The 72,089-nt window shown below is 39.3% G+C and overlaps 1 protein-coding gene across 2 annotated transcripts; it reads left to right on the top strand.

Annotated features, from left to right (window-relative positions):
- Positions 1-4,948: 4,948 nt before the first annotated feature.
- Positions 4,949-34,318, top strand: TBX18 (T-box transcription factor 18). 2 transcript variants are annotated; one of them, XM_074368663.1, is made up of 8 exons: positions 4,949-5,749; positions 6,952-7,156; positions 9,321-9,422; positions 12,411-12,582; positions 19,765-19,932; positions 23,442-23,506; positions 29,666-29,760; positions 31,307-34,318. In XM_074368663.1, exons 1-8 carry the CDS (start codon positions 5,443-5,445, stop codon positions 32,029-32,031), a joined length of 1,839 nt encoding a protein of 612 aa, XP_074224764.1. In that variant the 5' UTR covers positions 4,949-5,442; the 3' UTR covers positions 32,032-34,318. The 2 variants fall into 2 exon arrangements, with proteins under 2 accessions (XP_074224764.1, XP_045364573.1); XM_045508617.2 differs by lacking the exon at positions 4,949-5,749 and adding an exon at positions 6,299-6,560.
- Positions 34,319-72,089: the final 37,771 nt, after the last annotated feature.

Below are 72,089 nucleotides of genomic sequence, written 5' to 3' on the forward strand. Positions count from 1 at the left end.
TTTGTTTATGGGAAAAATAGCATTAAATATTTAATTCAAAGACTGTGAAGCCGTATTTTTAAATATCAATTCAAACATCATTTTATAAAACATAAGTTATTAAAATGCCCCTTAGCTATTTAGAAAATATTTTTTATTTCCTCACTCACTGCCTCAGTTTTATTTATGTCCAGGTCGACCTGTTGCAGTATTGGCATCATCAATGTCCAGTAACTATCCATCTTTGGGTATTTAGTTACATCTGGGCGTTAATTTCACGACCTCCTTCAAGCCGTTTTCTATTTGGATCAGGCATTAGTGATAGAGACACGTGTGGCCTTCTTGGAACTTTCTGTTATTAACCCCTTACTGTAGTAGGGTCGTCGGAGGAGTGTGGGTCAATGAATGAGGAAGTGAAGGGGGCGGTTTTTCACGCATCTGGTGAAAAATAATTCCAGCATCGTCTGGAGGTAGAGGACTCTGCTGGAAATCAGACGTGAGTGAGGAAGCTCGTTCGCCCAGTCGAGTGAGTTTTCTTCCGAATATATCACTGGTTCATTACGTCCTCACTGCCCCTTGACTTGGTGGATCATAAGCCCCAGTGCTCCCTTCTTTCGCTTCCCCAAATTGGAGAACTTGGAGGTGGGAGAGAGGGAGTAGTAATGACAAGCTTACCTTAAGAGTATACTCCGTCTGCTCTCCCCAAATCTTGCACCTTTCCCAAGCCCTATGAGAAATGAGCATTGAAAAATCAACACTAGAAGGAATCTCTCTGGGCCCCAAGCTGAGTTTGGGTGCTCAGGAGCCACACAAAGTGCACTTTGGTAGGCTGCGCGATTTCTTTCCTAGCAAGACGGGTCTCAGCTGATCAGAATACGTAAGAGACTGGTGGTTGGAAGAAGAGAATGGTAAACAATCGCTAACACATGGGGTGGTGCTATCTGTGCGTGCAAAACGCGACAGAAGCTAGCCGCCGAGGAATTTCAGTTCTGGATCGCTTTCTCCACCGGGCCTGGAGAAAGGGTTTGCAGATGCAGCGGGAGCCCCGGAAGGAAGGAGGCCTGCTAGAGCACGGCCATCCAGCCCCCGGCCGCCTGAATTTACTCCCGTAGCCTTTGTAAATGTATACAGGTTTTAACTTACTATTTTCACTAACCCAGATCAAAAGGAGAGGCGATAAGAGCTAGTGCAGAGAAGAAAGAGTGGGAAAAGGGAAGGGAAGGAAGCGAGGAGAGAGGGAGCCGCAGCACGCGAGTAAGGTGCTGCCGGGTAACCCCAGGGGGCTCTGATGTCTACGCCCTCAATTAGGTTGCGGCTTCTTTCCAAATTAAGTTACAAATTAAGGCAGCCAATTAGTAGACCCCGCCTTGGTGCTAGTATTGGGCCCTTGCTCGCCCCTACTCTCCCGTCTATTTCTGTATTTCTTGTTAGGTTAATCTTTTAGCTAATAATAAACTTTTTTTTTTCAATCCATGGGAAAGAAGTCCAGATCCTGACTGTTTGGGAATTCAGGGACCACCTGATGAGCCTCGAGTTCAAGGGCCAACAACAGACTCTCTTGTGTGCCAGGGCTCACCTCCTGTGTCAGGTCTTGAGTGTGGGAAAATAAACGTAAGGGTTAGACACTCTTCTGGCGATTGTCAAGTGCAAAAGGAAACCAAACAAAAACAAAAACAAACAAAAAACAAAAAACAAAAACAAAACAACAACAACAAAAGGGGGTGGGGAGTCTAATCTAGAAAATGATATCCTGATACATAGAATTTTAAAATTTAGATTTAAATTGTTTATAAATATAATACAAGTAGCTATGTCAGGTAAGCGGAAATAGCAAGCTCTCTCCAAACACACACACACACAGACACACATTACATTATATAGCATAAACAGACTCTAGGCTGAGAAAGCACAGCGGGAACCGACAAAGAAAATGCGCTTAAAAAACTTTCAAGAACTGCCCAATTTTAAACTACACCACAAAAAAAAAAAAAAAAAAAAAAAAGAAAAAGAAAATGAGGAGGAACCGACTGTGCTTTCCAACGCCCACCTCCCTTCTCCGTTAGCTTTGCTATCTGGCTGGATACGGATTCCAGCATACCATTCGCAAAGTTCTTGTGTCCTTCCCTCTCCCCTCACCTCCACCCCTCTAAGTTCCTGAGGCAGACCAACTTTGATAATGCTCTCTGGATAACTTTCATTTGAAATAGAGCTAGGCTATTCTTGCTAGAGACCTGACAGCTTGATTCCATTTTAATCGTTTTCTTAACATAGCTCATATTCGGAACAGATATTTTTCTCTCTTAAAGTGACAAGACGCAAAGGCTTCCGCGGTACACATGCCCCGCAACTCGTGTTTACACACACGCAGGTGCACACACGCGTATCCACGCACAGATGCACCTACAGACACGTGCACATACACACCGCCAGTTCTTCTCCCGCCAGTTCGCACCCTGTCCCCGCTTCCTTTGCTTTCCTGACTCGTAAAGTACAAGGCCCTGGCTGGGCTCCGGCACGCGCATGCCACGCTTTTGATAAAGCGCCTTATTAGGGTGATGGCTTCGCCAGCACTCCGAAGGCCGAGACTCTGCCAGTACGCCAATCCCGCCTTCCTTCCCGCCCGCGCCGGGAGACGCTCGGGGCACCCCTCTCGGGATGAAAGGTCAGGCTACGCTGAGGTCTGCGCCCTTCTTCTTTGCGGGGTCAGGAGCAGCTGGTCCCGCTGGGTCCTGAGTCTGAGCCGGATTCAACGCGAACCCAAGGTGGAGAGCGGCGGTGCGGCTCTCTCTCTGTGGTCACAAAGTCCAGCCTGGACCTGGACTAAAGAGACCAGCGCCTTGGCCCTGTCCCGGGCATCCTGGATCATTTCTAAGGGCCACGTTCTATTTGACATCCTGATGTCTGTAAGGCCCGGCTTTCCAGCTTGTCTATGTGGACACAAGTCCCAGTTGTCCGCCGTCCTGCGGTCTGCGCCCCTCGGTGTTCAGAGTAAAGGAGAAAGAAGTGGTGGAGGGATATAGGAAGCCTTGTGGGCTGTCTGACTGTCAAGAGCGCCTTGCAGGCCCCTGTCGTCCCTTCTAAATCAGTTTGAGCTCCGGGGCATAGTTCGACAAGAACCCGTCTACAAAGCAGGCTTCGCGTCTGGAAAACTGCTACCGTCCCTGGCGGCCTCGGGTTTCTCCGGAGGAACCTCTCCTTCTTCCCCTTCGGCAGGACCCGAAAAGGCCTGAGGGTCTCAGCAAGTCCACCCCTGGGCCTCAGCGCCTCCAAGTCTCCAAGGCAGCTCGGAAGAACATCGGGTCTCTCCTTCTTGGGGTCACCGAGAGCCTGGGCCTGGAGCGGGGCTCTCGGTTCCCGCGAGTTGCGGGTGCTGGCTTCAGACGCCCTAGCCGCGCGGAGCTCCGCGCGCAGCCTCCTGCCACGTCTGCAGCCCTCCCTCCACGGTATCCCCCTCCCCATTCCCAGCCCAAGCCCTCTAGGCGGCCTCTTCGCTCTCCTAGGCTCGCTCCCGTCTTCGAGCAGGCTTCAGAAACCCGGTTTGCTCTTACGTTTAAGGTTACTCTACCCGCCTAGGGCGCCGCCGAGTTTGGAGGCCCTCCGGGGTCCGTTCAGCTCCAGACCTTTAGCCTAGCCTTCTTTTACAAATGGAAAACAACTCTTCCAGGTTGAGTTTCCCAAGCGTTTGAAAGAGGCCTCCTGTGAAGGTTGTTAGGGAGTTGTTTTTTGACGCTGAGGCTCCCGGACCCGCCCGGCGGCGAGTACGTGGATGCCTCTGAGCACCGCCAGCTCAGGTTCCCGGTCTTCTGCTTGCCCCTGAGGAACCGCGAGTTCCCCTGGAGCTGCGGCAGAAAGATCGCAGTGTGAAGCTATTGTCTGAATCACTGTACTGAAAGCTTAGAGAGAATTCAGAGATAATGGGGCAGCCCAACAGTGTGGAGGCCGAACTGAGCGAGGGAGAGAAATAAAGCAATCCTTTGTCGTGAATTTTATACCAAAGACTTAAGACTAATAAGTACTATGAATTTTATTCTAAAAGAGACTACATACACCACATCCATTTTTTTTGGATTCCTGAAACAAAGTTGAGTTGAAACTACAAAACAAACTACAGATAGATGTTTAGTGTTATTCAATGAAAAGGCATTAAAATGGTTTTAAAGAAACATGTTGGCTCTTTAAAAGCGTGAGAACAGAAGTAGCAAATTGTCAAAAACAGGACAAATATAAAGTTACGCTGAATCACAGAGACATTTTTAAAAACTGCAGTGGAAATTTTATTGTATCTTAAGACTTATTTCACTTTGCGAAGTTTTTAGGGGTCTTAAAGCTAAGTTCTTACCATTCAAGACCTGAACATTAAAATCCCAGTTTTAAATTAGCTATCATGGTTTGAAAGAAACCATGGGAGGCTCGAGAAAGAGCTTACTTTTCCTGACTAGCTCGTATTAAGGACTGAACAATAATGTAGAAATTGTGCTCTCCTAAATATAAAGGATTTAAATATATCTCGAATTCCCTCTCCTTCCCCCAGAAAAATCCACAGGGTAAAACTTAAGTAAATAAGTCTAGTGCCACGCCCGGCACAGAGTGGGCGCTACTAAATGCAGGAATGTGTAAATGAGAAAAGCCGGGCCTGGTGGCTATGAATTCTCCCTATGCCTCAAAATGTTCTGAGTTGTAGCGATATTAAGTGATAAGGAAATTTAAAGTTTCTTGAAAGATTCTTGATATTCTAACGTGATGATCATTTAAGTTTAAAGCCAGGAGCCTCAGCCTTTCCAGGTCCCAGTGAGGAAAGCTGGAGACTCCCGGGCTGGACTGGGCTGTGGGAGGCAGGGAGACTGACCGGGTTCATCGCGGGGGCTGGCACTTCCAAGCCAGACGGCGGCGCTTTCCACTCTAGATTTTTTGCGACCTTGTAAGGAAGTGGGCGCGGGCTGAGCGGTGTCGGCGCCTCCTGATTGGCCGACCGTCTTGGTGATGGACAGGGCCCCAGACTCCGCCCCGGCCCCTTTATTGACACTAATGAGCAAGTTCTTCCCACCGCTCTCCTGCCTGGAAGTGCTGACAGATCAAGGCAACAAATTTCAATTACAATCCCTAATTTGTGTCCGCAGAGTGTTTTTTACCCATGTTAGTCCTCTCTGGCGCATCAGTCGAGGCAGATCTTGGAGCAGCAGGAGGAGGTGGAGGGGGTGGGAGCGAAGAAGTCCATCAGTGAGAGCGCGCGCGAGAGACCGAGGGAAGGAAACTTGGCGGGCGCGTCGCTGGTTCCTCGGATCCCAACACAAGCTCGAGAGAGGAAACGCCAAATTTGTTTTTGCTCTCGGCGGGGAAGGGGGCAGATCTCGGCCTAAGGGAGGCCCCGAGAGTCGTTCATATTTTGGTGGGACAAGGAGAGCGAGTGTGTGCGTGTGCCCGCTTGTGTGTATATGAGCGAGGAGCGGGCGCCGGGCGGCGGGGATGGCCGAGAAGCGGAGGGGCTCGCCGTGCAGCATGCTAAGCCTTAAGGCGCACGCCTTTTCCGTGGAGGCACTGATCGGCGCCGAGAAGCAGCAACAGCTTCAGAAGAAGCGGCGAAAGCTGGGCGCGGAAGAGGTGGCGGGGGCCTTAGATGACGGAGGCTGCAGCCGCGGCGGCGGCGCTGGCGAAAAGGGCTCCTCTGCGGGAGACCAAGGCACTGCGCTCCCGCCACCGGCTGGGACGGCATCCGGGCCCACCCGGAGCTGCGCAGACCTGGAGCGGAGCTGCGGCTCCCGGGGAGCCGCGGGTGAGTCGGCCCCTTCCCGCCTAACTACTTCCCGGCGCGTCCCCTCCGTGTCCTGCCGGCCCGCACCGCCGCGGGGAATCTGAACTTAGGCGAATTGTGGGCGTGCGCGCTCGCGCGGTGCCCCTACGTGCCCGAGACAACTCAGCCACAAGCCGGCTTGCCGTGGGTGTCAGGGCGCAAAGCTCGCCACTGCCCCAGCCGCTCTCGCCACGCAACTCGGCTCACCCTCCAGACGGTTAAAATGCCGCTTCCAGCCTCGCTCCTCAGGCAGCAGCCGCCCACTCGGCGACCCGCGCCCTCAGCAGCTGCAGTTTGTGGCGCTGGGCGGTGCAAGATCTGTGCTTTCCGCATCTGCCTCCCTTGGGGTTCCAGACCAAGGGCGCTCTTTTTCCTTTCCTAACTTTTAACAGCACGGAAGTGGGGGGAGCGACGGCATACCCCCCTCCTTGAAACTGAAACGAATGCCTAAACCGTTTGGGCACCGGGAAGAGGGCGGCGTATTTGCAAACGTGGTTTCCCGAGGGGTAACTGAGCGGTTCCCTTCCCTTCCCCTCTTGATTCCCATTGCCAAGGCCGACGGCGATCGTGGGCCTATGTTTCTCGCTCTTCTCTATCCTTCGCTGCTTTGCTAAGAAGCTCTGGGCTGCTGGGGAGTTTGGCGGGAGCGCAATGCGAAGAGCATTCTAGAGGATGCCTCCAGCCGGGCCCAAAGCAAGGCTCCTCGGACGCCTATTGCGAAGGGAGGCCCAGGCGCTTGGGACCAGGGGCCTGGGCTCCAGGCGCTTTTGCTCCGTGCTCTCCGTGGCGCAGGGTGTGTAGGAACCTGCGCTGGGGATCTGGACTCGGGAACCCAGTTTTTGCTCCTTTGAGCTAGCATCCCAGACTCTGGCTGTGGCACAAAACTTATTCTGGGGCCTTGACTGGGCGGAAGCGGCGAGGGTGGGGTGGACGTGTCCCGTGCACCTCTGCAAGAATTGGAACTTGAGGGGAAGAGGGAGCATCAAGCGTCTGGCCCTTCGGCTGGCGGAGTGGGTGTTTATCCACGGGCCTGTTTGCTATAAGGACCCGATGGCAAGAAAGCTTCTTCTTTCCTCCTGGTCCTTTTCCTCTCTTTTGCCGCCCTCGGAGGGGAATCCGTCTCCCCACCGGCTTCCCATCTCTAGCCCTCACCGATTTATCCTCCTCTGCCCTTTGCTGCCCAGGCGGCTGTGAGGACGGCTTCCTGCAGGGAGCTTCCCCGCTGGCGTCCCCAGGAGTCTCCCCGAAGGGATCCCCGGCGCCCGCCCTGGCCCGGTCCGGGACCCCGCTGCCCTCGCCGCAGGCCCCGCGGGTGGATCTGCAGGGAGCTGAGCTCTGGAAGCGCTTTCACGAGATTGGCACGGAGATGATCATCACCAAGGCGGGCAGGTAAAGGGCAAGCTGGCGCGAACGACCCGGCTCTGGCCTCACCCCACCCCTTGGTGGGTTAGAAAGAAGAGCCTACAGCGCAGTGGGGTCTCGGGTTAGCTGTTTCTACTGACAGAACAAGGCCCGGGGTAATAGTTCACTTGTGAGGCTTGCTTTGTCTTCCTAGCCCGGAGTGCAGTCAGTGAGGGACACAGCCCGGCTGTCCTCTCGTCGGATGCTGGGGAGAAAATGAATGTCGCCGCGGAGGCCGTCCTGGTTATTTTCGGTGTCTTCGTGCAGGGTAGTTATAGATTCTTGATCACACTTTACGGCCGTTCAGGCATTTATCTAGGCTTTAGTTATTTTTCTGGAACTGTGGAACAGATTAGCCACCCTTCCCCCCCTTTTTGTAAACGCAATTTACTCTTCAGCAAACTATCATTTTCTTTTTTTAGATTCGAAACTTCCAGTTGGTTCTTTATCAAAAGATTTGCTGGCAGTATGAGAACGTGATGTGTTATGCTATTTTGATATTAGAATAGGATGAAAATTACTGGAATCACCGGTAATAGATGCTTAATCTCTGCAAAAATGATTGCCCTGATTTTAAAAAACCGTTCTGTCAGGAGATCCACAGTTACGTGGTTACATTTTTTTCCTAAATGAAATCCAACAAAGTAACCTAAATTTGCTGAAGAATACTAAAAAAATGTACGTTGTATCTGCTTTTTGAAAGTGTGAAATTTGCACATCCATCAGCTAATAAAATAAAGTGATTTGTTGCACAAATCCTGTTAATTTGGGGGAGACACAGAAATATTTGGGTTTTAAAGTTTTCAGTTCTTTTAGTGAAGTGAAATCTATGAATAATATCCTCCTTAAAAGAAACTTTAAAAAGCACACACAACTCTTTGAGGGAGTACACATGGCAAAAACCTGGATAGCATAAAAGTATCCAAACTTATTAGAAATTACAAAAACATATTTTATTAAATCCATATGCTACCTTCTACATTTTCACAGAGCTTTTATTAATGATCCAAATTCAGTCTTCAACAACACAAAGCAACAGTTGTCTTATAAAGGATGTAGTTAAAGACCTTTACTCTTTATCTTACAGGTGCACTGAAATAACACTGAAACAGCTAGCGTATTAAACTGTTCTCATGGCTAGTTAGGAATAATAGACTTTCTTTTCTCTGGAAGTGGTCTTTAATGGCATTATTGTAGGAAACATTTCTGGTAAATAACAGTACTAAAATTTGTGTTATAAGGTTAAATTAGCAAAAATTAGATTAACTGGAAAGGTCCTAGGCATAAATCATTAGACGAAAGTTTAAAAAAAGAACTGCTCTATTTTTTTTTAAATATATACAATAATTTGCTGTTGTATTTCTTGCTACTGTGCCCTTTTAAAAAGATAGGTGCATTTACTTTAGCATCTCCTTTGATATGCATCTCTGGGAAGCCAAGAGAAATGTGAATTTTCATTTGTTTTCATTAGCAAAGTTTTCGAGTTAGCGTGGTTAAATAAGAAAGTATTTTCAGGGTATGGTGGGGGAAGGAATGATTTGGTAAATATACATTGTGTTTAGTTTCTGCTTTCAATAAAGAAGTTTTACTATACCTTTCAAATTTAGAGCAACTTTTGCACTTCACCTTTACCATGCTGCAGACAGGAAGTCCTGTCTCAATAAAGAACATATTGTTTGGTTATGGCATGGCACATTGGCTCCTTGTGGTTTTTTATAACCCTTTTAAAATTTCACATTATAATATATTTTATCACTTTTAGAAATTCAAATTTTCTATTTCTACCATTTGAAACACTTTATTATTTGTAGTATTAAAGTCAATATTCTTACTGATTTTTGTTTAAAAAATTAAGTGCTTTCTGTGCCATTATTTCTTCAGTGTACAATTTTTTTCTTTTTTCTTTTAGCTATACTGACGTTTCAGTAAACATGAAATGCAAGTATAGGGTACAACAAATTAAATTTATGTAGCTCGGTTCTGATATGTCCTGTATTCTGATTCTTTGAAATACATTACAAAAGTGAACGCTATAAATTTGTCCATATGAAAAACACAGATTTGAGAGTTTTCTCTGCTTATTCATTCTCCAAGCATAATCATAAACAAACACAAAACCCAAACCCTCTCTCCTCCCCTCCCTTATACCTAGGCGCATGTTTCCAGCAATGAGAGTGAAGATTTCTGGATTAGATCCTCACCAACAATATTACATTGCCATGGATATTGTGCCAGTGGACAACAAAAGATACAGGTACAATGATCGGATGGGTACAGAAAGATAAGAAAACACTGGGGGTTTACAGGCTATGCCTGTTTGATCTGTGATGACTCTGATATTTGTTTCCTGAAGCCTGTAGAATTCACACATCCATAATCCAACCCCGGTCAGTTTCAGTAGCCGAGACAGTTCCTTCTCTTGCAATAAATGTGAAAACTTATTTTTTATTTTGCTTTTAATAGATACAGAAATGTCTTCAAGTGCTGAGGAATTTTAATAAGTGGCCAACTTAATGTTGCTAAACGAAATGTGTCTTTTATATTGATTCACACTTCGATTAGGATTTTGAGATGAAATATTAAATAATGCTTGTAGATATAACATTTAACAAATTGTTTCATTTTCTTCGTGATTTTTTCATCTTTAAATAAATTCCCTTTACTTGTTTACGTACAGAATCATAACTGTTTGCAGTCTTTTTTCCTTAAATTTGAGAAAATTATTCAAGATTTTTTTAGACTTAAAAAAACAAAGTCTCATAATTCATTATAATATAAAGACATCTTCAAAGGGGTAATAAATTTGTTACCTTGTTTTTTGGTTGGTAGTTAACAGTAATTTTTTGAAAACTTTGTAATGTTTGGATTTTGAGAGACTATATTTATCTAGATATCAAGTAAAGTTGGAAAAGATACATTCTTTAGTATAAAACCAATGTTTGATTTTCTTCCTGCAAGCTATCAAATTGACAATTCTTTTTATTTTCCCGAGGAGTTAAAAATGCTAATATTCAAAAAAAGGACATTTTGAGGGGGAGGATCAGACAATGCTGCTTTAAATTTTGGTCTTCTTTCTTTCTGTTTTGTTTTGTTTTTTAAATAAACAGCTAAGGCATTTAGTAAGTTTTTAATGAAATCAGATTTGGTTTTTATCACTTTTTAAAATTTAGGGAGTTGCTTTTTTGAAAAAGGTTTATGGTGTCAAACGTATACAGATTTAATTAGTACAGGAACACAAAAAAGGGTAATAAAAGGACAGTTTTATTATTTGTGTTCTGTGTATAAGTTGCATCACTTATTTTAATTAAATAACTCATTAAGGAGTTTTGCTAAAATTGTCTACTACATGACAGAAGGTAGAAAGCATTGAAATTTATTCTTTAAATATACTTGGTTTAAAATCCATATTCTAATTTGAGTTTTGTGCTGAGGAAGATAGTGTAATTCTAATGAGCTTAGAAATTATTCTTTTCTTTTCTAAATTGCTTCCATATATTTTGGATGATTTATTTTACTTAACTGATTCTTATTATTCTCACACAAAGCCAGAAAAATTTCAAGTATTAGTATGAAGATGCCAGATTTTAAAAGATCAAACTTTAAAACAAATTTGCTTTCACTTATATTTCTTCTCAAGAAAAATTTTGTTTTTAGCGTTTGTATTTAGAATATCTCACAAAGTGTATGTAACATGTAGCATTTATTCTGTTAATGGATGTGTGTAGATTTTTGAACTATTCAATATGCATACTTTCCCAAGGTTTTGACAGCATATTACTCTATTTATTTTGGTGATAACTCTGTATCTATAGTGCCACTTTTTTTTTGCATTTCTAAGATTGCATTTTATTTTCCAACTAAGAGTGATATTTGGTCAAATGAAAAGTGATTGTGATTCATTAGAACGTACGATTAATGATCACAAAAGCTGCACTTAGGAGCTTGTTTTTTTGAATTATACTGTATAGATTAAAGGAAGTTGTTTTATTATTATTCTTAATTTTGTGACTATGTATTTTTTCCCAAGAAGAGGAATTAAAGAATAGAAGGCATATTTAAACTCAAAAGGAGATGAAATATGTGACTATAGTTGAAACCGTGGGCCTCACCAGAGATATTATGAAAATGTTTCATGCTATTTTAAAAAGGACCTTGCCTATTATATTGGTAGAATTCTCTGAGACTATTCATAAATTGTTGCTTTAAATTGTATGGCATATTTTAAAACAAATGAAAGAAAAACATTCAAGTATATAATTTCGTTTTCTACCCTTTTCTAAGTCAATCAACAATACACTAGTTTCTAGTTTTTGAATTAGTGTATTTTAAATTAACATTAATAAGTAATAATCTGAATATAAGATTAAACATTATGGTCTTATATATTACTTGAAACATTGTTACTTAAGTGTATTATTCTTACAGAGTCAATATATTTACATACATAAACAAACAGAATAGGATGTTTTGTCTCTTATTTAGAAAATTAATGCTAATTAGATAGACCATATTTTTTAAAGTTTGATATGTATTATAATTAGTGGTATTAAAAAAATTTAAAGAATATTCTTACAACTGTCAAGAAAGAGAAATATAAGAGGTAAAGGGCTATATTTTATGATTATACAATCTTTTAAAATTAAACTGAATATCCTGTTTATAGTGTAATAGGGTTAGAAAAAATAATTCTAAATGATAATAGAGGAAACTTTTTTCCTATGAAAATAAACGTGCTGAAACTTCTGACAACTTCCCCTTGCCTTCCTACCGTCTGTCTTGTTAGTCTGTACATAAGCCTAAAATTGGAATTGATACAGGAAGTGGGACACTTATATCTCTCAAGTGTTTCTGAGATTTACTTAAAGGTGGGCTTGACAACTTAGTGGTTTCTTCATGTCAACTGAGTATCCAGATGAAAAATGGAAAATATCAAAATATAGACAGAATGTCTAACATGAATTAGTGTGATTCAGAAGAATTAAAATACTTGCATTTATTGTGGGGGTAATGTGCATATTTTTCACTCAGTCCTTAAAACACCACTTGGAGCAGTCAGTAGACCATCACTACCTCAGAGAGTTTTTTCAAAGTGTTTGAAATCTTATTTTATATGCATTGAATGTAAAGAGTAAATTGTTGTATTTTAGACTTAAAAAAGGGTGCACATTATTTCTCAGTCTACTCAGTTGGAAATTTCAAGAAAGCAGTTGTCCACATACTGAGCCTTGTCATTGCCTTGTAGGTATGTTTACCACAGCTCTAAATGGATGGTGGCAGGTAACGCGGACTCCCCTGTGCCACCCCGGGTGTACATTCATCCAGACTCGCCTGCCTCGGGGGAGACATGGATGAGACAAGTGATCAGTTTTGACAAGCTGAAACTTACCAACAACGAGTTGGACGACCAAGGCCATGTGAGTAGATGGCCTCCCCAACTCACTGCCATTGGACGGTGGGGCCATGCCTATACTGTGCCTGCCTGAAGGAAATGAACTTTTCTTAGACTGTGATTTCCTCTCCTGGTTGATCAGCCTGTGCATGCATAATCTGTGCAAGATCAAGGCTGCATTTGCATCAGCGACTGCCTGTGGCCAGAGTATTCTATGAAGCATTCATAGGTAAAACTAGATATTGCATTTGTAGTGGAGTGCAAGAACCTTAGACAGACATTTTTAACCAAAAATTTTGTTTGAAATCCCATGAGGTGCTAATTATTACACTCAGAATATGAATTCTTGGCAAATGGGTGAACAGGGATAATGACATTGTGTCCTGCCCGCATCCAGGTCTTTTCCCAGCCGAGGTTCATTGCTTCTCAACAGTGACCTGGCTTATGTTGTTTGTGTGTCCATCCTCAAGTTCCCAATTGTTTTGTAATGACATCTAGTGTGTCAAAATATGTTATAATAATAATTCTTTTTAATCTTAAAACTGTTGAAATATGATATATATGTTAAAGTCAGTCATTTCAATAATATAGTCCTTTTAACACCTTATTAATTTTTATGCAAGTTCCTAGGCAAGATTTTGATGTTATTATTTTAATAAATAAGGAACTCTGAATGCATGCTGATTTCTACTCAAAGCTAGCATTTCTATTAGATTTCTGTTATTTGAGAGAGTTTTGACTGAGGCAGGATTGAAATGCCTTTTGAAGAGTATATTATACATAAAAGGAATACCAACTAGTTCATTTCTCAAAGATAGCATATTTATGGGCAAATCTTTTAAAACAAACATGCAAACTGTCACAAGCTAGTAAGTAAAACAGTGTGGACACCGTGTGATTTGAAAGTTGCTAGACAATATGTTAAGCAATTAATGAAGACATTCAAGTACAAACTGTGTTGTGGTACAAATGCAATATCTGGATTTTTTTGACTCATCTCACTCAAACTGCCAGTGCTTTTGTTTATTTGTTGCCTTATTTGATTGCTTTTGTTTATTTGGTGCTTTATTTCATTTAAAACAAAATCGGAAAAGTAACAGTACATTTCATTTTTGAATCCAACTTCATACCCTATATTTTAGTACATTACTTTGCTTTCTCTTCTTTTTTTCTTCATATACACAGTCAAATTATAACAATTGGCTTTCACTTGACATCAGTGAAAGAATGCTAGTTTTTTCTGTCTCACTGAGGGAGCTGACTGTGAAATTTTGCCAGTGTGCCCATTGAAGTCTTTATTTTTTTTAGAATAAAAAATTAAAAATAAGTGGCACAAAGTGTTACTGGTTTTCAAAAGCTTAAATATACTCTACTCATAGTTTGAGAATGTATCTTATAAAGAGATAATTGGGCCTAAAAACTATACACTGTCATATATAAGGTACAAACTCCTTTAGGTAACTTCAGTAAATACAGTCATTTTCTAATTCTGATTCTTTCAGTTCATATTACTGGCTTTGTATCTAATATCTAACATATCTACAATACTAGGTATGGATCTAGTAAATGATCAATCTGCATGAATTTTTAATTTCATAATTTCACTAGAATTCATTTAAAACAATGTTTTCTAGAGAAAGAGAAGCAATAGAATATATATTATATGACTAGAATTCATTTAAAGCAATGTTTTCTAGAGAAAGAGAAGCAATAGAATATATATTATATGTATATAATATATATTATATGTATATAATATATATGGAGAGAAAGAGAGTGATTTATTTTAAAGAATTGGCTTGCACAGTTGTGGGGGCTGGTGGGTCCGAAATCTGCAGGATAGGTTGGCAAGTTGAAGACCCAGGGAAGAGATGATGTTGCAGCTTGAGTCTGAAGGCAGTCTGGAAGCAGAATTTCCTCTTCCTCAGGGAATCTCAGTCTTTATCTCTTAAGTCTTTCAACTGATTGGACAAGGCCCACTCATGTTACAGAGGATACTCAAAGTCTACTGACTTCAATGTTAATCTCAACTGAAAAATACCTACACAGCAACATCAAAACTGGTGTTTGGCCAAGTATCTGGGTACCATGGCCTAGCCAAGTTGACACATAAAATTAACTATTATGTAGCAGTTGTTTAGAACACAAAAGAATAGATTGCAAATTGAAACACAATTGTTTATACCTATGTAATTATAATCTTTCACTATGAGGAAATACAAAAACAAAACATAACAGAAAACAGGCAAAGTCTATAGAAACGTGTCATCTTCCAGTAAAATTTTTCTTTTAAGGTTGTGGCAGGATGTAATACTTTAATGAAGGAAAGTAATTAATGTGTGTGGGGAACAGGGGGAGAAAGATATGTATCTGTGCATTATGGAAGCAAGGAAATTGCCATTGCAAATGGTAAAAATGTAGGTATTGCTTGATACTAGAAAAGAATGCAGGAGGGAAAAATGCTCTTTCCATTATTTATTTAAACAAAGTTTTGAAGACTTTGTAAAATGCAGTATGAGATGAAAAGCCATGGGCTCTGCCTTCAGTGATCTGGCAGCCTAGATGCGGAGAGAAGACACGCACACAGATGACCGTGCAGTCAGCACAGAGCAGTGTGGCTGCCCTGCTGTCCCAGCCAGGAGAGGCTGGGAGGGCTTGTGAAAGTGTCTGTTGTGTTTATTTGCTCACTTTGACGACCCCAAATGAGGTTAGATTCTAGATGAGGGATTCGTTTCTTATTTTATTATTGATGGGATTCAGGGTCTAAGAAGACAGCAGGACAGCAGGACTGTTGTGCTGGGACTGACTCAGCAGTCAGTTTCCTGGCACGGAGACCTCTCTGGGTCTCTTGCCTTCTGCCTTCATACGTTTGAGCCCCACTCCCTGCCCCTCATGCCAAATCTAAAGGAAGTGACGCTAATCCCTAACTCATCAAGCTGTAGACTCAAACGAGAGGTAATTTTCTAATTTGCTTTCTAAATTACTTTCTTATTTTTTTTTCCTCTCAGTTCCCAATTTCACTCTGCTAAAGATGTACAAGTGTTCAACATAGCGACTTGAGAACTCCATGTGGACCTGGGGCTTTTATTAAATGCAGAGAGACTGCAGGAATCAAATTGTCACAGGGCTGTGAGTGGACCTAGGATTGCATCAGACATGAGATTCTGTGCCATTGTGATTTCCCCCAAAGTGATTTTTCATCTTTCAAATTCCAGGGATTGTTTAGAGAAGAATATTGGTGAGAATCTAGATACAGAGAAATGTCCCACCACTTGAATGTTTCAAAGACTTTATAATCCCTACTTTCTCCTTGGGGAACCCATAGCCAGCTTTATCTTGGATTGTATGCAGACCAAGACTGGTCCTTGGGCTGCCTCTGTGTGGATGATCACCATGTTTGGGTGGGGTATTTCCTTGTCATCATTGCATATTTCACTTAGAATTTGCTGTCTGGAGGGAAGCATTTGGATGAACATTTCCTTGCAGAATTAAAAGACATTTCACAGGCAATGGTGCATTGTAGATTTCAGCAGGACTCATACTTGCACTGCTGGGATGCTTTGGAAGGATGCATGAGCAGGCAGCCACTGCCAGGGGACCTGTGGGAGGGTCTGTTCTTCCAGCTGCTGAGGATTCAGTGATGTAGAGTCCCCCAGGCTCTGAGTTTGTCCTCATCCTTTTCCCATTTCTTCTTGAGAATCAAGTTGGGAAGCAAGGGGTCACCGGGGAGATTACTGAGATCTCCCGGATGAAAGGAGCTTGCAATGGCTTACAGATCTAACACATTCAGGTTCATGAGCATATCACTTTGGCTCTCTGAGCCTTGGTTTTCTCAAGGGTTATAGTGGAACCAGAGAATTCTGAGTGAATCAAATGAGGTGATGAATTTGAAAGTCCATATTTGTAAGAAGTGGTTTATATGTCGCGTCACGCCAGAAACAAAACAAGGCCACTTGGCTATGGAGCTTGTGACCTGATGTAACTGCCTTGACTCCTACCAATTAAAGCAAGTCAGCCCCTGGTATCACCAAAAATGCACAGAGCCAGGGTTTTGTTATCCTCTCCTTCTTGGTCCTTTGCTTGACTTGTTCCAACACTGGCATTTAGGTTGCCTAGAAAATTTCCAGAGTCAGCAGGCAGTGTTTCCCTATTGAGCTGTTTTGTAAGGCACAGCTGGTGTGTCTGTCAAACCACAGGCACTTTATGCCCAACAGATCAGAAATAAGTAATATCATGCTTCTTTTGAATTTTGAGTCACCTAGTGTCTTTAATGTGGAAAAAAACTTGTACTAACCTGTGCATGGGAAAGCACCCAGTGTTTACGGGCATAGGGCTATATGACTATCTGTGCTACTAGGTAATGCCCAAAAGGGGGAAAAAAAATCCTCCATCTAAACAGAACAGAAAGCATGGAACATACAGATCAGATATAATCATATGAATTTTGGTATTGAGCATTATCATTGTGGTTTCCTCGTTTATAAGGCAAGTGGTTCTCCTGGTTCTCCTAGATTTATTCAATAAGCAAAATATTGTTGACCATCTGTCATTATAGCTTTGATAGCTCATTACAAAGCAAATAATGCTATTTTATAAAGAAGAACTGAGGCTTGTTCAGCATTCCCTAAAAATTTCCAGGAATATGATAAATTCCTCTAGATAATATTGAAAATATATTATTCTGCTCAAATAATTTTTAGATTACTGTTGGCAGCTGCTCTTAAACATACAAACATAGTCATGCATCAGCTATTTCTGTACCCTACCCCAATATACCCACCACAGGTCATTTTGGAAAATCTGTAAGGATATAAACAAATAAATAATATTAAAATATTTATTAAACAAATAAATAATAGAAATCTGCTTGAGACTTCATAAAACAAAAACTTACTTTTCATTGACCAGTAAACAGAAACCTGAATCAATTTCTGTTTCCTTCATTCCAAGTCAGTTCATTCTAGTCTCTGAAATTGACTATGTACTTTATTTTTTGTTTGTTTAATGTACAGTGGCTTTCTCCAATTTTTCTTCTGTTCTGGAATTTGCTGATCATTAGAATCATTAGAATTAAATCTTGCCTTTTCAGATTTTTTACCTAAGATAACATTATTTTTTTCTAACATAACATTTTTTGTTAGACTTAGTATACACACACGTGTGCATGTGTGCACACACACACAAAGAGAACAATGTTTTGCAAAACAGTACTTATCCTTACTATAAGCAGCACACTCTATTTTTCTACTTTATCTTTTTTAATTTAAAAAAACTTTGAAGTGAACAATTCAGCAGCATCCAGTAATTCACAATGCTGTGCAGGCACCACTTCCAACTAGTTCCAAGCTATTTCCACCATTCCCTGTCTGTAAATGTCCAGATCTGCAAATATTTTCTTTTGTAGGTACCTCGCCAAAAGTAAAGGTCCATCAACAAACAAATGGGAAGACAAATTATGTTACATACATAAGATGGAATATTTTTCTACTTTATTTTCTAATTTTATTTATTAAAAAAATTTCTGGTTGCAACCCTTTAAATTGATTTTGTGAGCCACGAATGAGTTACTGAAGTTCTGTCCTTTTTAAGAGCTGGAAAGAGACTTCTCCAGAGGTCGCGGATTCATATTGTGTGTCCCAGGTGATGATGAGGGCTACTGTCCCCACTTCTGCTTTCCTCATACTCATGCTGTCCCGCCATCAAGCGTGTCTGGTGGGCACCACCAGCAGATCTGCTATCCAGGCATTTTCTCTAATGATAGAAAGAAAATGTTAGGGTAAACAAAACAAAACCAAGCCATTGGTTAATACCAGAGGGTGAAGACATCCTCTTGTGACAGCAAACACACTCTACAGGTAGAGGGCAATTTGTGTTTGGGCTGACCAACAACTGATTCTGGATTCTGACTTTGGCTTAGTGAACTGTGCACATCCTGAAAAACATGAGGAAGGTCAACCACTGTGTTTTCCCCAGACTTTTGTTTAAGCATTTCTGCAAACTCCTAACACCTCAAAACCTGAGTTCAAATTGATATAGGTTTGTTAACTGAACTCATTAGTTAAAACCTGAATATGGATTCTTGACAGCAAATAAAAAATCCCATTGGATGGGGCTATTTCTTTACCCCCTTTCTCAGCCTTGAAAGTATAAAACATATAAAGAAGAAGAAAACATTCACCCACAATTTCATCATCCAGAGATGATGACTGTTCATATCTTGGTAGGGGTCCTTTTTACTGTCTGTTTTTATGTAGTTATGGTAAGTTTAAAAACAACTTGGATTCTTTATTCTAATTTAAGATTTAAAAAGAAGCATTTAATTATAAGATTAAAAATGTCCTAAAAGCATTAGTAATGGCTCAATAATGTTGTATCCCATTGTGTGGACTTTCATTCACCTACCCAATCTACTCATGGAAGTGGTTTATAGTTTTTCCACTGTTATAATGGTGCCCTGAACATCTTTGTACATGAAACGCTTTTCTGGATTTGGAATATTCCCTTAGGATAAATTCCCAGAAGTGGAATCATTGGGCAGAAGGCAGTTGAACCATATCATCAGAGTCCTCTAGCAGAGTCTGCAAGCTTTTTCATCCCTAGGCGTCTGGGTCTTGGAAGCCTTGTTGTGATGGAAGCATGGACACTGGGCTCTCCAGGCAAACCGGAGACTTTGTGAGCTGCATATAAAGCAGACCCTGGGGTATCTTTAAAATCCCTTTGCTCTTGAGTTGACATGTTATAGTCAGCAACAGAGGAAAAATATTCTCTGAGAAAATGTTGGTTTGCAAATACTTATTGTAGGAACTGGGTGTGGTGGAGTTCAAATAATCATTTCAATATCATTTTTAGTTTTATTGTTTTGGACTCTTGTGTTCCATTTGGCTCATTATAAATAAAATGCTTATGAGTTTATTCTTGCATTTTAAGAAACAGAAAATTTAATGTTACATTCATATGGCTGTACACAGGGTTCCACCAAAATAATGATTTCTTTTTGTTTTTACTTTTGTATTTTTTTATGCACACTTTACAAATAACTTCCTAGCCACCCCACTCCAATTTTGGTATACTTTATTAATTGGCACCTTCACATCCTTGGCGATTTTTATTTCCAACTAGGGTTTGTTTTACACATTAAATATTTACTCATGGTGTTGAGATTGGGTATAAGTTGCTGACAAATTTGGCTGTTCTTTCCTTGACATAGATTATTCTTCATTCTATGCACAAATACCAACCGCGAGTCCATGTCATCCGTAAAGATTGCGGCGATGACCTTTCTCCCATCAAGCCTGTTCCATCTGGGGAGGGAGTGAAGGCGTTCTCCTTTCCAGAAACTGTTTTCACCACTGTCACCGCCTATCAGAATCAGCAGGTACTGTTCTCGGTATTGGTATCTTTCTAGCCTTTTCATTTCAAGTGCAGATAGAATGCTAGCTCTCCTTTTCACTGTATCTGAACATTATGAATTGTCACAACTGGCATTTACATCCAGAGTAGATATGTATTGTGACAACAATTATTTATCCATGATTCCCCAGGTAAAGCTACCCTAGTGGGAATTTCTTTAGACCAGAATGTGTCTCATGACTGGCAGTGTAGGTTAACTTTCCATTTGGAGACATTGAATCATGATGTCATAATTAAAATGAAAATATTTTTAATTTTATTTTATTTTGAATGAAGGTATTGGGGATTGAACACAGGACCTCATGAATGCTAAGCACTTAGCTATATCCTTCCCCCCATAATACTCATTAACTACTGTTTCACAATTGCTTTAGTTTTGCTAAAGATCCTACTCTTCTTCTTCTTCTTCTTTTTTGTTAATGAAGGTAGTGGGGATTGAACCCAGGACCACCTTGTGCATGCTAAGCATACACTCTGCCACTGAGCTATAACCCCCACCCCTGGAGTTAGAAAGCATGTGTATTGACCAGGAAATAGACATGTGGAATATGAAAAGTGAATTGTGTCATAGGCGTGGGATTTGGCAGCTCACTCTATTTTAAAATGATAATCCATGTTTTATGGGAAATATTTCAGAAGTATTTATCCCACATAGCCATTTTGGTATACATACAAAAGGGCTGTTTCTTTCAAGATATGCTTTAATTTTGATAGAGGGATGATGCATGCTTGCAGTCAGAGATGAGCGATTATGGAGTAATCCTTTCATAAAATTAGAAGTAAATTGAGAACTGAAATATTTCTTTTCTATATGAGTAAGTGTATGTACTTTTTAAGGTTATGTCAAGTAGGTGGAGAGCTGAAACGAGGCAATTATTTGGTCCATGAAATTCTGGCCAGTTTTCATAAGAAATAGTGATGTAGTTGATGCGGTCTGGGGTAGATTTTTGAAAAATTTCAACAGTCAGCAGAATTATTTTAGGTCTCTACTTCTCTTTACATACATATATATATGTTTAAAATGTGGCTTTATAGTCTCTCTGTTGTGTTTTCTGTTGTTTAGAAGCTTCTTGTGGGGAGGGTATAGCTCAGTGGCAGAGCACGTGCTTAGCATGCATGAGGTCATGGGTTCAATTCCCAGTACCTCTGTTAAATTAAAATAAATAAATAAGTAAGTAAGTAAATAAATAAATAAACAAACCTAATTACCTCCCCCACCACCACCAAAAAAAGCCAAACTAAAAAATTTTTAAAAAAAAGCTTCTTCAGAGATTTGGACCTTGTCCTGTGCGTCCCCCTTCAGGGCCGAGAGGCTCACCTGCTTCTTCTGTGTGGTGACACCAGTCCCACAGCCGAAGCTGTCCCGTCCTCTCACACTAATATTGTCACACTTTTATATAGGCTTTTGTGAGGGAACATGAAATTAACCTTTAAGTGGGCTGATGACAATTAGGAAGATATTCTTAAAATATATTAGGGGCAGAAAATAAATTTTTTTAAGGAAAAATATAATGCATGAGGAGAAAAGAGCAGAGGCACTTAGCACCTTTGAAACAATCCCGTTCCTCTTTTTTCCCTGTCTCTGTCTCTGTCTCTCTAACACACCCAGTTAGCTGTGTTCAGTGTGTATTTTCTCGCAGCCCCTGTGGTACTGTAAGTGAAATGCAGGGGGCTTTTAGTGCATGTTGATGACTAACACCAATAAACAAACGTTGACAAACCAATCAAGAGGATGGCAAAATTAGAAGGAAGGAAATTGATAATGAGGAAATGCAATCATGTTCTTTTTTTTTTTTTTTTCTAACTTCCCAGCTACTATTTTGAAGAACTTCTGGAAAGCTGGAAGGCAGCCATGCCTGGTGGTTACCAGCATGGGCTGAAAAGCCCGGGTCCCGGCCTAGTTCCATGGCCAAGTAAACTTATGATCATAGGAAACTTAAACCAGTACAAAAGAAAACATAACATTGGGATATTAACTACATAGAAGATGCTATGAGAATTAAATGAAGTAATATGCATAAAACTCATATTTCTGCATACATAGTATGCACTCAATAGATGTGATGTCAGTAATAAAAATAATGATAATAATAATTGTGATATAGCTCTGTTTAGACAAAGCACCACTATATAAATCTGTAGTCTTTTAAAAAAATACTATTTTAAATGAACATTTAAATTATTAAATGCTTTTTAAGCATTATTTAAATGAACAGAAAATTGAGCTATGTTGAATTGTAAAGAATTCTTTCAACAGCAGAGTGGCAGATATAGCGAATTAATTAGTGGACCCTTACATCTTCTCATTTATAATGGAGTGTAATCCACAAACTAAGACACTTGCATACACCTACCTCGTGTGTTGAGTGACTGGCAAATGGCTGTAAGCACACACAGCATGATATGGGGGACCGCAGATGACTTTCCAAAGATGCCTCTCTGTGCCTTAGTGCCATCCAACAGTGTTCATTTGTCTTTAGCCCAAATGGCACAATCAGAAGGATGTTCATTAACTGTGGATTTTACCAAACCAAGGAACACAGAAAACAAAGCATGATGTGCTTCTTAGAAAATAAGCTGTAAATTCCTCTGGGCAAAGAGGAGATCTGGTAAGAAATAGATGGGATTTGTTTATTAGTGTCAATTTCAAGCTGATAACTGGAAAAAAATGTTTTTAATGAGATGATTAGACCATTTGTAAAAAATTTTCTCTCAATCGTGGGGTCTTACTGTGCAAAAGAATCTGGTTATAAGTCAGCAAATTAGAGCTGTAGTTAAAATGAAGTCATTATTCATTTCTCCTACATGTATAAGATTAAATCCCATTGGAACCTCCAAGTTGTGGTCACCTCTGGTTAGACATTCACTGAAGTGCTCTGACCAGGGCACGATGCCATAGATAAAAGAGATGAGAGCCGTAAAGATGATTCAAGGAGAGACAAAGAAAAACAGGGAGGCAGAATTGTTAACGGAGTGTATATTACCTATTTCTGAAGAAGAGAGGGATACATAGAAGGTTAACAACATTCAGAGTATAAATGTCTCTTAAATAGAAGGTGGGTATTAGCTGTTCCCTGTCACCACTTTTGCAGGAGAAATAGACACGTCACAGCATTAAAGGGAAGAACCGTAGCTCTGAGAGATTGTCAGACAAAAGGCAAATTACCAACAGATGATTTAGAATCTCCTTCTTAGAGATATTAAAAACAAAGCAAACTTTATCTATTGCAGAATGAAATAGGGGAGAGGGAGTGTATTTTTCACAGCAAAAGGATGTCTAAATTGTTACTGAAATTTTCTTGTAGCTTTGCTACTAAGACAATAAAATACATGAGAAATAGGGAAGAGGAACACAGTAGAATCCTCTAACAGTTGATTTTGGACTGACTTACAGTTCTTCCATCATTTCCATTTTTAATAACCTTCCTTGGCATTCACAATAAGATGATGTGATTTTCCCCCCCCACTCTGCAGATTACTCGCCTGAAGATAGATAGGAATCCCTTTGCCAAAGGCTTCCGAGACTCAGGGCGTAACAGGTGAGTCTTAGTGAAGAACGTTCTGACTGAGATAAATATATTTGATTTTTTTAATGGTGAATTTCCCACTACAAAGTAAACAGCTACATCTACTGAAATGGTTTTGAAATCGTTTCTGATGAGGATTTAAATTTGTTAATGCCATTGGGCCTTGGGTGTACCTTATTTTGGGTGCGGCATTGTGGCTTGCCCAGTTCTAAGTTGAACTTTGACGTGTGATGCTGGGGTGAAAACGGAAGTTCTCAGGGTGTGCAGTGCATGCTGCGTCTGGGTCTTGCGGAAACCTGCCCCTCCAGAGCCAGGGGCTTCAATATCCCACGTCAAAATCTGCTCTACATCTGGTCTTGGTTTAGAATTTGCTTAGTGATGTTACACCTATCTACTGATCTGCCTTCGAAATATGACAGAGTTCCTTGTTCCCTCAGATTTCCAATTAGAATAAAAAACTACTCCCCACTGCCAAGACAGCTGATCCTTTCTGGTTTCCAAATTTGTCTTGGCTCTACTGACAGCCGCACACTTGTTTATTTTTTTCTGTGTCGTGTTTTATGGTGTTTGTCCTAAGTGGGAGAGCTACAGTAATGAATTCCACCTAATACTTTTATCAAAAAGCAGATCATCCTAGTTCTGTGCGCCAAGAGTTTTTGAATTTATTGATATGATTCCATTCCAATACAGTTCAGGGGCAACATTTTCTAAAATAACAGTTGAGAGTAATAATAGAATAACGTTCTCCAGATGCCCTTTCAGGGTAAGGCTTTGATTTAAATGGTTTTTTTTTTAAAATGGTTTTTTTAAAATGGTTTTTTAAAAAAAGTACTTGAGACATTTTTATCACTTTACTCCAGAAATTATTCTCATACTCCTTGAAAGCTTGGTATTGATGGGCTGTGTCTACATGAGGTCAAAATTGTCAATAATCTAATTTTCGGGACAGTTTCTCTTAAAACTGTAGAGAGAAAATGGTCAGGTAGTAGTCCACACTTCTAGTTCTTTCTGCTGACTAATTGGGCAAGGTGGGTGTAGACAGAGCGCTTTTCTCAGAACAAACTCAAGTGCTTGCACAAAGACTTGATTTCATCTTCACATGCAAGGGTTCTCTTAAATACCATGCAGTGTGGGGACTAAAGTGTACCGAGAACAGGGTAGAGTAACCTTTTAACTCAGCGCAGGCAGATCAACAAGACTGACTAGTACCAGGGCTTCCCTCTGAAATCCATCACCCTGTAGGGAGATTGGCAGGTATTCCTACTATGCTGTGTTGAAATCATTCTCTTTGTAGATGTCTGTCTCAGGGTGGAGACAAGCTTTGCTTGGCTTTTGTTATGTTACAATAAGCTGCTGGTTAACGTTGGCTTTTTGGAGGAGTTTCTGAAAGTTGAACCATTTGGCAACTGAGATGGTCACTGGTGAGGTGACTGAAGGGAGTCTCTGGAATGACTGCTTTTCTACCTTGAGAAATAGTTTGATGAAATCTTTTATGGTTTTGGTTAGAGCAGAAGAGTATTTATCTATTTCAGAGCCTTCCTGCATTAATTTCAGTTCACTTTTTTTTAAAGCGGAGAATAAATTTATTAAAACTCAGCTGAAACTCCAGGAGGGCAGTACTGAGGCTTGAGAATATACGGCCAGGAACTATGCCCAAGCTCTTCTGTAGGATCGCTTTAGAAAAGACCTCGCTGCCGTTGACACTGGGGCATCACACTGCTTACACACTGTCGTTTTTTTTTGTTTTTTTGTTTTTTCCAGTTTTATTGAGATATTCTTGACATATAGCATTGTATAAGTTTAAGGTGTACAGCATAATGATTTGACTTACATCATAAAATCATTACTACAACAAGTTTAGCAAACATCTGTCATCTCCTATAGATACAAAATTAAAGAACTAGATAAAAATTTTTGTCCTCGTGATGAGAACTTTAAAGATTTACTCTCTTAACAACTTCCCTATACAACATAAACCAGTGCTAATTATATTTGTCATGCTGTACATTACTGTTGGTTCATTTTAGAAGCAATAGCTTAAAAAATATTTTTAAAGGTGTATTTTGGGTGGTAGTCACAGCGACTAAGCCTAACAAGCAAAAGTGAGAGGACAAGATCCATATTACAAGTTTTTAGGGAGAATTCTAGATAAGTCAGCGCAATGAAAAGGCATTAAAAAAAAACTGATCAGTGAAAAAAATCAGAAGCATTGGTGAAAATAAACCACTATGTTTCTTGTTTGGTGTCATGGGTCAAAATGTTAAGTTCAATAGGAATTTTTTCTTCCCTGTGGCTGTTTCATGAGTACACAGGCATGGCATCCATGGTGCATGCTACTGTTTATTTCCTGATTCCAAACCTTTCAAAGGTTTTAATACACATGCAAAAAATAATGAATTATATTTAACACTTTTTAAAATGCTGTTAAAATTTAAAATTTTTATTTTGCTCCAAACGTTTAAATAACATTTTAGGATAGGAAAAACATGGTGAGCCCATACGTAGCTTCCTTCTTAGTGGAATGTACAGTTTCACTTTTTTCCTCATGAAAATGACCTTTCCTGCTTATCATAGATAAACTCTTCAATGCTCGTTTTGGAATGCTGAATATCTATGAATTGATATTCCCAGTTTTTTAAAAAATCTGATTTTAACATTTTCCACTGGTAAATACAAAAGACACTTATATGGAGAAGAGAGAATTTGGTCACTTTTAAAGATTTCTAACCTACGAGTTATTTTCCCTGAAAAAAAAAAAAAGCCCAAATTATCTGTGACGCTAAGAGGGTGGTGCTGAGGGTTTGGGGGAAGGGTGAATATGGTTAACTAAATTAATAGAGAAGAAAGCCAGTGAGAAGTTTAAAATATTTCTTTAATATCCCTGGTTTTGTCACACTATTGTTACTGCTTTTTAATAAAATGCTATTTTAATTTTTCCTATACATGAACTAAACAAATTATGCAGGACAAAAAATAAACTCGGACTTGTGATTTTTTTTAAACTTTATAAAACAATTTGCTTTAATTAAAAATTATACCTTCCTGGCTATTTATGGTTCCACAGCCTATTTTATAGGAATCAGTAGCTTCAGCCCTTAAAAGCTCTCCTGCAGGACATTTGCTACGTGAAGGAGAATTTATGTGCTGAGAATAGTTTCATTCTTCAGTTAGGCCTTAGGGTTGACCCTATAAAATGTTTTACTCAGGAAGGTACAAAAATTTCTTCTCTTTAAATACTTCAGGAAAAACATAACCATTTTACTAAATAAACGCGGCCATTTGATAGCATAAATTAGGAGGGCGATAAATGTGGAAATTGTTCAAAGGCATCTTGTATAAATTATCGCCTTGGCTACACTCCTGCAGGAGGTGCCTTTTATCTTTTCTTTAACTAGATGGGAAAAGTCTCCATTACTGAAGAAAATGAAGGCTTTTTTTAAAAAGTCCAGATTCAGCTAATAAATATTTTATAACTGTTTCCTGCAAAATATCTGAAATCCTTTCTGGAACTTGTTGTGTTAAACAGCAGCCTCAAAAAAAAAAAAAAAAAAATCAATAGCTCCAAAGGAGATCACTTGTAGATACGCCACCTTCACAGCATCTCTTTAAAGCTTTGGGTTATATGTTTCTGAGGATCAATAACTTCTCCCTAAGAATTTGGTCTATGGGTTTTATTTGAAGCATAATAAAGTTTACACTGCTAAAGCAAATAACGCAGTGATGTGCGTCTCCATAGTGAATATATTTAGAAATCCTGTAGATGCTCATTAATTACTTCTTAGTAAATTCCCCCTTGAGACCACTTTGGTATCCTGAATATTTAAAACTACAGTTATGAAAACTCGTCAATGTAGTTTGACAAAGCAGTCTGTACCAAACTGTGTCCTAACTTCTTTGGCTTAAAAAAGCTTGTTTCTAGAAAGTCATAAAAATCAAATATTACTACAAGTTAAATATAGAGCAATCAGCTAAATAGCACCCAGGATTCATTAGTCAAGTATTCAATGCAGCCTGCAGGCCATGTGGGGTTTGGGGACTGACCAGGCTGCCAAACTGCCCCCCAAATCAATACTTTAACCGACATAAAATATTGCCAAGCAGAGTGATCTTGGATCTGGTTTGTAGTCAGTCACAGGGCCATGTCTGGTTTGGGAAAAATCACTTAGTGGGAAACAACTTTGGAACTAGGAGAGGATTCATAGCTTTGTATTCCAACACTCACTTTGTGGGAAACTATAGTCCAGGAGGTCCAAACATTTACTCAAAGTCACATAGTGAGTTGCAGTCACAGCCCAGTTCTCCCGACCCACGATCCAGTCTCCTTACCACTAAATAGTCCTCCTCTCTGTGGCACGCTGATTCCTTTGAAGCCGAACTCTGCCCTGCACGCTCAGTGCAGCCCGGGTGAGGTGCGTACAAGTGCACTCTGTGCCCTGTTCCCCCTTTGGCAGCCTAGTACCAGCACCTGTGTGGGTTGGTGACAGCTCTTTGCTGTGCTCCCGGACCAGTGCTCCCTGAACCTGTGATTTAAGAGATGAGTCAGGTCCACGTGTGGACTCATGTGACGATGGCTCGTGCACACAAGTCTGTGCACACACACACACCACCCCCCATACACGGCTGTCTCCTTCTATCACTAAGATGGGGTAGTCTTGCCCTCGTGGAGTCATGACAAAAATCAACAAATTAATGGAATCTGCACTGTGAACCTGCTAAGGAAGCAAATTCAATGTGTGAAAACTTGAACCAGAAAGGCAAGTCATGAGAGATGGTTTTATCTGCACACACAGGTCACTTATCATGGGTGTTCAGAGAGCTTTCGCCATGTTATGCAGGGTGCTGTGACTCTGTAAGGGGGTTTCCCCTGGTCTTAGTTCACAGCTCATGACTCGGGGCTGCCGGGAATCCGAAGGAAGTAGCACGTGGAATCTAAGGTATTAAAAATAAGCCCTATCTTTCATATCTACATTAAATACAGATTATCTGTATTCACTAAAACTGTACCTATCAATCACAGAGACATCCAAATATTGTTGGACACTCTGGATGCAGGCATTTCCTATAGTTATGTTTCATGAAAAGCACAACATTACCTAGATTAGCAAATTGCTAGAGGGTGTGGCTCAGTGGTAGAGTGCATGCCTAGCATGCATGAGGTCCTGGGTTCAAGCCCCATGCCTCCATTAAGTAAATAGATGAATAAACCTAATTACTTCACCCCAGGAATTTTATTAAAAAATAAATAAGTAAAAATATGTTTTTTAATGAAAAAAATCAAATTGCTTAGGGCTTAGGTGGTCGTGGGAAGAGTGGTGAGGGCTTGAGAATGTGTTAGCTGAGAACCTAGAGGACTCAGTTATCTGATGTAAAGAAGAGAAGACTCTGAGTCACTTATGGGAGAAGATACATACACTTATATATGTATTTAGAGTAGTCACCCTTGTTTTAAAATATACATATGTCATGTAAATAGCCCATAATTAAGTTATCTTGTCTCTTTAAGTGTCCATTCATCAAGTGTGTGCGTAGGCTTTAAAGTAACGTTGATGCTAATCCTAGCTCCATGTACCCTACCATCCTGTGAGATTGCCTTCCTGCAATGCTCCTGTGTGCTGGGCTGGGACACCAGGGCTGTGCGCCGGAGCCCATCCTGGGTGTAGTAGACATCACACCTCTGAGCTTTTTCTTTGGATGAGTCCTCTTCTTAACTGGCTGCCGAGGCACCCGATGGTGGGCAGAAATGCCTCTTTACAGGGGGGTGCGGGGGTGCTTTCATGGCAGAGGCTTCCTCACTGGAGGGGGAAGTAGTACAACAGGGAGAGAGGCTGTCCAGCCCACAGCAGAGCTTTGGGCTCCCATCAGCTAGGATGGACGCTCTTCACTTCATCTTCTTAGCTCAAGGGGACAGTTCTTTTATCCTCCGAGGTCAGCTTAGTTTTCTGAGAATGTTAACAGGACTTCCTGGGTCATTTCCATCCTCTTGTGCTCCTGGTGACGAATGGTAGCTCATCTCTGAAGAATTTTTCCTGCCTGTGCCGAGGTCCTAACCTGCCAATGTAGGGACACTGTCAACACCAGCGGTGTTTCCTGAGCTGCTTATTACTGGTGAAAACTCCCACTGCTCCTAACTTGCCTCCTTTTGTTCACTCCCACCCTCACTCTTCCATTTAGAATGGGTTTGGAAGCCCTTGTGGAGTCATATGCTTTCTGGAGACCTTCACTACGGACCCTCACCTTTGAAGATATTCCTGGAATTCCCAAGCAAGGTAAATCACAAAGTCGTACATACAGCCACTTCCTGCCTAGACTCGGGCGCTGAAAAATGCACAAGTCACCACTTCCCTCTATAACGGCAGCCTCATCACCAACATCCTCCTATTACACAATCCTTCTTTTCTGTGTGGTATAGGGATGGGCCAGGAAAATGGCTGTTGTGGTCATAGGTTAAGTACTGGAGGTTTTAGGCTGTTTATATATTTCATGACCTTTACTTGACCCTTAAATCCCTTATTAAAATTAGAGGTAGACTAGTTGGCCCTGGTACCAGGGGCACTTTACAAGAAATTAATGATGCTGGTCCTAATTCACCCTTTCTTGCCAGTTCTTTTCTTCTCTTCCTTCAACAGAACTTTCCCTAGGCAGGGCTCTTCTGTTGGACTGATGATGAGGTGGTCAGGCACACTGAGGCAGACTTCCCTGAGCTCGCCTCTGAATATTTCCCACAAGCCTGGGGCTGGTGTGTCCTCAGAGGGAGCTGCAGGGAAAGGGGTGACACGTCCTTCCCTGCTCCGCAGGTAGGACTTGCAGCCCACTCCTGCACTCGGGCTTTTTACCTCTGATCCTGCCCAGCACCCTGGTGAGAATTTAGCACGCTGGGTTTTAGATAATTATCACCGGGCAGTTCGGGCTTGTAGATTATTTTGAGAAGCTATATAAAACACTGTCGCTAAAGCCATGAAGGTTTTACAGCCTGTCCAGCCCATTGGAATTCTCTTCTCTCCCTAAGTTCTGTCAAGTTGCGAACATCAATCTGCCAGCAAATCTAGAGTGGGAAGTCGGCCGCCACCACCATTATTGATTGAATGCAGGGTTAAACACCCTCTCTGTTTCACAGGACTGTTTATTTGCTGGACCTCTGCTCTTGTGTTAGCATGTGATTCACCAACCTGTTTATTGGTTGGAAAGGAGATTTTTGAAGTTCTAGAAGTTATCTTATTGTAGTAGCCCTGAGTGGTACAATCTGACACACACGGATTTCAGTGGGAAATGCCAAGTACGTTTGAGGCAGGATGTGCCTTGGACCAGTTCAACTTTTTCCTTTGAATTCCTTCTTTTTTCTTGCAGGAAAATATATTGACCCAAAGTAAGCACTGCTGAAAGAAAGAGTAAAAGGGGTGGGGTGGGGGGCTGGTAGAAGTGAGGTGATGGTCATACATTTGGAACAAGATACAGAGAAAGATGCAATTTATATTTTACAAAGTTGCTGGGAAAGTCAGTATTTGTGGTGTTTATTATAATAAATGAGAACGTTTTGACAAAGCTCAATGAGGGAGAGGATGTGAAAATTCTGTGACAGTCCTAATATCTCCCCTCCCCCCCAAATCATTCCCTGGGAGATAATTTTCCTTGAAAATACTGAGAGGATCTGTGTTTAAAATATTTCAGTCTGAATACAGTGAACTTACAATTCCTTGAGATTGAAAACCATATCCTTTTCATCTTTGTACCCAACCTTTGTAACAAGCCACGTCTAACTCACGCTGACAAAACTGAAAGGAAAAGATGCTCCTTACATTTCAACTTCTTTTGTAGGAAATACAAGTTCCTCCACCTTACTCCAAGGTTCTGGGAACGGTGTTCCGGCCACCCACCCTCATCTTTTGTCCGGCTCCCCTTGCTCCTCTCCTGCCTTCCACCTGGGACCCAACACCAGCCAGCTGTGCAGCCTGGCCCCGGCCGACTACTCCGCCTGTGCGCGTTCCAGCCTCACCCTCAACCGATACAGCACGTCCTTGGCGGAGACCTACAACAGGCTCACCAATCAGACCGGCGAGACCTTCGCGCCGCCCAGGACTCCCTCCTACGTGGGCGTGAGCAGCAGCGCCTCGGTGAACATGTCCATGGGCGGCGCAGACGGGGACACCTTCAGCTGCCCCCCGACGAGCTTGTCCATGCAGATTTCGGGGATGTCCCCCCAGCTCCAGTACATCATGCCTTCACCTTCCAGCAACGCCTTTGCTGCTAACCAGACCCACCAGGGTTCCTATAACACGTTCAGGTTACACAGCCCCTGTGCCTTGTACGGATATAACTTCTCCACATCCCCCAAACTGGCTGCCAGTCCTGAGAAAATTGTTTCTTCCCAAGGAAGTTTCTTGGGGTCCTCGCCGAGTGGGACCATGACGGATCGGCAGATGCTGCCCCCCGTGGAAGGAGTGCACCTGCTTAGCAGTGGGGGTCAGCAGAGTTTCTTTGACTCTAGGACCCTGGGAAGCTTAACTCTGTCATCATCTCAAGTGTCTGCACATATGGTCTGATGAAACCTTGAAGTTAAACTACATTCGAATCTGGCTAACGTATTTTCTTTCCTCGTTTTCTTTTTCTTTTTGGAAAGCAATATGAATAGAAAATTATCAGTAGCTTGTAAAGAGTACATATAATGGAAAATGAAGGCTCACTGAGTTTTTGACTTTCTCGTGGTGAGATTGTAACGATCTATGGTATATATCTACACTGTGTATGGCATGTGGAGTTTTGCAGCCTACAAAACCACATCCTCCCTCTCTTTTTCCCCTAGTTCCTCCAGTTGCACAGAGTATTGGCGTAAATGGTGTATGTTTAACCAAAGTTCTCAAGCTTTAAAAAAAAAAAACAAACAGCAAACTTAAAACTTGGCCATGATACTAACCAGACTAAGACTTGTAACTTAATTGATCAGGAAAATGCTCTACCCAGTTTCCGACTTGAAGGTTGATATCCAGCAGTACTGAGCACACAAGAGCCTTGTGATTTCTGTTATTCTTGGGCACAGTGTGAGAACCTAAAATGCAGAAGCCGGTTGAAATCTTAGTGTTAGTTCTGAGGTATTTGTAGTCATGAAGGATTAGCTTTCGTGTTCCTGTTTGTTCTTACTTATCACAGATATTATGGGACTTGGTTCTGTAAAAATTTATAACCCATTATAATTATTTTCTAAAGGAAGATGGAGAGGCTTGTGATTTTTTTTCACTTTCCTTTGGGCTTAGAAGAGATATTTATTCATCTGCAGAGAACAGATTTCCAGTATTTTGGATTTTTTGCTCATTTTATTTAGTTATCAAGTAGACTGTTAAAGAATGTTCTATAAACATTTTAAAATTCTGATCTTCACCAGGGTAAGAATATGTGATAGGAGTGGAATGGCAAAAAGAAAATAAATGCACCTCAAATTCTTTGATTCCTTCAAGAAATGTCTGTCTTTCTAAATCAAGAGGAGTAATATTGTCAGCTGTCTCTTAGGTTTTTATAGTGCAGTTTTTCATTCAGGATTTTTTTTTTTCCATATTGCTTTGAGATTCCTGACCCTTGGTCTACAAGTAAAGAAAGGCATTCACGCTACTTATTTATGTCTCATAACTCCTACAAATTGAAACCTTCCCCGCCTCCTGAACCTTGTTCCTCTGTCTGAGTCTTTCCCCAAACAGACAGATTCTAGGCTTTCGTGGTGTTAAATAACACTGTAAGGAATTTCAGGGGGTTATCTCCGGCAATCTGTCTTTCGGGGGTTGCTCTGCAAAGGCCAAAGCCCATTACTATAAAAGCCCTCTTAGAGGATGAAGGAGGAAGATACTAATTATGATAAAGGAGCTATACAACTTTTAACCTCAACATCGTTTGTAACCTTGAAACTGAGAGAAAAAATGGAAACAGCAATATTTTAAAAAATTAGTTTTTGAAATAAGGTATACACAATTTCAAAACAAGTGGTAACTTTGATCATATGTCATGGGATGAGCAGGAAAGGCTATGAAAGCATGGTGAAGAGCATTACCATATTGACTGGTGAGAAACTAAAATTATGTGTCTGTCCATGGACTCATTACGTTTCATGTATTTGCCAAGTGAAGGCAGTGTGGTTTCCTTTTAGTGCTAAACAGAATTCCTTTAACCCATCCCTCAGTTACATGGGGAAAGGGCATAGCTCCTGATTCACTTCTTTATTTTAAGACCGCATGGCTGTTACATATTTAGGGGGATTGCTATTTGAACAGTATTTGCCCAGGATGTGACTCTGCATATAAACACTGATGGACTCCTCATGGATTCTGTAACAGTTCATCAAATTAGTATTGATATTTAAATTTAAAATTAGCATGAAGGGATATGACATATTTCCAATAGGTAGGTCTATATAAGATGTTTGTGTATAGGATTAATAGCTTACAAAGATTTGGCAGAAGTCCTCATGAGTACATCTCAGCCTTAGTGCTTAGTACCATTTGAAGAGAACAAGCAAGTTTTCCATCTTGAGAAAACATGGAAAGTAATGATCTCTACCTATATGTATGAATAAGATGAGAATTTTTCTTTTTGCTCTTTGTGATTTGAGATGGCACCACAATACGAGTAGAATTTTTAATTAATCTCTTCTTTTTGATTTAGCAGTATTGTACAAATGCTGTTTCCTTTAGTTTTTACTGTAAATATTAATCATCATGTCACTTCAAAGACTAGCCTTCTATTGTTATATTAAATGACATACATGCATTGATAATTATAATTATATATCTGTATTTTATTAAAAATGCTTAAGAAATTATATATTAAAGTGTGTTACTAAACCTTTTTATGCCTTTGAAGGGTAATCATTTAAAGTGTCTATAAATGTTGTTCCAAGAATAAGCACACCCATGCATACCCCAAGTACAAATTGTGTAGCTTACAATTACAAGGCATTGGGAGATGGGCCTGGTATTCATTTTTCGTGTGTTAAATATAATTTCTTGGTGCCTTGACCATGTCATTGAAGGTGAAGCCCTGACAAATGTTGAACACATGAAAATTCAAATGTGAGAAGAGGAGGGCAGAGTGGTATGTTTTGTTTTGGGTCCTGAATCGGGGGAAGGGCAAGGACATAAGAATGAGCTGCTTGTACCACTGACCAGCGATGACAGATCACTTCTAGACTCCTTGCCCAGAAAACATTCCAGGGGACATTGTGATGAGGTGAGGTTGCTGCTATCACTACCAGTCACATTTTGAAAATTAACATTTGCTTCCATACAAGCTCCCCCCTAGAGGTCAACAGCTTTTCACAAGCAGGGCACCCAGTTGCTGACCCCTGATTTCTGGAATGTAGGGGGTCAGGAGACTTTGGTGGCCCCCAGAGGAGGCTGGGGCACAGTGTTGCTGATATAGCAAAGGATCACACTCACTCCTTACATTAGTGAAATTTTGAGCCAAGGCATCTCACTTCTAAAATGTGAGTTCTTCTTGAGACCTCACTCCCTAGATTTAAACCTATTAGCAACTTACATCTTAGTATGAAATAGATAAACAGAAGTTTTGAAGATAGCTGGAGGTTTGATTAAAAGAAAAGAATACTTTTTGGAGTAGGGCAGTTTAGTGAAGATTTAGATGCCAAGGAGAAGAGGGCTGTCTAACCAAACCTGGTGTAAAGCCACTACAAATAATCATTTCATGAATTTCTTTCAGGAGTCATGATAGAGTTGGTGGATTCTATGCCGATGCTGTCTTCTTTTTTTTTTTTTTAACATTTTTTTGTTGAGTTATGGTTATTTTACAATGTTGTGTCAAATTCCAGTGTAGAGCACAATTTTTCTGGTTTGTAAGGAATCCTTTATTTCAAAGTATAACTCTGCTAGGTTTCCTCATGGGGAGTTTACTGACTCACCTACATGGAGGTTTTCTTAAGGCTTCCAGTGGAAATTAAGTAATTTTATTAAGTTATTACCAGATTGTATTTTTATCTCATTGATCATCATTCCTTAAAATAGATGCTTGGATAAGTTGTGGATGAAGTTGAATATGTGAACAGTTAAGCAGACATATATGATTACAGCTGTCTAGGAGCTCCAAACTTAAAAACATTATCAGTGATGGAAATGAACAAATATATATATTTTCAAGTATAGAAACATCCAACAGATGTTTATAAACTTAGTATCCATGTACATGTTGATAGATTTTTGAATGATAAATTTTCTTTTTTGAAATTTTGGTATGGTGAGAACATCACTTCTTTAAGTATTAGGGAACTTGGTTTCACATTATGGGTTTCCCAATCACGATTTTGGACAGAACTTAACCACTTTAGGTCTCAGTTTTTTCATGTGTGAAAGGAATGTCTGGGATGAGAATCTTTACTATTCCTTTCAAGTTCATATGACCTTAGTGTATAAATAATATTCAGCTTTATAGGAGGAAAATAATTTTATTAAAATATATCTTTTGGAGATGTATACATATATCTGGGTATATATATATATATATATATATATATTTCCCAAAGACATATTTTTATAAAACTATTTTGGATATATATATATATCCATCTTTACAAAGAACTTTACAACACCAGGATTATTTTAAATTTATTGGATTACTTAGAATTTTTCTTTTAAATGGAACTGTGCTTTATTTAGACATAATATGTAGGACTTACTTTTGCATATTATTATTTGAAGGAAGCTGAACTCAATAATATATTTGCTACTTTACAGTGAACAGAAAAAGATGTTAATAAAAGCTCCTTTTCATGACGCTCTTAATTGCATGGCATAAAATAACTTTGAAATAAGTATGGCATCTAGTAAGATATTTAGAAATTCCAAGCCATTCAAAATGCATTTAAATCCTCATTGAGAAAGCACTTGAATTTGTCTTTTGAGGGTTTTTTTCATGCTGAGACTCAGATACAATATGAAACAGTTGATAACTTGGCAACTCACTGAGTTTACACAAGATTGGGTCAACATACCCATCCTTTGTTCATTTATAAAATTATATTAATTTTTAAATTAAATTTCAAAATATTTTAAAAGTATATTAATTTTTAATATATATTTATTTTAAATTTTAAAAATTATATTAATCAGGTCACTAGAATAACTTACTAATAAGGCCAAGACATTTTTCTAAATAACAGCTTTATTGAGATGTAATTCACAAGCCATGCAATTCACCTGTTTAAAGTGAACAATTCTGTGATTTTTAGTATAATCGGAGTTGCACAACCATCACCACAATCTTAGAACATTTTCATCACCCTGCAAAAAACACCATGCCCATTTATAGTCATCCCCCTTTTTCCTTCACTCTTTTTTTAACCCCAAAGTCCTAGGTAACTACTAATCTACTTTCTGTCTATGTATTTGCCTATTCTGGACTTCTCATGTAAATGGAATCATGCAATAAGTGGTCCTTTGCAGCTGGCTTCTTTCACTTAGCACAATGCTGTCCAAGTTCGTTCACATTGTAGCATGTATTGGTATTTAATTCCTTTTTTTTGCTGAATAAGATTTCATTGTAAGCTTATATTACATTTTATTTAGCCATTCATTGATGGACATTTGGGTTGTTGCTCATTTTTTGGCTGTTATGAATAATGCCGGTAGAAACAGAGGTGTACACGGTTTTTGTGTTGAGATATGTTTTCATTTCTCTTGAGTTTATGCCCAGGAATGAAATTGCTGGATCCTGTCGTCCTATTTTGGGGAACTTCCAGACTGTCTTCCCGAGTGCTGGCACCATGACACAGCCTTACCAGCAATGTGTGAGGGTTCTGATTTCTCCATTTCCTTACTAACAGGCATGAGAAAGAATCATATTCACTAATAAATGGTTCTCTGGGCTTTAGTCTGGTTTGACGAGGGAAGAAGGTGACAACATTTTATCCTGCCACTCACCAGCGGACACTGCATGGAGAGAGTGAGGGGCAGAGCAAGGGTACAGGGGCCAGGGCAGCCAGGCCTCCTTGGCTGGGACGATGGAAAGAAGGGATAATGGGAAAGGCTTCACTAGCGAAAGATTTGAATTAGTCCTTGAAAAATGAGAATGTAGGCTAGAAGGACATTCAGAGGGAATGAGGGAAAACCATGAAGACAGACCAGGAAGCTGAAAGTGTTTAATGTCATTGGTGGAGGCTATTACTGAATTTTCTGAATACATTTTCAGAAGCTCGTTGGTGGGTCAAAATTGTTATCTCTGCTGGTCACTTGCTTCTCCACACACAACTCTCCTACTTGATCCTTCGGGAACTTTCAGCTCTAAATTTTTATATTTCTATCTCCGCATCCTACCTTCCCAAGGTAAAACTGAAGAGACAGCAAACATTTAAATAGATACAAGTTCTGTTTTCTCTCTTCTCCATACACCAATGTCATCAGATTCAGAAAAACAAAATGAGCAGAAGCTACAATAGACCCACCATGGTGTCCATTCATTCTTAGCCAATCTCTCCTAAGGCAAGGGACTACTGAAGCTTTGTAACATTCCCTGATAGAAGTGACTTTTAAAATTATCTTTTATTGATATTGAGTAAGAGTTTCTATTTTGTTTGAAAAACATATGGTTCAACTAATTTTCCCTTGAAATTCATTTAGGCAAATTAAGAAAAAGAAATCTGCAAATCTCTGTAATCCATGTCACCAAATACATTAAAGAAAAATGTGCAAGAGTTTTCCAAAACCCTAAACAAGCAAGGTTTCCCCTTCCTGTTATTAATAGAGAAATATCTTATTACAGTTCTGTAAACAGAGCCGAATTGAAAAAATTGCATTTAAATGATGTGAGGATTTCCAAAGAAAACCACAAAACAAACTCAGAGTTAAGGTGCTAATGCATCCCTGTTGTACCTTGGCACAGGAGCAAGCATTCTGCAGTGACCATCTGGGACATGTAATATCATAATAAGGGCCAGGGCACAAACTCACAGAGGAGTCAAGAGGCAGCACTTTTTTTTCCTGCCAACTGTGATATGTTGTGGTATGAAGGGTTCCAGGAAACCAGCATTTCAGCTTTTTCAGGGCATTTAAAGACGCCAAACCCTTTTTCACTGCAATACTCCAAATGTTTAAAATAATACCAATGTAGATGCTCAATAAATATTTATTGATTAAATAAATATTGGAAGTGCCAAGCTTTTTCTATGGTAATAAAAATCTCATGATGCTTTGGGTACCTTTTACTTTCCTTGTAAGTTACTAAAGGATGTATAATTATTTACACAAGGACAAGGTGTCAGGTATGTTGGGACGATGGGTAATTTATCAAATACCCCATTAACTGAATTAAGAAGATAATTCCTCTGAAGGGAAGATGGGGAAAATTAATGCAAAATTTCCTCATAAGATATTGAAAAAACGGCGAGAGTTTTCACAACATTTTACAGAACATACTGCACTGTCACATCAAGTATTCCATTTAGTCTTCACAACATTTTTGTGAGATGCTTTGATCCTCACTTTGTAAGTGAGGAAACTTAGGCTCACGAAAGTTAAGGACTTGCCCACAATCACCAGGCCATCAAGTGACAAGCTGGGGCTCAACCTGCTTTCTGGTGCCTAAATGGTGTCTGACAACAGGGGAGGAAGGGGATAGGGGCCAATAATGGTGACTGAGGGGGAAATCTTGACTGGGAGGGGAGGGGAGAGAAAAAAGTGCTCCTTGCTGATTCTGTGTAGTGAAAACACGAAGCTCCTTTCAGGGAAAGCAATCTGTCGGTGGGAACAATCCCCAGAACCTGCCCTTCACCACAACACCACTTCCTCCTGCCACCTGTCTCCTGGGAACAGCCCCTATATTGGATGGGTAGGGATTCAGAGCCAGCTCGAGGCCAGTGGGAAAGCCTTGGTTATACTGAGAGTTCTTAAAAGGTAAGCTAAGGCATACTAAGTGTTTTAAAAGTTGGCTCTAATCTGGCAGTCCTAAGCCAGAAGCTCGGGGTCACGCTTCTATAGAGAAAAATCCAAAGCAAGGGAGGAAATTGTTCATTGACTCCAGCTTACAGCCTAGCTTAGATGGCTATTTGTGATGGATTGTCCTCAGATTTTTGATTTCAGAACCTTGAAGCATTTACAGAACTAGATTTGGGTCTGCTCACATAGGTGGCCCTCAAGGCTGCCTTAGAGCCACCTCTAATGGCTTCCTTGTGTAATTAATTTAATGGAGTTCCCTGTTAGGGATTGAAAAGAGGAGAAATGAAACGATCAGGTTTCCGTCTTATGATCTGCCTGGAAATTGTGTGCAAAATTTCAAAATGCTATGGGATCTTGTTTCTGAAGTCAGGTCTTCATTTGAGAAAATTAATTTTTTTCTATGCCTCTTAAAAATGGAGCAAGTATGTGGAGACAGTGAAGATTGAGAGGAGAAGAATATCAACCTGTTTCTTGAAGGAAAATTTGACCTCGTGCCAAAGTTCACTGACCCCACAGCTGCCTTGGCCCAAGGAAAACTGCACCAACTTCAAATTTAAACCTTACGATTGTTGGTGTTGTTGCCTAATATTCTTTTCATGTGAATTGTGATCCCAAAGCTACTCTACATGTTTTAATTTCCAAAATCCTCACAAGTATTTTTTTAGTACAATTTTATAAATAAGCAAACTGAAGCAAAACAAGGGACTGACCTGCCCAGGGCCATCTAGCTGGAAAGGAGCAAAATCAGGGTTGGAACTCAAGTCCAGATTTGCTTTTGCAGCAATCCCTTTGTTACAAAATGTAAGCTACAAAAGATAAAATAGATAAATTGGAATTCATCAAAATTGAAATTTTTGTGCATAACAGGACACTATCAACAGAGTAAAAAGGCAACCCATGGAATGGGAAAAAAATTTGTAAATTGTGTATCTGAGAAAGGATTAATATCCAGAATATATAAGGAACTCCTACAGCTCAACAGCAACAACAAAAAATTTAAAAAGTACCTTATTTAAAAATGAGCAAAAGACCTGAATAGGCATTTCCCCAAAGAAGACGTACAAATGCCCAGTAACCACATCACTAAGATGCTCAACATCGCTAATCATTAGAGAAATGCAAATCAAAATCACAATGAGATACCACTTTATACCCATTAGGATGGGTATCATTTTTTTAAAAATAATACTGTGTTGGAGAGGATGTGAAGAAATTCACCATTATGCATTGCAGGTGGCAATGGTGCAGCCACTGTGGGAAGAGGTATGGTAACTCCTTAAAAAATTAAAAATAGAGCTACCATATGATCCAGATGTCTTGCTTCTGGCCATGTATCCAAGAGAATTGAAAGCAGGGACTTGAACGGATATTTGTACACCCACTTTCATAACAGCATTATTCATAGCAGCCGAAGGGTGGAAATGATCCCAGTGTCCATCAGTGAATGAGCAGATTAAGTGTGGTCTCTACATACAATGGAATATTTTTCAGCCTTAGAAGAAATGAAATTCTGGTACCTAACTACAACATGGATGAATCTTGAAAACATTACACTAAGTGAAATAAGCCAGATACAAAAGGACAAATCTTGTATGATTCCATTTTTATGATATTCTTAGGGTAGTCAAATGCAACGAGACATAGAGTGGTGGTTGCCAGGGACTAGGGGAGAAAGGAAGAGGGAGTAAGTGTTTAATGATACAGTTTCAGTTTAAGAAGGTGAAGTAGTTCTGGAGATGGATGGTGGTGTTAGTTGCATAATAATGTGAATATATTTAATTCTACAGAACTGTAATCTTTAAAATGGTTAAAATGATATATTTTATGTTACGTATATTTTTCTAAAATTAAAAATATTTAAAGTATTATGTTAATAGATTCATAACACTGTATTAATTCTACTAAGAAAGAGTAAAAATAATCCTCATAGCTTTTAGAAAGCAATCTCACAATCATTTGTCCGTTAATTCTTTGAATCTTTAACAATTATCTATTGAACATCATGTATGAACCAGGCCTCATTCTAGATGTTGGAATACTATCTAAGTATTGGAATAAGACACAGAGCTTCCCTGCAGACATGGAGTGTATGATCTAGCAGAAGAAACAGACATAACCAAATAACTCAGATAAATATAGAATCACTGTGGTGTAAGTGTTCTCCATGAAAAGGTTGTCCATAGACTAGAAGGAATGTGACTGAAGAAAGGAACACTTGATCTTGATTTCAAGTTTTACTTTTAACACTTAAACACTTACATTTGTGTACTGGACACACTATCTTGCGGCCCCTCACATAACATGAGCTGCACCGGTTTCCCAAGTCCCTCATGTCTGTGAGCCAAGTGATTTGTGATATTGCTTTGCTAAGGAAGGATGGGGAATGTTTCTTGTGCAACAGCCAGAGTATGACATTAAAAACATAAGCCTGATACACAAATGCAAATGGCATGTGTTTAGTTCTCATCTGTCATCTAACTAACAAGCATTTAATTCTCCTGGCAACCAAAACAGCCTATTGATATTACTCACATATCTATGGTTGTTCCTATTAGACCTTAAGTAAAGAAGGGAAGATTTATTTTATTTTATTTTATTTACAGGCAGGAAGGCACAGGGAAATTTATCATTTCTGTAACTGAATGTTTCTCACCTATGAAAAAAACAAGTGATTCATATTTTAAAACAATCATTTGAAAAAAATAAATACATAAATTTTATCCAAGCAGGGCCTATGTTAGAAGGAAGAGCAGGAGACAACTTATTTACCAAAGACAAGGATATCTCTTAGGAATGTAGCACTGGGGCCCCAAATAGACTGAGGACGCAGCTCTTTAATTCTGTCTGTCTATATTTTTACTTATGCATTGAAATTTTTTGGAATCTAAGATGTGTCATTTTTTTCGAACCACTAAGGAGGAAAACATGATGCCAGTTAAATTTGATCCACGGCCTCATCCATGTCCTGTGCTACACATGAATCGATCACACCAGTCTCTTGTTTCTTTGCGATTTCTTCTGCCTTCCGTTGCATTGTTTGGCATACAATAGGATATCTTGCACATGCCTTCAACAAACTATAAGGTGGCTTCTTCTACTGGTTTAGTCCTATACTTGATTGTTGCTTTTAAGAAAAGGTGGCATTGACTTCATTCCTCCAACGATGACTTCACTAGTGTCAATTTATGCCCCACCTTTCTCTCTATGCCTTTTTTGAGCACAATAGCCTTTTGTTTCAATGGTGTATCATTATGTAATCTTCTTAAAGACATTTTATTTTGTAGTTAAACCAACCCTTGCTGTACCAACAGTGCAAAGAACTCAAAGAAAGTGATTAAAATCGGACCAGTATGACTGAAGGGCACACCGTGTGCAGGCGACAAGGACCTCATCATCGCTGCTGTCTGGCTGCAGAGACTTAAAAGACACCATCAACTCTAAGAAACATTTCCGTTTGGAAGATGTTAAAAATGTGGAAAAAAAAGTTACATATCCTCAGATCTTTGAAATGTGGTATATTATAAATTACTTAAAATATTTTATAGAACCTTTATGGGAAGTCTTGTATCCGACTGAAAGTTTGATGGGAGTGAAATTACATCTGTTTACTTGTCCCTCGATGTCCCACCTCAGCTTCGCCTCTCAGTCTCTTCAAGACTCTGCTCCCCTTCAAAGAAAGCAGAGACTTTGCAGATACCTTTGAGTGTTGTCATAAACTTAAACTTGTTGCCCAGATTTTGGACTAATCTCAGAGGCACCTACAGCAAAGGCTGAACAGCTTTTCTTCCTGCTCTGTGAACACTTGGCAGACGCGTTGATGACAGTTACAAGAACGTGATGCACAGCGGTATTCTTTACAGCAGTTTAATCTGTGTCATCGGATCCCCAGAAACCATGATTAATAGCAGCACTTGAGTTTGTTCTCAAGTTGTATGTTTGGCAGTGGTGAACTTTGATCTATGGTTTCACTTTAAAGAATCGTTACGACACAAACTTTTCCTGTAACCCTTCCATCTCAGCAAGCTCCACACAGACACCGTGTAGGCGCACATTCACTGCTGTTGCTGTAAACTGTGTTTCTTACACCATTTGAAGCACTGTGGTAAGAGGAGGGGGACATGTCATGTCCAGGCACTGAGTGGTCAGCATCACACAGAGCAATCTCAGCATTCAGAATTGGCCAGTGCAGAGTTTTTTGGGTTTTTTTTTTTTTTTTTTTTTTTTGCTTCTTTTCTCATATCCATTGTAGTAGCCAAGTGATACTTAATCAGTAGAAGGATAAAAACTAGCCTATTTATCCTTACGGGCGGCTAATGGTTGTAACTGAGGGTAGATTCTCATAGAGACAACCATTAGATGATTGTTGTAGAAAAGAGGAATTTCTTTCATAGTCCCTGAAGATGATTATTGGCTTACAATAAGTGTTAGGTGTACCCGGCATGCTAGAGCTGAATGTATTTTGGAAGGAAGACATAGTTGTGATTGGGTCTTGGAGTTATTTGTCACTATAATAGCAGTGGAAGGGGGTCGGGATGGGGCAAGTGGTGTGGAAGCAAGTAAAATTGCTCAGAGAAACGTGGAACCTTGTAAGCCAGCCAGTGGGGCAGTTCTGAGTGTGGCTGATTCCCTATTGTTTGGACAGTAGAGCTTTCCTCACAGCCTGGATCTTCCCAGGATAGCTCATCTTTGGCTTCACTTCCTACCACATGGTTTTAGACGCAATCCAGGCGTTCCGAGAGGACACCATGCCAATGTTTCTAGGGTGTAGAACAAGATAACAACTTTTGTTGGAAATGTGTTTAGCTTGCACGACGCAACGAATTAATTAATGATATTCAAACTACTAAACTACTCTCAACTGTAACAGTTACAGGAGGTGCGCCTCCATGAAGAACACTGAAGTAATAGAAATCCAATAAAAAGTAAACTTGAGTTGGCATTAGATAAGCGGGAAAGGGAGCTATCAGAGAGGAAGCTGGACCTCACATCTGTTTGGCTGCCCCACCATACACTTCAAGAAAAATCTGCTGGATCACAACACCGTCTTTCCTCATGACGTGAAAGTAGGTTGGGTAAGGAGGATTATCACTGTGGCTTCTAGAGACTATGACCTCTTTCTGCCATTACTGAATTTGTAAGAAGAGAAAAATACGCTGTTCCCGAAGTGACTCATTTGCGGGCTTTTCCATTGGGATGATTCTGTAAGTTCCTGAAGCCTGTGAATTTGAACTGTCCCACCCCGATGAGTGTCACTTCCAGCGAGCAGAACAAATGCAATGGCTCCTGAAGAGCATGGTCCTATTAAAGTCAGTCTTTAATCCCTCCTGCTCCGCTGCTCTGTTAGCATATTTGCCTTGTTTTCTTTCTTTCTTTCTTTCTTTCTTTCTTTCTTTCTTTCTTTCTTTCTTTCTTTCTTTCTTTCTTTCTCTCTCTCTCTCTCTCTTTCTTTCGTTTTGCTTATTTGTCTCAGGCACAAAGAACTGTAGTCATTGGCCTTTTAGAAAACAGAATTTTCCTCTAAGTTCTTTGAAACTTGGTCTTCATGTTGACTTTATTATAGGTAAGTCTCAGTTTCCCTGAGCAAACAGCCTAGGGTTTCTCATTGGCCTATTTTTCTATCAAGCATGAGATGGCTCTTTCAGATGCTGTTAAGTATCTGTGTTTGAAAGGAAGAAAGGTGGGGAGGTTTCCTTTCTCTTTCTTCTTTCTGGTGCCAATTATTCCTTCCCCACACTCCCCACTAAGGAAGGGGCGGTCAGTGATCGCAGTCACAGCTCCTCTTCATTGTGCAATTTCTACAGATACTCTGTTAAGCCCTGACCTACTCTGTACATGCCATCTGTGTAGCTGTGCTGGGAGGGGTCTACCGATTTACCAGACCTACACAGTTAGTGAATACTCAAGGCGAGTCTCATATCAGGTCTGATTCTCTCCAAAGCCCACTTTATCAAGGGCTCTTAACTGTTAGTAGGCATTAGCAAGTGAGAGTCTTCAACTTCAGGCTCCAGGCCCCAGCCCCTTCCTCTCCCTGGCACCTTCTCTCCAGCCCCGTGCTTCCGTTTCCATTGCTAATTTACATGTACAACATGTCCTTTGGGTTCTGCTTATGCTTGTATTTGGGAGTGGAAAGCTTCCAAACTTAATAATGCATAAAAAGTTGGCAAAGGATGCTTACACTGATTAAAAGACACACATGCACACACGAAGTTGTAAAAGCGGGGGAATCAGGAAATCCAGGACAGACTTTGGCCAAGTAAGAGCTGAAAAGAGAAAGACACAGAAACAACAAGGGCAAGTTTTGATTTTCTCATCGGATGGCTTCAGTTCTGGAAAAACACCTTTCGTTTGTGTGTGTATGTGTGTGTGCATGTATGTGCACATGTATGTTTTAAAGGAGCAGTTACTTGTATAAGGCTTTCTATGTGCCAAGTAAACTTCTAAGGGCATCCTATGTATTAGCACATGGTCATAAGAACAAACCTTTGTAGTAGGTTATTACTATTACTATTATTATCAGCCACATCTTATCCATGTGGACACTGAGTATTAAGGAGAGATTAAACAATGTGCCCAAGGTCACATGACCTGTAGGTGGCAGGCTTTGCACCCAAGGGTTCTGGCCCCAGAAATCGTACCCTTCTGATCCCTGCTACCCCTCCCACTGTGCTGTGTTAGAGACCAACAGGGTTTCCAGAGCATCTGAGCCATGATTGAGGCTCACAGAGCAGGGGGGCTGCAAGGCTGTGATTCAGTCCCAGGTCTTGTCTCTGTCCCGGACACTGTGTACTTTATGTCACACTTGGTTGTTTTCACAATAATATGTGTTGAATAAATGAATATTCTAAAAAATATATATATATTTTTTTAATATTGTGATATCAGGAATAGACACTAGTTTGCTGTGATACTGGGAATGGAGATTCTTAATTCTCAGCTGTAGGGCACCATCCTCACCTCCTCACTGCACAGACAACACGCGATTTAGTTTCCAGCTGGCGTACTACCCACTGATAGGCGTCAAGTTCTTGCACGCATGCATCCTTCGAGAGTTTCTTGCTGAGAAAGAATAAGTGTAATTTTTATGGATTGGTGAGAGGTATTTCTTATTTTGTACACTTTTCAGGGATCACTGGCCCAGACCCCCAGAGCAAGCAGAGTGGGTTGCAAACGACCCTCCAAGAACGTCCCTCAGACGCCTGGGTGAAGTGGGAGCCCGTCCCAGAGACCGAGGACAAAACATGTGAGCCAAAACACACGAGCTCTTGAATGCAGCCTGTTTGTTTCCTCGCAGCTCTGTAAAATCAAAGTTTGAGGCACCACAGGAGCTCTTTTAAAGTGTCCTGGCCGGCGTGCTGCAGCCCAGATGTTGCTCCAGCGCCGCCGCAAGCGCCAATCATCGCACGCCTCGCGCCCCCCGGCTGCAGCCTCGCTCCCCTCCGCTGGCGCTGCTCCATCGATGTTACAGATGCCACAACTCATTTCTTTGAAGTCAGTGTGTTTTTTAAAAAAACACCCCTTTCGACAGATTTGGCCCAACTCTCATTATATAAGCTGATCTGTTGGAACATCTGTCACCATTGCGGCTTCGGCCCCCATCCTCCACTGAAGTATAGTAACTTGACATTCATAAATAATGAAGCAGCGCCGGGTTGAACGCACGGATTCGGGGACACGCAGGCTAAAATGGCAGGCTTTCATCTTTCAGGAAGAATGAAAGCCTGGATTAAGCAAACAAGGGGAACACAGCTAGGGCCCGGATGAAAACTTCCAACTATTGCTCATTTAAAAAAAAAAATTTACAATGTACCTCGTGTAACTGACTGTCTTTTGATAATACAGATGGTCACAAGGTTCCTGGGAAGGGCTGGAGCTTCATAGCTGGAGACATGTTAACCCAGCAACATCCGATCTACATACACCCTCTTGGTTACTACTTCTCTAAATGCCCTCTTCTGCCCAGGGAAAGTATTGTCTTAGCACAAATAGCTGTTACAGTTCAGTCCCATGTTGACATCTGCCACCCAGAATAATGCCCTTGTGGTATACACACTTAACACAAACACGTGAGAAATCTCCTCGGTGCTGCAAATGTCTGTCCTTACTCTTCGGCAGGGGTCATCTTTTGTACGCGCTATGTGAATACTGCTGGGCACAAGGTAGTGAATGCCCTCTGTGGAGATGGGAGAGGAGGCAGGATCTGGGTGTGTGCTTCTGTGAGCTCCAGTGCTTTGGAAATTCAAACATATTTCCATATATTAATGGCCAAAGATGATCTAAAATCAAGGTAAACACAAGTAGTTAAAATATGGCAAATGGGACGTGGTTCCAGGTTTTGTTCTTCAGTGTACGCACACACACAAACACACACACTCAATGCACACAAATTCACACACTCTCGCCCTGTGCGTATGTGCCTAGATGCCGCCTGTGTTTTGTATCACGAACACTCTTCAAAGCCAGAGACAGAGTCTGTCTGGTTTAGCCTGTACAGCTCCAACTTTGTGTCATGCATGTGGATGCTTAATAAATGTTTAATGACAAAGGAGGCAGTGCTGTAAGTGAGGACGGCTGCTATTATTCCCACTGCAGAGATGAGTGAATGGAAGGAGAGAGACGGATTGCCTGGAGCCCACACGGTGAGTCAGTCGCAAAGTGCAGCTTGGAAGCTGAGTCCCTGGGCCGTGCCTGTATTTCTTCAGATGTGGGCATGGAACACTTACCTTTGGAGTTAGCTTAGAAGCATGCTAAAGTGAAAACAAAACGAAAAACATACAGACCTCTGGGAGCTTACGTTTAAAGAAAAGATAGTGCAGAAGCCAAAATAAGAGTATCAATGAGAGAGACGGATCCAAATCCGAAACTGGGGGCAGAATGGAAGAAGGATGGGAAGTTTCCCTGCTGTTGCCACACCCAGCACAGACATCTCCATTGTTCTTTTAAGGAATGCTTCCACATAGTTCAAGGTGGTTATGAAAAACCTCCATTTTTTTCCCTCCAGGCCACATTTCAGCATTGTCTACCAGAGTTCTTCCAAAATGTGACTCACTCAAACTTGTAGGCTGGGTCACAAAGATAATTGCTCCTGCCTGTCCTCTCCTCTGCAGTTGACCTATCTGAAAGTCATCGGGTATAATTAAAAAAAAAAAAAATCCACATTTACATCTTCCATTTTAATGCAGGTTCTGATAAAGAAACTGATTTATTTCACTTCCAGTCTTTCCCCTTCAGACTGAGGCTGTGTAAATGTGTAATTTTTGCTTGGCTTGATGCAAAAATATCGGTCAGATTAATGTGCCTCGGCTCAAGCTGTGTGCTACAATGCTGGGTCATTTTAATATTCATTTTCATCCCTGGACTGAATTTCTTTTCATTAGAAAGAATAGTTGAGTAGTTGGTGTTCTGGTAACTTAACCCATTTGGTATATCACCTTCTGTTTCTTAGCAATTCATGATTTGGCCTCAGAACTCAGCAAAAAGAACAAAATGATGATAAAAAATATTTATATCTGCATGTAATAATTTGTTTTTTTAATGTCCCATCTGCCTAGAGTTGACTTGTTATAACAAAATCCTATGTAACTTTGTAGGCTGCTCTGTAGAGCTTAACCCTGCTCGGTTGATGTACTTGGCTAATTTCTGTTACCAAGATATATTGTAACCTCTATGCACTATTGGCGTTGGGCTCTTTGGGGGACCCTATAAGTTGCCTACGCAATAACCATTCTTCCTTTCTTCCTCACCACCAGAACCTCAGTTTTCTTTTGGGAATTATTTGCCTTCCCAGACTCCTTTACAGCTGCTGGTAACTATGTGAATACCACAGGCTGATAAGATATAAATTGATGTGCTTTAGAAATTTCTCAAAAGGTTTTTGGCTTTTTTCCCCTAGAATAAGTGCCACCTTTTAGTTCTTATTCCCTTCCATCTCTCTTCTTCTCACTTAAAACACAGATATAATCGTCTCCATGCAAGAGTCATTTTGTGAGCATCAAAATCAAGACATAGTAAAGGTAAGTTTAAAATTGAAGATCTAAGCCAGATGCAGAAGCCTTGTATGTCAGGCCATGAACTCTGGACATTTCCCCGTGGGTCAGGTGGAGCATAACAGGTTTAAGTATGAGTTGCAAGACTAAAGTGGAGTATGGGGTCAGCTGCAGGAAGGGGAGACTCTGCAGAATTGGAGGTCGGAGCAGGAGCATGAGAAGGCTGGACTTTAATCAAAAGACTCTAAAATAGGATTCTGAACCATATTACAGTGAATACCTGAATCACTAACTAAAACTGGGTTGGGGGCGTACTTGATATAAAATTGAATGTCAATGGAGTCTGGAATCTGACTTTTAAGTAGAGATGAACAATTTTGCTGAAGAGTCAACATATATGAATGTCCTGCTTTTCCTTCCTGCTTTCTCCATCCCTGCCTGTCTCTCTCTCTCCTTCCTCCTTACCCTCTCTGTTTGTAGCTTTATCCCAATCCAGGAGCAATCACCTTTGGTGGGAAACTTAGAGGTTTCATTGTATGTTTGTGTGTATGTGTGTGTGTATTCACATATACATGTATTTAGCCATTGAACTAGGGCAAAATCAATGGAGAGGACATATCAAAGAACAGCTACAAACCAAGGGTAAGAGTGGGTTATGTTAAGGAGCTCATTGACTTCAACGTACAGTCCCCAGATCTTCCTTCTTTGGCTTCATGATGTTAGGAACCTCATTGTTAGAGGCAACCATAACCTCATGACCCCATGGTGGCGAAAGCTTGGTAAGCTAACTGGTAGGTCTTGTTCTTTACTTTCTGATGCTGCTGTTCGGTCTGGAGTGAGGTTTTGACAGGAAATAGCCTAGATACACATACATTAAACTGAGTATTACTTCCTGCCCTCACCCTTCTCCCTCCAGATTAAGGAAAATCACTGTTCTCTGGATTTTTTGGTTTGGCCTGCTGCGTACTTGGAAGGCATTCAGCCCCTTCATGGTGAGCATTCAGTCGATTGCTATTTGGGGGTGGGCTTGGAAAGTGAGAACGTTGCTGTTGCCCTTTCTGTAGACAGTCAGAAACAAACACACCAAGAAAATCTATAGGCTCCTAACAGATGGGTTTTAAAAAGTAGGTCATGTTTTGAGCCCACCAACTTTGATGACATCCCTGTAACAGAAACTGGATTCCTAAGTGTCAGGATAATACAAATGAGGTTCTAAAATGGTCTCTGGATCTGTTACAGCTTCCAAGTACAGCTGGGAAAAAAGTTGTGGAGGGAAGTCTCTACGGAGTCAGGAAAATAAAAACCATGCTGGGAAGCCCTGAATCCACAGCTCTATTTCTCCACCACCACACCCACCCCAGTAGAAGAGACTGGGATTGACTTAGTCCTGAAGGAATTAGGATGATACGGAGAGTTCAGGAAAAAAGGGGTGTGTGTGCGTGTGAGTGTGTGTGTGTGTTGGAAGGGGCAAGGACCAATCTCCTCCTTTTCTGTGAGGAAATTAAATGAAGCTTATGGAAGGTAAATGACTAGTCAGAGGCTTTTGCTGCTTTGCTTTAAGATGTTTTGTTTCTGGCAGCAAAAATCTAGAAGGGTAAGGTGTGTGGCTGGTGAGGAGGGGAGAAATCCACTCATCTTCTTCCTGGCCTGGGGTGTGTGTACTGGAGAGCTCGTTTGATAACAGAGTTACGTACAGATCAAGTTGGTAAGTCTGAAGCTCAGAGGAAGAGGGTTATAGGTCTATGAGAACTCACAGGACTAAAATAAAGTACCCTTGTGTATTTTTCACTCTAACAGCCCTGGAGAGGGGAAATAAAATACCTTCTTGGATCCAAATATCTGTGGTTTCCCAGGCTTCATGCCTCACTGCTGAGTGAGAACAACAATTGGAAACCAGGAGGCACATTTATACATCAACACGGTTTTGCCTCCAACAGAATGAAGGACGAAATGGCCTCCCCAGTTATGTCTTGTTGATTGTGTGGCTGACCCAAATGCTAGTCCATCAGAAATCCATTTCCCAAGCCCAGCTCCCTCAAAACACTGTTGAGCTAGAAATACTTTCTCATTACTTTTTGTCTAGTCTGAAGAGTGTTTGCCCTTCCTCCCTCCCTCATGATCTGCCTGTGGCTGAGATCCATAAATACATCTTCTTTTATAGCATTGTCATCTTGAACATACATTTTGACTGAGGCAGAAATTCAGCATCACAGGCTGTTTACCAGGCATTGTCACACTTGTTTCCTCTATGCTGATTTTTGTACTCTAGTCTTCCAACATTGGTTCTTCAGTGGAATGAGTCCACACTTATGAAGATGAATGATTTCGTGTCATTAATCTAGCCTTTCCTTTCCAGCCAATCTGATGGGTGTCAACCACTCCATGTTCACACTGGGTGAGGAAAGAAGAGGGCAAGATAATATAACATTAGCAACAATGATGATAATAATTGGTTAAAAAATATACACATAGCATATCTTGATTGTATTGGAATTGTTCCTAAGCATCTCCACCCTGCCTCTTTTCTCTTGCATAAAACTATTGTGGGACAGAGCTTTGCCTGGTGCGTGGAAGCTATTGTTCAATTGGATGGAGATATATTTGTTCAGCTCTGAAAACCCTTAAATATCCCTATAATTAGGTTAATGGCTCCTGTACCATGAACAACAAAACTACTGTTTATGCTATAAAAATGCTAACAAGAAATATTCAATTTCTTGTAATAACATATAATGGAAAAGAATTTAAAAATATATATATATATATATGTATGTATATGTGTAACTGAATCACTTTGTTGCACACCTGAAACTAACATTGTGAATCAACTACATGTCAATAAAAATGTTTAAAAGTGCTAACAAGAGGAGGTTAGCAAGAAAAATCACATGCCTAACATATGGATAGCTTTTGGGCAAACTCGAACTGTCTATCCATAGCATGTCATGTGACTTTTTAAGACAAGAAACAACTTAGACTGAGGATGTGAGGACAGGATGCCCAACTCAGCATCCATTGGCAGAAACTCTATGCTGTTCACATGCAATTATTCTGGACCTATTCTGAAATAGCTCTGTGGGAAGCATAACAGTGCTATAAGACACTTGATTTCACTCCAGCTTTCAACAGGGGATATGTATTTTGTTTTTAGTTTTGTATGGATACTATCAGTTATCCTATTCTTATAAACAGGAAATAGAAGACCCTGTAAGAGAAAGAAAACCAAGGAAAGCTGATAGTCCACATAACTTAAATTCTCCTGAGTTTTGACTTCATTACCTGTCTTTAAAATGACCTCAATTATCATGTTTTTCATCTGACATTCTCAGATAGTTCTTTGGGTTACATAGGTACAGAAAAGACCATTTGGTTTCTGTATTACGTCCTTACGAAAGGAACTTTGTGCTAAATTTGCAGGTGCACATCCAGATCCTTACACTTTCCAGCTTTGAGACCTTGTACAGGTTCCACAACTCCTCTGAGCCTCAGTTTCATTATCTGTAAAAAGGGGATAATAACAGCACCCACTTCGTAGAGAAGTCGCGAGGTTAAACTGTTTCATAAATGTAAAGCAGTTAGAGCAGTGCCTATACATAATCAGCACTGTGTAAGCACAGTATCACTAAAGTATACACACCAACCAGTGGGATTTCTATAAAGGACAAGTTTGGATGCCATTAAACATAAAACATGACTAGCAAGTTTTCTAGGCTATTTCTGACTAATTAGAGTTGGTTAAGGGGAAGAGCTGACATTAGACCAACTATACAATACACAGTCTGGAAACTGTTACACCTGAGACCACTGTATCTTCACTTTAAGGGGCTATTCATCTGCATGTCAGTTTTCATTTGGGACTTTAAAATGTGGAATGTACTTAAATATTACTTGGATAGCTTAGACTCCAAACATAGGCAGGTCTCAAACATAGAAGCCATCTTTCTTACATTTCCCATGGTCAGATTTTCTTGGGGTCCAGCAGGTCTGTTGTGAAAAAAAACCTCCACAGATCAGTCTGATAGACCCCGCCCTTATCACCTCCCACTCCTTTCCCCTGACTCCAGTTGAGAATTCCCAGGAAAGGTGATATGCCATTAGTTCTCACCAGATCAGTCACCACCTTACTTTCACTCTGCTCCCCACTATTATAGCATCAAAATGGAATTTGGATTTTTAAAATAGAAAATCACTGAATTCAAAAACTGTTTGGTGGCTGCTTCCTAAATGGATTTGTATCTGAATGTTGTCATCTTTGCTAACATTATTAGAACACAATCTAAGATTGCTTCAGCTTTAACTGTGAAATGTGTTTGACCACCTTCCCCATTTTTTAAAATGAGGTCAATAATAATGAAATTAAGTTTCCTTTGCTCAGTAAGTTGGACATTTCAGTACGAGAAGGGTTACATATCTTTTAAAGAAATACACCCAGAGATAGTCATCAGCCATGCTTATCAAGATGTTGACATCAAATATAGAATCTTTGCAGTATCAGAAATCCAAATCTATCACTTTTGGATGTGATAGACAATATTTGGAGAGTCTTATTTATTAGATCCAACTTTTAATGACTTTTAATGGAATGAATACATTAAATTCTTTTCTATTCAGTAACTCAACGAAATCAATATGAATATGAAAAGTAACAGCTTTCCCTATTCCCTCCACCTGACAAAAAGCGTTCAGTTAGGGAAACTGGCAACAAATGAATTAAAAAGAATTTGGCAAAGCAAGTGAAATACAATAAATTCTGAGCTTTAGAATTCATTCTGATCTTTTTGGAGTTTGACCAGTCACTCTTAGGTCCATCTTGCTTAATTCCAATAGATGGCAGGGTACAGATATTTTTGTGATAAATAATTAGGTGAATTATGATCTCTGGGAGCACAAATCTGGGGAACACGGAAATCAACTTTGTCTCCCTTGAATGCTCTCTTTTGTAAAAAACTGAACTATGCAGGTGATCATGATTTTAGATTTCATGATCATCCATTTCACAGTAGTCCAAAGACCTTTTGTACACAAGCGATTACCTAATATTAACACATGCACCCGAATTTATAAATCAGAAACAGTTGTGTGCAAAACATATTATACTATTTGTGTAAACTACTTGTTTACAAAGACAGAGTTATACTTTATTTAGACAAAAAGGGATCATTTTACTCATCATTATTCATCTGGATTTTATTCACCCATTACTTTAATTATATTAATTGAGTAATAACTACTAGGCAGCTTATTATGTGCTGGGAATAGAGGTAAATGGTCACTCCTCCAAGAAATAGACATCTAGGAAACAAAACAGAGAAATAAAAGGTTAAAGATGCTACGAAAAAATATCTGTGGGATCTAGAAGGGTCATAAAAGAGTGAGTGATAATTCCACCAAAAACAATTTGGTAGGAGATAAATTAAGGGCAGATTTAGTAAAATAATGAATTGGTCAGAAGTTAAGATTCCCAATTACTTCTTTTTAATATATTGGTAATTTTGTTGCCTTTGGGAGCAGTTTTTCAAATTTGTTATTAGTCTTAGGCATAGTTGCCCATAATTTTTTGAGCATTTCCTCTTTTAAAACAAACTAAAAATTAAACAAACAAAAACAAAAATGAAACCACCTAGGAGCAAGGAGGGATTCAGTCCTAAATCCTCTGGAGTAGATAGGGGAACAAATAGAATATGGCCATCAAAGTCTTTCTAAAAGTGATGTTTTAGCTGAGTTTTGCAAGTTTCCTGGTAGATGAGAGTCAAGGATGGAGTTGGGGCAGGTCATTTCAGGTAGAGGGGGTTGCTTTTTTTTTCCCCCCAATTTAATGAATTTTTATTTGTGTTATACTGTTTGCTTTCCCTGAAATGCATGACCTGAGCATCCCTCATCTTGGTTCAGGACAGCCAGAAGCTTTGGTGAGGCTGGGCCAAGCATGGGAGACTAAGATCAGGACTGCAGAGGTGGGGGCTGGGGCCAAAGCAATAAGGAGATTCAAATAGCAGTGTGTCAGATCAGTAGGGAGAGTACCAGATCCTGCAGGTAGCTTGGAGGGGTTAATTCCTATACCTTGAGAATGTGTTACTATAGCAACACTGTTGTGAGGATATTAAGCTTTGGAATAGTAGTGAGGAGAAGTTGAATATGGATTTCTGGCTCTGAGCTAAAACTCTTTAGAAAGACTGAAGTAGTTCCAGGTCATAGATACTCACTGATGGCCAGCTGAGGCAGAGCCAAACGTTCCCTGGAGGAATATTTCTCCAAATTAGGGCTAGTGGAGATCTACAGAATAATATCAAGCCATGAGATCACATGAAAAGATTACCAAATACACTAGAAAGAAGACCACTATGAAGGAGAGTTAGTAGAAAGAACAAACGACAGATTTGGACCTCCATGGAATGCTAACTTTTAAATGTTTTTTTTTTTTTTTAAAAAGGATGTAATTACAAAGATGAGCATGCAACAACAACAACAAAAGGATAGATTTTAAGAACATAACTTCTAGAAATAAGAATACATGTGTTGTAATTTTGAAAAAAATTCCAATGGATTGTTAAAAATCACAGATTAGACACAATTGAAGAAAGAACTGGTGAAATGAAATTATGTGAAAAACCCATCTAGAATGCAGCAGATTTGGTGATTGAAGTGTATTAGCAAAACTGAGAAATGCAGAAGATGAAAACAGAAGGTCACAGGTATGTTCAATAGGAATTTAAAATAAGAGACTAGAGAGAATGGAGGAGAGGACGTATTTAACGAGTAATAGCTGTAGATTTTCCAAAAATTATTTTTATTAAAACTATGACTACACATTTCCAAGGAGAACAACATAGCCCAAAGAGGATAAAAGAAAAGAAACCAATCTTAAACACATCACAGTAAAACTTCAGAACACCAAGACAGGAAGATGGGGAAAGAAACCAGAGAGAAAAAGCAGATCACCTATATGGGAACAACAGTTAGAATGACATCAGTCTTCTCAACAGCAACTATGGAAGCCAGAAGTCTGTGGAATGCTGTGTTATACAATGCTGATAGGGAACGACTATCAACCTATAATTCTGCCCCCACCCCCAATCTTTCAAAAATGAGGGCGAAAGGAAGTCTTTTACAGATAAAGAAATCAAGAGAATTTACCACCAAGGATCCTGCTCCAAAGGAACTCATAAAGGATACATTTCAAGAAAAAGAATAAAGATCTCCAAAGAATGAGCTGAGATACAAAAAGGAATGTTGAGAATAAAAATGATAAGTAAGCAAGCAAATCTAAACATTGCATAAAATAAAGCAACTGTGTAATTTATGGTGTTGCATAAAAGGCAGGACTAAAATATTGGACAACAGTAGTTTCTAAGTTCAATGGGGGGAAGACTAGCTGTTCTAAAGTTTTATATTGATCGGCAGGAATAAAAGAAGCTTAATTTTAGATTTTGTTAAGTTAATTATGCTTAGTAAAATTTTGAGCATAACTACTAAAAGAGTCAGTGGTGAGCCAGTAAATACATAACAATTTTCTCTCTGAAAACGAAGCCCTGAGATGTAGCATTTGCCAATTTCTGTGATGTAAATACCCCCGCCATGGCCAATTTCAAGCTACCAACATAAAGTCACTGGACTTGAAGTTGGGAAGATACGTTGTGTACAGTTGACTCTCGTGAGTTGCACCAGGCCAGCTCCAGCACACCACTGAATAGAGTATATAAATCCAAAAGCCTCAGAGAGAGAAAAGTAAAATGTGGAGGGAGAAACCTCAAAACAGTCAAGACAAGAAAAAAGAAACAAAAACTGGGGCAAACAGAAACCAAAGACAACTAAGATGATAAAAACACATTCTAATGTATCAGTGATAACAATACATGTAAAATGGGCTGAAGAACTGAGCGATGTGTTGTCTATAAAAATATACCTGGAGTGAAAGGAATCAGAAAGGATACCAAGAATGACAGGCCAGTGGATAAAAGGAAAACCAAGGACTGCTGTGGTCTGGAAGCCAAGTTAATAAAGCATTTTAAGAAGGAGAGAGTGACCACGTTAACAGAGGCCAATGATACTATTAAAAATATCCGTATTTATTTCAAGGCTCTCTATGTTAGGCTGGCAGGATGTGACTGGATTCCGGCCAGTGGAATGGTTATCATAGCTATTCCTGTCCTCGTTCGTTAGGAGGGACAAAGGGAAAGTTCTGAGATAAAAGATTCCTCCAGGCTAGCCAAGTTACACAGAACACCAATAAGTACCTGCGGGGTGTCTGCTGCGTCCTGGGCGCAGTGTACAGGTGCCACAAAAGAAATGCTGAATTAGCTAGGCACATTTAATGCTTTTGTAGGCTTATACTCTTGCTTCAAATGTGTGTAAGTCACTTGACTGTGTAAGTTGATTCTATAACTACTTCCACTGTGGGGTGGTAGTATTTCCTAAGAGGCATTCCTGGTGGTTGCTAGTCTATGGCAGTCCGTACTCGGCCCCATTACTTCCTACATCTGTGCATCAGACAAATGCAGCCCCGAGGCAGCCAGGATGCGTCTCTGGAAATTGATTCCTCCAACATTGAAGACTGTTGGTTTGTATGGTTTGGTTTTACCGGAATCAGTCACGTTGTGCTTCAGTGTTGGCTGTGTGGGTAGGTCCTGTATTAGGTGGGATAAAAACACACATGCACATGTACATCAGTACACACACTGCAGTGGTTTCAATGCACATAAAAACAGGTTCACACTAAGGAGTAAAACAGACAAAGGTCTGGATCAACCCAAAATGTAGGCTGATCAAAGTGGGACCTGTGTGTTTCACCAAACTCCAGAAAGCTAGATTTGGAGAGAACCTAAGAAATCAAACCCAGTATTTATCAAAACTTTTTTTAAGAACACAAAATACAGTGAGAACTATATCTCACAACACACACACAACCAAATAACTGAAACAAAATTCTAATGAGACAATATATGATAAAGTGTATTTTTTTATCTTTTCCTATCCTACGCTTTTCTATTTTTCTAAAGATTGCCTGTTGTAATCCACTAAGTTGATTTTATGTCCCACTAAGGGCTACAACTTACACTTTGAAAAATGTTATTTTAGACCCACACCTTTACTTACAAGAAGAGAAAAACTGAAGCTCAGAGACACCAAAAGAGTTGTCCAAAGTCACAGAGTTATTGCCGAGCTGGAGCCAGAGCTCAGGTCTCCTGATCTAGAGGGTGATGTCTTCTCAGGACAACCTGCACCTCACTCTGAATCCCTTGGAACAGGGGTAAGTGTAAGAAGGCCGCATACACTTACGGCTCTACCCTGTCTCCTCCTTTCTGCCTCCCCTGGCCAAGGTTGCCAGAGAATGTTGGTCTCTTCTGCTGAATCCAAGTGGTACCCCATCAGATCCTCTGCTCCAGAAATGCAGGGACATGAAGACAGGCTGCATTTTCCCTAAACTAAACAACTTGGTCTCCAGGCAAATTAAACCGTAGCACAGATTGTGAGGTGCATTTGCCCTGCTCCCTTCATTTATCTTCCTTTAATCAAATAGACGAAACATTTTCATTGGAAAGAAGAGATTGTTATCCTTGGCTTTCTTGTGTCTCCAGCAGTATTTTTTTAGGAATGTGTTAATAGCTGCAAAAATTTTAACATGTCTTCAAGTGCCTCTCATGTTAGGAGATTCTTCTCGGTTGTGGGAAAAGTGGTTGTCAGTTTGCCTGGTGTTTAAGCAAAATCAAAATGTTTCTGACAGGTAGATTATGCTCTTGCTTCAAATGCCCTGTCTTTACTGAATGTGCAGCTGGAAGCATCAGAGGAGAGACATTTTTCTTGCCAACCCTGATTCCTCAGTCCTCATTCCTTTCCAGGCAGCTGGGTCCAAAAAAATGGTTAACTCCAGGGCCAATGGAGGAAAAGATTGGGAGTTTCAATTTCAATTTATGTGTTGTTTGGCCCTTATGTAGAGAGCAACTTCGCCCTGCTGATCAAACTCTTTCACATTTTGCTTGAAGAAACAAGAACATTTAAGTGACAAATAGGAAGTATATTATGTAGAAAGCAGTTCCCAGGGAAGTTGAGAACCAAATGTACCAGAAAGGAGAGGAAATTTCTAAAAACAGCTATTAAAGTTTTTGTTATCCCTTGAAAATATATTTATTTACTGGAATCAAATGATAGGGTGGAGTGAATCCTGTATTCATCTAAGGTTGCAAGTTCCTGCATGTTCCATTGAAAGAGAGATCTTCCTTCATGGATATAACAGAGCAACAATTAGTCTTCCTTGTCTGTACAGCACTTCCCTCCTCTTATCACCTCTGTGATGAGCGCTTAAGGGGAGATGCATAAATGCTTCCAAATGGATTTTTAAAAAATTTTTCTGTGAGTCTGCTGGGCAGTTTTTCTGGTTGGGTAGCTTAACCAGTCTCAGCTGAACTCACTGCTGCCTTTGAAGTCAGCTGCAGATTGACTGGTAACAAGATGATCTAGGACTGCCTTCTGCACATGTGTGACAGGTGGCTGTTGGTTGAGGTGACAGTGGTGACTGGAATGTGTTTTCCTAATCATCCAGCAGGCTAGCTCAGGCTGCTTCTTAGGGAGGCTGCAGGGTTCCAAAAGCAAGAAGAAAAGGCAAGCCCACTTCTCAAGGGCTTTCCAAGTCATTTCTTCCATCACAATTGCTATTACATTTAGACTATCTCAACAACAGCAAGCCAATGCTACGAAAAGCATAAACCACAGGGTACTGGTCTGAATGTGGGGGTCACAGTGGTGCAACCAAGGCAGTCAGTGTTAGTACTTTCATTCATTTCCTTCTTTCACATGTCAGCTCTTTTCTTTCCTTTTGTCCAAACTGCTGTTCTCTCCACTGTCTTTTGCTTGAGCTCTTTTTTCTTTCTTTTACCCCTTCCTCTCATCTCATTTCCTCTTTTAACTTCATTACTTTTTACTTCCTTTCTCTTGATGTTTCTCCTTCTTTCTCATCCATTGGCTAAAACCTATCACTTTCCCCAGTGACCTACCTCAGCTCCAAGGAGATGGTTTACAGAGTTTGAGTGCTTGCTGAATACTGAGGTCACTGGGGCATGTGTGCCTCAGAGATTTGTCTCTTAAAGTGGGATCACCTTGCCCTGAAGGGAGAACATTTCAGCAAAGCCATTCTTCCCCGTTATGCCTTGTTGAAGGGAGTTTTCTCCATGCATTTCCCTATTCTGGTGTCAACACGCTTCCCTGACAACACTGCCCCTCTATTCTTGTTCTATAAAGGTGGGCAGGGAATAGGACGGAAAGAATGAAATCCTTCCCCCAGCGAGCTTCTCCCACTGCTTAAAAGATTTAAGCATTATATACCCTTTGGAAGCTAAGCAAATTATTACCTAGAAAGTGTGTTTCAGAGGGCAGAAGTGAGCACAATGTTCATAAGCTCAGCAAGAATAAAATTTAGGCTCCTGGCCAATAGACAGTAAGCTCTTTGAGCACGATTTTCATCTTCATTGTATCCTAAGAACCGACGAAGTGTATGGTACCTGGTAAATAAATGTTTGAGTAAAAATTGAATACTTCTGAATGAATTGATATGGATAATGGGTGGGTTGGCCTGGAGCTGTTCAAATAGATGGCTTAGAAAGAGGATTTCTGGTTTGGTCATTTCATCACTTTAGTCGGGAGGCAGGTTACACATAGACTTGCACATCCTATTTCAAGACCAGCGTTGGGTCCAAAGAGAGTAAAGCATCACTGAATCAAGTGTTTGCATCCTAATCAAGAGATGAAGTTCTGTGTATGGGCTCTTGGCTCATTCTGTATCCCTGAGTGATAGAGAAATAAACAAAAGAAAATGGGCATTTCAAAAAGGCCTTCATGCATCCACTAGTTCCCTTGAAAATTGACTTCAGAGCCCATTACAGCAAGTTCTGTGGCCTTGGGCAGGACAGGAAATAGTTTTAATTTGCTCAGCCCCTAAATTATAGACTATGTATTTGCAACTGTTTTGAACTAGTCAGCAAAGTCATACTTTTCAACAGGTTTTAAAAGAGGCATTTCAACTCACAGGTTAGAGTATTTTAGATTATGCTGTTGCAAAATAAAGCAAATTTAGTTTTTGCCTCCCCTGAGGAGTGAGAAAATTGAGCAGTATCCAAGAAAAATGAATAATGCTCAGCCTGTATTAAACTGCTCATCAGAACACATAATTTTTTTCTTTTACTTTTTTTTTTTTTTTTTTTTTTGGCAACTATCAGTTGCAATGGCCACTCAAACTGCCCCAATACAATTAAGAGGAGTAGACAAGTGATCTTTGTGAGATGTATTTTGGGCTAAATTTCTCTTACAGGAACTGGAATCCTGTTGTAAGACATATGGTTTTAATTAAAGTGCCGGTAGATGTACAGCCAGAGCAAAAATTAATTTGACTGTAGCACTTAGAGTTCAGTAACTGAGTGCTATATACTAGGTATTTCACAGTTGCATTTAAACCCTTTGCTGACCAGTTCATAATATACTTTTGAGCTTTTTAAAACTTTGCTGTCACTGAAATTCATACCTTATGTTTTTTAGTAGCTAATAAGTGTTTGTTTAACACAGGAATGGACATCTGGGTGTCCTTACATATTGGAAAGGTTTGCGTCTCTGAAAACTATTCCTGCAATTCCAGGCATTTCCACTAGGTGGACAGAGGAGCTGTTGCAGTTTGGTTAAGGTAACTGAGAAGGGAAATGACATAAAAACATGAATGAGCACAGTTATTTTTTGGAAAAACTACACTACTCATTACTATGTTCTTACAAATTAAATACGTTGGTAAGAGATGGCATAAACACATATGCAAGATTTTTTGATAAACATAATATTTAGGCTTAATGTGTTCACTCTGACTCAATTTGTGCAATAACCACTAACTGCATTCTGGTTTCCTCCTTTTATTCTCAAGATACCTTACAAAACATGTCCTAGCTTTGGCTTACCTATGAACAGGTTAGTGTTAGATTATTCATAAGCTGCTTGTAAGCTTTAAAGTTAATATCCCCCTGGCATTCCCCCCTGCTTCTTCTGAGATCTGTTTCTTCCCAATTATTTATTTAAGGATATTCCTCCAGCCAACCTCGTCTTTTGCTATTTTCTCTCTATTCGTTCTCTCCTGAGGAAAACACCAAAGTTTTGTTTTTAATAATACTCTAAACTTTCAAAACACTGTTAAAAATGATAGCCTTTCTTTGTTAAGCCTGGGAACTATGTCTTCTAAATATATCTTTAAGAGGAAAAAAACTGAATAAACTATTATTTTCATGTATAATTCTCAAAGTGATTTCATTAAAAAATATTAATAGAGCCTCTAGCATTATCTACTTGCTATTTGGTTATAGATTATCCAAATCAGTTTTGGATAGAATAAATGAGACGGTTTTAATGTCTTCTTCCTAACATCAGTCTTTAAACCATAATATTATTCTGTGCTATAATATGTCAAGTAAAAACCTATTCTTATGGGTCCTAGATTGTCCAAGTCATGTTACCTCTGAGCCTTAATTTTTAATTTTCTGTTTAATATAAGTAAGTACCCACAATGTTTCAGGTAGAACATAAGGCTCTGGGGAAACAGTGATACACAAGATAAAGTCCAGGCTCCCATGGAACTTATAGTCTAGTGGGAAATGAATAATAGAAAAATGGGAATAACAATATTAAGTGTTAAGTTACTCACAGTGAAGTTTTCACAATTAAAATGTTTATATAAAACAGCTTTGTAAAGTCTATAATATTCCCACCTTTCTACTAGACAACTGCTTTAGCATATATATCTTTGGATATGCAAGCATCTTTGAAGAGTATATAATGTTCTTTTCTGGAACTATAACTTTTTAATTAATACATGGTATTATTTTACGTTATTTTTCCGTTCCTTTTCATAATCAAGGCTGTGTTTTTAATATCTCCCCCATGTTGTTGCATAGACATGGAATTCAGTGCTCCTAATCACTACATAATATTTCACAGTATGCATTTTATTTATTAAGTCACCTACTGATGATCATGGAGGTGGTTCCTACTGATTTGTTATCACAAACAGCAGTATGATATGTACATCCTCATGAATAGCTTTTTGTGAATCTGTGAGAGTTTCTTAGGAGTGTATCCAGGAACGAGACTGTTGAGTTACTGGACATTTGTATAGATAACTTCATTGAGAACTGAATGGCTATTCCAGTTTATATTTCACCAAACATATGAGATTTCTTGGTAGCTCACACTCTTACCAACAATAGGTATTGACTTTCTAATTTTAGCAAATCTGTTGGGTGTGAAGAGATAAATTTTGTTGTTTGTGATGTGAATTTCTCTGATGAATACAAAGTTCTTGTATTTGTTAGCCAGTCAGATTAGACTTCTTCTGCCATTTTAAAATACACCTTCTTGCCTCCTAATTAAATGGTAGAAGTTTCTCATATATTCCAGGTCAATTCTAGTTGACTTTAGAAGTTACAAGTCTCTCAGTCTGTCAATGATTTGTTACATTTGTCTTAATTTTGATGTAAAATATGTTGATTTTTCCCCCCAATGATATGTTTTTCCAGGGTTTTGTTTTAATAGACCTTCTTACAAAAGTAAGCATGTTTCCAAATTTTCTTCCATTACCTTCACAGTTTTTTATTTTATTTATGTTTTCAATTCCATTGGATTTCGCCATTAATAACTAGAGATTCAATTTTACTTTCCTCCCTATAGTTTTCATAACAGGATCTACTGAGTCATTCACTCTTTGTGATGCCACATCCATTATACAGGAAGTTGAAGTACATATTTCTAAGCTGTTTACTGAGTTTAGTTTTGTATTAATCTGTTCTTGTGCAAGATTATATTTATATATAAATAAATTGTATTTATTATCATGACTTCAGAAGGTGTCTTAATAAGCTGGTACAATGAATCTCTTTTTTTTTTTCCTCAAAAACTTTCCATGAACTTTAGAATCACTTTGTCAAGTTTCCCCACCAAAAAAACCTAGCTATGATGTTTTATTTTCAGCTTTATTGAGATATAATTGACATACAATAACTGCACATATTTCAACTACACACTTTGATACATTTTGATATTTATATAAATCATCATCGCAACCAAAATAATACATGTATCCATCATTCCCGCAAGTTTCCTTGTGACCCATTATTATCACTCTTTCCCACTGCTTCCTGCTACCCCTCCAACTTCCAGGTGATGACTGATTTGTCTTCTATAGCTCCTGGTTAGAGTGTGTTTTCTGGAGTTTTATAAAAATGGAAAAGAAGTCTAATATCTACTCTTTTTTTGAAGTGTTTGATCACTTAGCATAGTTATTTTGGGACTCCTCCATGTTGTTGCATGTATCAGTAGTTCACTCCCTTTTTTTGCTGGGTAGTATTTATTTGTATGATTGGGTCATATGGTAGATGTATGTGTAACTTCCTTAAAACTGCCAAACTGATGGAAAAGGGATTATACCATTTTACATTCACATCAGCACTGTATGAGAGTGACTCTTAATTTGCAACAAAATTTTTAATTAATTCAGATGAATTAACTGATTTGTCAAATCAACTCATCCATGAACATAACATATCTTTACTTATGGATTTCTTTTATGTCCTTGAAGAGAGTCTTAAAGTTTTTACTATAAATAAAGCATTTTTAATTTCTTAGATATGAAGGAAGTTTTTGCAAATTGATCTTAACATCTGACAACATGACTGAAATCTAATGTCTGTTAATTTTATTTGCAGTTCTGTGTAGAGTTAATATCTACACATCTGTGAATAACTACTATTCTTTTTCTTATCTTATTGTATTTGTGAGGACTTCTTTTGTTTCTATGTTTTACAGTAAATAATAACAGCCATTCTTATCTTATTCTTGACCTTAATGATAATATTTTTAAAACTTTCCTCTTATGTTGCTTGATCTACTTTGGGTAGATTGCCTTTGTCATGTTAAGAATATTCCCTTCTATTCCTATTTTTGAGAGTTATTTTTAAAAAGAGACTCTAGATACATGCTAAGCTTTACTGAATATTTTTCTGTATCTATTAAAAAGATGATTGCCTCTTTTTTTTCCCCAGAAATATGGCAAATATCTTGATAGGTTTTCTCATGTTGAATCTTGAATTCTTCAAATTATTTTTAACATCTTGTTGGATTCAGTTATCTAATATTTTATTTAGAACTCTTATACCTAAGTTTACAAAGGAAATTCAGCCTGTATTTTCTCTTCTTCAATTGCTTTTATCTTGTTTTGGAATAAACATTTAGTTTTAGAATTCATATCATACTAGTTTCATAAGTCAGGCAGATTTCCTTTTCTTCCCCACAATAACTTGTGTAAAAAAGGGATTTTCTATTTCTTAAAAGCTTAATAGAACTCACATTTTAAGCTAACTGCGCTTGGCTCATATGGTCATTTACAACATTCTTTTGTGATTGTAAGAAAACCTCTATAGTTATCTCCCTTTTTATTATGCAGTTGTTTATTTAATTTTTAATTTTTAGTGCTTTTTTTCTATTGCAATTGGTCAGTCTTATCAGAACTTTATCATACTGATCTTTGTAAGAGCTAGTCTTAGTTTTATTAATCTTTCGTTGTTATTGCTTATGTCATTGATTAGTATTATTTTTAATAACTACTTTGCCAGGGAAGAACCATCAGTTTCTACAGTAAATGAAAAACTGGCCCCATGTGGGTAGTTCAATTCAGCAAAGTAGTAAAAGCTTGATGATTTACTACGTCCTCATCAGTAATAATTTGGACAAAGACAAGACTGAGAATTATCACTGCAAATATATGGGGAGGTTTGCTAAACAAATTAATAGCACAGACAATAATTTTAAAATATCTAATTTTTTAGACTAAATTGAGTTTCAGTATTTTAGAAAGACCCATTTATGCATAGGAAGTTAATATGGCCCACTTATACATAGGAAACTACTAATTTCTCAAGGCCTATTATTTGGAAATGTGTTTACAATGTAGATTTAATGACCATACATCTTGAAAGTAATAAAAACTTAGCAAATGTATAAGCATCAATAATTTTAAAGTAATTATGTTAATTCAACATCATACAGCTAGTCAGTGAAGGATCTGGGAGCAGACTGGCTCCAGAACCGGTACTCTATCATCCCTTAATCTTCTCTCAACAAGACAAAAAGATTTGCCAAGCACTAGTGTGTACATAATATTCTGGAGACCAGAGAAGAAACACAGCCTTGTTTTCTTTGTTTGATGAGCTTACTAACTTATCAGAGAAGTAAAATGAAGACAAATGAATCCATTAGTGGAAAAGGAGAGTGCTAAACTCTTAGTTACAAAACTAGAAGGGGTTTAGAGAAGGAGAGGCGGATATGGATGGAGTGATTCTGTGACATCTCAGTGAACCAGGTGTGGCTGGGGCTGTACCTTTAAGTACCATGAATGAGGATGAGGGAGGAGAGAGAACATTCTGGAATGTGGACTCACCAATGAACTCTCCATAAACAATCTGTTTCTAATTTCAGGGTTAAAACTCATTTATCTTGGCATTTTTCCTCATTAAGAAAAAAAAATCAGCCTTTCAATATCTTGCTCTATAGTCTTTTCTAATGAAGTTAAATTAACTCTGTAGGGTTTTTCAAAAATCTTCCATTGCTTCATTCTATCAGAGTAAAAATGTTTCATGTCCTCTGACATTAACTAGACGAGCTAATTTCCTTTGCCTTTAATTTTGGCAATACTTTCCTTTACATAAATAACGACAGGAAGAATAAAAATTCCTTGTGACACTTCAAATGTAAATTTGATTAAAATGACATCTCCTTATGCATACAGTACATTTATATGTTTGGATCAAAGACCTTTTTTTTTTTTTTTGGCAGAATAAAAGAGAATTAGTAGGTTGGTTTAATGGAGAGTCATCTGTGTTTAAAAGCTTACAATAGAAGATGGTTTTTCCTTTAATGACACTTAACTGGAAGATAGAGTAATTTAATAATACAGTCACTCAGCATGTCCAAAACTGAACTGATTATCTTGGTCCTCAAACCTGTTCCCTCTCCTGTGCACCCTGAGCAATTAGATGGATAGTGGTACCACTTACCAAGATGGAGAAGACTTGGGGGCAGTGAATTAGGGGAGAATAATGAGATTGGATAGTTCTGTTTGGTCCATGGTAAGAATGCAATGAAAATTAGACAACTACAGTTGTCAAGTAGCAGTTGGATACATGAATCTAGAGCTTAAGATATTGGCCGAGCTGAAAGTAAGACTTTGAAAGTCATCAGTTTAGAGATACTATTTTTTCCCAGTTATATATATATGTATTTTTCAGATTCTTTTCCATTACTGGTTATTACAAAATATTGACTATAGGTTCCCTATGCTCTACAGTAGGTCCTTGTTGTTTATCTACTTTATATATAGTAGTGTGTATCTGTTAATTCCATACTCCTAATTTATCCCCCCCAGCCCCTTTCCACTTTGGTAACAGGAAGTTTGCTCTGTATGCCTGTGAGTCTGTTTCTATTTTGTCAATAAATTCATTTGTATTATTTTTTAAATTTTAGATATAGGTGATACCATATAATATTTGTTTTTCTCTGACTTATTTCACTTAGTGTGATAATCCCTAGTTCCATCCATATTGCTGCAAATGGCATTATTTCATTCTTTCTCATGGCTGAGTAATATTCCATTGTATACGTATACCATGTCTTCTTTATCCAGTCGTCTGTTGATGGACACTTAGGTTGAGTCCATGTCTTGGCTATTGTAAATAGTGCTGCTATGAACATTAGGGTTCATATAGAGATACTGCTGAAAGGCATGGACTAGGCGGGAACACCCAAGGAAGGAATTACAGAAAGAGGAAGGTAGACAGTAAATCTGTAGAGCATTCCCAGATCAACAGTTATAAGAAAAGAGAAAAATCTAGCAAACAAGACTGAAAAGGAGGGTCAGTGAGGTAGAGGGAAAAGCCAGCAATTGCGTTGTTATGAAAGATGATAGTATATAGTATTTGAAGTAGAATGGAATGATAAACTACATTCAATACTATCCAGAGGCTAAAGAAAGATAAACTGATGTTGACTTTGGCACAATGTAGTTTATTTGTGACCTTGATAAATGCAGTTTCAGTGAAAAGTTAGGAATAAAAGCCTAAATGGAGTGAGTTAAAGGAAGGACAGGAGATGAGGAAGGTGGGCTCTGTTGAGAAAATAAAAAAAATTTTGTTTTTTGAAAAATATTAAGTATAAAACATATTCATAAACTCTGTCCCACTTACTGTCAAAACATCTCTCTTTGCACACAAATCCATATGTCGGAGTTTGTCATTATTTATTTCAAACATGATTTACTCAATATTTTACTTCTACAAAGCTTGGATGTTGGTAGACCCAGCCTTGTAGATTACATATCTTAGATCATTTCCTGAAGAATTGACAACAAAGCCTTAAGACACAAATAGAATTTTGAAACATGCTTAATTATTTTGCTCAGGACAATACAGGAGGAATTATTAGAACATAAACTTTAGAAAGACTGTTTCATGAAATATGTCACGTACTTAAAATTAAGCAATGACCTTCGTTGTCATTCTGGTATTTTTTCCCTTTTATCTTTATTCTGGTTTCCCTGCTTTTTTCTTGGCAGCATTGTTTATATAATAAGATACAGAAACAGCATGATCTTTGGCCCTCCAACCAGATAGTTGCCATTTTGATCTGCCAATCAAACTCAAAGGTCTGCCCTTAAAGTTGAGACAATCGATCATAGTTTGGACACTTGGGCAGCGTCAACTAATTTTAGTCTCCAAGGCTGAGATGATGTGAGTGGTGACTGGCAAGGCAGTTGTCCAGAGCTCAGCAAGGGTTACAACTGTCCTTATGGTTAACAACTGCACAAATAGAAACAGGCTGAGTTTGTGAATGTAATTTCAACAAATTATTTGAAGTATGAGGCTACCTCCTATCTGTATTTATTATTCCAGCTCTTGGCATAACGTAGATGAAAAACTCTGTTTACTTTAGGCTTTTCTCATTAAAGGATCCATGATGCTTCACTTCCCCATTCTGTGTGTACATAACCAACCATATGCTTAGTCCAAGACACTACCTAAACATAACCCCTAAACAACCCTCCCCCCACACCCCAACATGAGGTCTGTATGAAGAACAAGTATACTTGGCTATACCTTAATGAAGGAAGGACTTCATTAATTTGGGGGGAATAGGGAAGGAATGCGTGAAATTCTACTTTGAAATTGGAACAAATACATTAAAAAAACAAATACAGGGAGTGAAAGTTTTAGAACCTTGGCAAGTCCTTCCCTCCCCTGTGAAATGCTTCCTTTGAGAAGAAGCCCACCCAGGACTTCGGACAATATGATGGGACTGTGTGTCCAGGAATCTGTGTGAAAGGTTCTGGATAGGAATGAATAAACCTGCTTTCTCCCTTTCAGTTACCTTATATGCTGGACACCGGCAGCAGAGTTTGACATACAAAGAGATCTGTTCAGATTTTATTGCCTTTATCTCTGGGCAGGCCCCAACCTGACTGCTATTGGCTTGGAAGTCAGAGAAATGTTGGCATGTCAAGATTTTATTGGATCCATAGCTGCCAATAAAGCAGCCTCCCAGTTTTCCAGTTTTTGTGCTGAGAGTCCCAGTAGTTTATCTATAACCCATAATTTTCAGGGTCTCTAATTGAGTGACATCCCCGATGACACGGATATCCCTTACTCAGTCTATTCTCCACCAAAACTGATTGACTGTTATACTTGACTGAAGCAATGTTTCAGCAAACTCAAGGTGTTAGAACACAAATCACAAGAATTTTGACCCTTAAAGGTTAAAAAAAATTAAATTGTTGGTGATGATTTAAATATATTTTAAATCTCTAAATTTAATTACAAAATTAACAAATACTTATTGAAAAATTTTAGGAAATATAGCAGCTTATCAAGTACAAAATTCTCCTCTTCCCAATACACTGATAGCACTTTAGAATTTATCCCTGCATAGATTTTACTCGACATATATAATCCTATGTATTTTTAATTATATACATACACATATGCATATTTTGTTCTGAAAAAGTACGATTTTTTACTTAAATTTATCATAAAAATTTCTCCATGACACACATAGCATGTCAGAGATCAATAAAAGCTATTTGTCTTGTCTTTCAAGTACAGTGCTATGTAAACATAAAAATGAATGTATATTGGAACATCCGTTTATTCATTCACATTTATTGAGTCCTTTCTGTGTTCTAGGCAGAGACAAATCAGGTTGATTTTTCAGTTTGAGAGATTATCTATTCACTTTGTACTACGAAGTTACTCTAGTTACTCCCAAAGCACACCACACACCCACATCACACACACACATGCTCACACTCTCTCAAACTCACACTTCTCCACAAGTCTCAAAATAGTTACGTAGCTTCCATTAAATCAGTATTCAAGTTTTCCATCATTATGACCAAGGGGCTTTACTCACAGCTGAGCCACATAGTGTACTTTGATTGCCTCTAATTTCTCTCCCTAGTGTTTCTGAGGGAAAATGCAGCAGGACAGAACAGCAACTTTGGAACTAGCCTGCTGAGATCCACAGCCCATCTTGTCCATTTACTAACTAGGGTGACCATGGGCAAGAATTTCAATCTCTCTGGGCCTCAATTTCTTCATAAGAGTTACTACGTCACAGAAATTCTGTAAGGAGTGAATGAGTTACTATGTACTTAGAACACTACCTGGCAAACACTGAATATCACATAAGGGTTTGTTACTTTCATCACTACAGTCTCCCAAGCAAGGACGTTAAGTGAGGCAATTTTTTTTAACCTTGTGTCTTTATACTCTCATTTGAGTAATAGTTTGCCTTGTGTATAGGAACTAGGTTGAAAATCATTTTTCCATTCAGAATTTGAAAGCATTTCTCTATTGCCTTCTCATGAGTAAAGTTTCTTTTTATGAATTCTGATGCTATTCCATGTCCTTTTTTTGGTATGTAACCAATTTTTGCTTATATTTGTTTATTTGTTTCTGCTGTTTGGTTTTGCTTTGTTTTGTTTCTCTGGAATCTTTTAGTATCCTCTCCAAATACCAATTGACCTGATATTTCACGATGATATGCTGAAGTCTGGATCTTTCTCATAATTGTTTGGGACACATGGTAGATCTTTTAAATCTGGAGATTGCATCCTTTGGAGAAGTTTTCTTGTTTTTTTGTTTTTGTTTTTTAGTATTTACTTTCCTCTAGTTTTTCTGTTTGCTCTTTCTGAAACTCCTATTATTGCATATTCACCCCTCTGAATAAAACGTCTAATTTTTGTGTCTTTTGCTCCCTGCTTTCCATCTTTTTGTCTTTTTGCTTTAATTTTAGAGTATTTCCTCAACTTTATTCTTCAACTCTTCTATTGAAATCTCCATTTTAATATGTTTTAGATTTCAGTGAGTTTATTCTTCCCTGAATGGCCCTTATTATTTTTCAATAACATTCTGCTGTTTCACAGCTGCAATATTTTATCAACAAATACTGATCTTTTACAATAGTCTCAGCTCTGTCCATTGCTATGTTTCCTCCAATTTCATTTGCTTTTAGATCTCTCTGTCATTTGTTTAGATCTCTCTTCCAAGTGAAAGGCTTCTCTACAGAGTACAGTCCCACCTTTCTGGACCACGGAGAAGACTTTGGAGGGCCTGATACAGACCTTCAACCAATTGC

Source organism: Camelus bactrianus, chromosome 8 (genome assembly GCF_048773025.1).
Source record: "Camelus bactrianus isolate YW-2024 breed Bactrian camel chromosome 8, ASM4877302v1, whole genome shotgun sequence".
Lineage (NCBI taxonomy): Eukaryota > Metazoa > Chordata > Mammalia > Artiodactyla > Camelidae > Camelus > Camelus bactrianus.

Bases quoted from the DNA above. Each gene is read 5' to 3' on its own strand.
- TBX18 (XM_074368663.1), top strand. From the start codon at position 5,443: ATGGCCGAGAAGCGGAGGGGCTCGCCGTGCAGCATGCTAAGCCTTAAG. The intron at 7,157-9,320 runs GTAAAGGGCAAG...CCTTATACCTAG, and splicing joins ATCATCACCAAGGCGGGCAG to GCGCATGTTTCCAGCAATGA. The intron at 19,933-23,441 runs GTACTGTTCTCG...CCCACTCTGCAG, and splicing joins CCGCCTATCAGAATCAGCAG to ATTACTCGCCTGAAGATAGA.